At 48.1% G+C, this 70,211-nt stretch overlaps 2 protein-coding genes and 1 non-coding gene across 6 annotated transcripts; 2 read left to right on the top strand and 1 right to left on the bottom strand.

The window, feature by feature from the left end:
- Nucleotides 1–10,655: 10,655 nt before the first annotated feature.
- On the top strand, nt 10,656–39,845 carry SLC37A2 (solute carrier family 37 member 2). 4 transcript variants are annotated; one of them, XM_071212395.1, is made up of 18 exons: nt 10,656–10,978; nt 24,871–24,952; nt 25,401–25,512; nt 25,645–25,723; nt 27,189–27,324; nt 27,760–27,836; nt 28,626–28,792; nt 29,735–29,772; nt 30,023–30,175; nt 30,514–30,604; nt 31,951–32,013; nt 32,306–32,391; nt 32,857–32,905; nt 33,067–33,140; nt 33,383–33,461; nt 33,574–33,671; nt 33,963–34,027; nt 35,853–39,845. In XM_071212395.1, the coding sequence occupies exons 2-18, from the start codon at nt 24,923–24,925 to the stop codon at nt 35,866–35,868; spliced, it is 1,413 nt and encodes a 470-aa protein (XP_071068496.1). In that variant the 5' UTR covers nt 10,656–10,978; nt 24,871–24,922; the 3' UTR covers nt 35,869–39,845. The 4 variants fall into 4 exon arrangements, with proteins under 4 accessions (XP_071068496.1, XP_058145175.1, XP_058145174.1 ...); XM_058289192.2 differs by lacking the exon at nt 10,656–10,978 and adding an exon at nt 11,374–11,526; XM_058289191.2 differs by lacking the exons at nt 10,656–10,978; nt 35,853–39,845 and adding exons at nt 11,391–11,526; nt 34,278–34,374.
- On the top strand, nt 13,502–13,663 carry LOC131276350 (U1 spliceosomal RNA). Its single transcript, XR_009183864.1, has one exon. It is a non-coding gene; the product is annotated as a U1 spliceosomal RNA (small nuclear RNA).
- Nucleotides 39,846–39,962: 117 nt separating the features above from the next.
- On the bottom strand, nt 39,963–58,063 carry TMEM218 (transmembrane protein 218). The gene is made up of 5 exons (XM_004469256.4): nt 57,982–58,063; nt 48,931–49,013; nt 48,388–48,498; nt 47,405–47,507; nt 39,963–43,577 (listed from the first exon to the last, which is right to left on the bottom strand). Exons 3-5 carry the CDS (start codon nt 48,495–48,497, stop codon nt 43,443–43,445), a joined length of 348 nt encoding a protein of 115 aa, XP_004469313.1. The 5' UTR covers nt 48,498; nt 48,931–49,013; nt 57,982–58,063; the 3' UTR covers nt 39,963–43,442.
- Nucleotides 58,064–70,211: the final 12,148 nt, after the last annotated feature.

Below are 70,211 nucleotides of genomic sequence, written 5' to 3' on the forward strand. Positions count from 1 at the left end.
ATTTTTTAGTTTCCCTGTTGATTTCCTCTTTAACCCATTTTTGTTTAAGAGTTTGTCATTTAATTTCAACAGATTTGTGAATTTTCCATTTGTCCTTCTGTTATTAATTTATAGCTTCATTCCATTGTGGTTGGAGAAGACACATTGTATGATTTAAATATTTTTTAATTTACTGAGACCTAAAATATGGTTTCTCCTGGAAAATGATCCATATGCATTTGAGAAGAATGTGTATTCTGTTTTCCTTGGGTTTAGTGTCTATATATGTCTGTTAGGTCTAGATAGTTTAGTATTAGGTTGGTACAAAAGGAATTGCAGTTTCAGACTATGAATTTTAAATCATTATAACTAGGCTCAAACACATCTTTATTAATCAAAATAGGAACCATTATAATCAACACATTTTTGCCAATGAGAAATGTTTGTTTATTCCTGTAGGGTATAAATCTGTGCTTCGGAATTCAACAAACTCTTGGAAAGCATTTTCTGCATCCTGCTGGTTGTGGAAGCATTTTTCCTGCAAAAAGTTGTCGAGATGTTGAAGAAGTGGTAGTCATTTGGTAAAAAGTCAGGTGAACATGATGGATGTGGCAAAACTTCATAGCTCAGTTTAAATTTCAAAGTATTGGTTGTGCAACCTGCAGTCAGGTGTTGTCATGGAGAAGAATTGGGCCCTTTCTGTTGACCAATGCCAGATGCAGACATTAAAGTTTTCAGTCCATCTCATCAATTTGCTGAGCATACTTCTCAGATGTAATGGTTTCACCAGGATTCAGAAAGCTGTAGCGGATCAGACTGGCAGCAGACCACCAGTGACCATGACCTTTTTTTGGTGCAAGTTTGGCTTTGGAAAGAGCTTTGGAGCTTCATCTCTGTCCAACAACTGAGCTGGTCATTGCTGATTGTTGTAGGAATCCACTTTTCACTGCACATCACAATCTGATTGAGAAATGGTTCACTCTTGGGCATAGAATAAGAGAAAACAATCCTTCAAAATGATGATTTTTAAAATTTTCAGTCAGCTCATGAGGCACCCACTTATCGAGCTTTTTCACCTTTCCAATTTGGTTCAAATGCCTAATGACCATAGAGTGGTCAACACAGTTCTTCAGGAACTGATCGTGTAGTTTAAGAGGATCAGCTTCAATGACTGCTCTCAGTTGGTTGTTGTCAACTTCCAATGGCAGGCCACTACACTCCTCATCTTCAAGGCTCTTGTCTCCTGGCAAAATTTCTTGAACCATCACTGCACTGTACGCTCATTAGCAGTTCCTGATCCAAATGTGTTGTTGATGTTGTGAGTTGTCTCCACTGCTTCACGACTCATTTTGAACTCAAACAAGAAAATTGCTTGAATTTGCTTTTTGTCTAACATCATTTCCATAGTCTAAAATAAATATAAAATAAATAGCAAGTAACAAGTCACTAGCAGAAAAAGCATAAAGCAAGAAATGCACATTAAATTGATGTATATCATAACCACATTTATTTAAGAATGCACGCCAATATCAAACAGCAAATTTCAATGGTGCAAAACTGCAATTACTTTTGTACCAAACTAAAAGTCCTGTATTTATATGTTGATCTTCTGACTATATGTTCTATCCATTACTGAGAGTCATACGCTTAAGTATCCTACTATTAATTTAGAACTACCAATTTCTCCCTTCAAATCTATCAACACTTGCTTCATATATTTTGGGGTTCTGCTGGTGGGTATAATGTTACATCTTCTTGTTGAGTTTACCTGGTAACTGTTTTTTACTTAAAGTCTATTTTATCTGATATTAATATAGATACCTCAGCTCTCTTTTGGTCATTACCTTCATGGTTTATTTTTTTCATCCATTGACTTTCAGCCTACTTATATCTTTGAATTTGAGGTGAGTCTCTTGCAGACAGCATAGAGTTGGGTTATCATTTTTTATACATTCTCCCAATCTCTGCCTTTTGATTGAAGAGTTTAATCCATTTACATGTAAAGTCACTACTGATAATGTAGGACTCTCTTCTGCCATTTTGCTATTAAGCCTTTATTTGTCTAATACCTTTTTGTCCCTCATTCTTCCCATGCCTACTTTTATATTTATTTGATTTTTGTGTTGTATTATTTTGAGTGCCTTCTGTTTTGTATCTGGATATATTTCTCTTGTGATGACCATGGTGTTAAAATTTAACATACTAAATATATAGCAATTATATTTGGTCTGATACCAACTTGACTTCAATAGCATACACATATGCTTTACCTATACCCCTCTTTCCCCCAAATAAATTTATCATTACCTTTTAGGCATTTGCATTTTAGCACCTATAGGAACTAAGAAGTGGAGTTATATACCAAACAATACAATCAATAATACTGGCACTTATAATTACCCAAATGGTTACCTTTTGAGGTCTTTATTTCTTTATGCCACTTCAATGTACTGTGTAGTGTCCTTCACTTTTAGGGTGAAGAACTCCCTTTAGCATTGCTCGTATGGCAGGCCTAGTGGTGATGAATTTCCTCAGCATTTGTTCATCTGTGAATGTCTTAATTTCTCCCTCAATTTTAAAAAAGTACACTTTATTTCAACTTCAAAAAATAAAATAACAGGCAAAAGGCAGTTTAACAAATTTTGGAAGCATTACTCTAACAAATTCTGACCAGGCACATTAATCTCATGTAATTCTAAACCTCATTTGTTTCTCAATGTTCAGAAATGTACATGAATGAACACAGACTAGTTAAATAACATAACCAAGGGCTCCATATTAAGGAAGAAGAAATACTTAATCATATTCATATTTCATAAAACTAAATCCCATATTTGTATTTACCTATAACATTGATATAGTAGCTTATTTGTCTTTGCTACAAAAAAATTACAATATTACTGTTAACTATAGACTCTAAGCTACATTAGTTGCCTTTACCATGTGTCACTATATTCTTAACACCAAGTAGTAGAACATTCTTGTATTTATATTATTAACCATAATCCTCATCTACCACCAAAATCACTATGGTATATAGTCCTCAGATTATCTTCTAGCTGTATTTCAATTTACATTAACCTCCCTAGACAACCCCTTTTAGTCACAATCACATTTATAAATCAGCAGTGTTTGTTATACTTATTATAATGGGCTCCCATCAATGCCATCCATTACCATATAGACAATTGACCTTATTAAACATTCTACATACATTCAGTATCAGCTCCTCTTCTCAACCCACATTCTGTCTCCTAATATCCTAATACTCTTAAGTTTAACTCCGTAAGTTTACTCATCGTGTTTAGTTTCATGTCTGTGAGATCATACAATATTTTACCCTTTGTCTGGCTTATTTTACTCAACATAATGTCCTCAAGGTTAAATCATATTGTCATGTGCTTCCCTAGATCATTTCTTCTTACAGCTGCATAGGATTCCAGTATATGTATATACCACTTTTTTTTTTTTTCTGGCAGGAACTGACGATTTTTCCATCTTTTAGCAATTTTGAATAATGCTGCTATGAACATTGGTGTGCAAATATCTGTTTGCATCCCTGCTTTCAGATCTTCTGAATATATTCCTAGTAGTGGGATTGACAGATATTATAGCAGTTCTATATTTAGCTTCCTGAGGGACTGCGCAATCTGTCTTCCACAGAGGCTGCACCATTTTACACTCCCACCAACAGTGAAGGAGTGTTCCTATTTCTCTACATCCTCTTCAGCACTTGTAGTTTTCTGGGGTTTTTGTTTTGTTTTGTTTTTAATAATGGCCATTCTGTAAAGCATAAAATGATATCTCACTGTAGTTTTGACTGTATTTTCCTAATAACTAGTGATGTTGAGAATCTTTTCATGTGCTTTTTGGCCATTTCTATTTCCCTTTTGGAAAAACGTCTATTCAGGGTAAATTTAATTTTAATTTTTAAAAGATACTTAGATTACATAAAATGTTACATAAAAATATATAAGGGATTCCCATATGCCCCACACCACACTTCCCACTTTTCCCCATATTAACAACTTCTTTCATTAGTGTGGTACATTCATTGCAATCGATGAACACATTTTAGAGCATTGCCACTAAGCATGGATTATAGTTCACATCATAGTTTACACTCTCTCTCACTCAATTCTGTAGGTTATGGCAGGATATATAATGTCCTATATCTATCTTTGCAAAGTCATTCAGGACAATTCCAAGTCCTGAAAATACCCCCCATATTACACCTCTTTTTCCCTCTCCCTGCCTTCAGCAACTCCAGTGTTAACTGTCTCCACATCAGTGATATAATTTCTTCCATTGCTGGAATCACAATAAGTCTGTAGTAGAATACCAGTGTCTACTCTAGTCCATATTTTATTCCCCAGTCCTGAGGATTCTGGGATGGTGATGCCCACTTCACCTCTAATTGAGAGGGGGCTTCAATCCTATATGGCTGATGGATGGGACTCTCTTGCTTGCAGTTGTAGACTCTCTTGGTTCCTTTGTGTAGTGGTTGTCCATCCTTACCTTCTTGAGTCCAATGAAGTGGACAGTAGGTGTTGCAACTCTGCTGAGATTCAGGGCCCAGCTGGCACATGAACAGCCTGGAGATTCAAGTCTCTTGGACATACACCTACCAACTCCAGCACCAACTATAGGTTCAAAAAAAGGGACAGAAGAAGCCTGTGTAGAGAAGTCACATCTGGGTCCAACTCTGTCACACTCAGGTGCACAAACTCCAAAGCAGGGCCCACTGGCAAGACACCGAACTCCACCGCTATCTGCCATTACTGTGGGACCTAGATGTCTCCAGAGCTCTCCGGATCTATTCAGGTCTTCTGCCCAGTTTGTAATTAGGGTGCTTGCCCTTTTATCGTTGAGTTATATGATCTCTTTTGTAGCATGGAAATCAAACCCTTGTTGGTTATGTGGTTTCCACAGATTTTCTCCCATTAAGTAGGCTGCCTTTTCACAAAAACCTTCACAAAATCATTTGAAACACGAAGGTGTTTAATTTTGAGGGAATTCCATTTATCTGTTGTTCTTTTATTACTCATGCTTTGGGTGTAAGGTGCAAGAAACCACCACCTACCACAAGGTCTTGAAGATGTTTCCTTACATTTTCTTCTAGGAATTTTATGGTTCTTGTTTTTATATTTAGGACCTTGATCAATTTTGAATTAATTTTTGTATAAGGTATGAGATAGGGATCCTCTGTCATTCTTTTAGATAAAGATATCCAGTTTTTCTAGCACCATTTGTTGAATAGACTGTTCTGACCCAACTGGGTGAGTTTGACAGCCTTGTCAAAAGTCACTTGAGTGGAAATGAATAGGGTTGATGGTAGCACATTATAGTGAGTATAACTAACACTGCTGATTTATAAATGTGATTGTGGTTGAAATGGTTAGTCTGTGGACATAAAAGTCAAATGAAAGGAAGCCAGAGAATAAGCAGAATTAATAAAAGGGATTTTGGTGGTGGATGAAGATTGTGGCTAACAGTATAAATATAAGAAGGTTCTTCTTTTACAAAGTGTTAAAAATATGGTGATACATGGGAAAATTACAACTAATGTAACTTATGGATGATAGATAATAGTAACATTGTAATATTTGTCCATCAGTGGCAAAGAAGATATTATATCAATTCTAAGGAACGACAAGAGGGGGTATTATGGGGGTATGGAATTTTTCCTGTTAAAGTAATGAAAATATTCTAAAACTGACTGAGGTGATGACAGCACAACTCTATGATGAAAGTAAGAACCACCGAGTATATACATTGAATGGGTTGTACAAAGTATGGGACTATAGCACAAAAAAATCCAGTGGTATAAGATGGACTGTGGTTAACAGGAAATATGAGAATATTCCCTCATGATCTATAACAAATATATAATACTAATACAGTGGGTCAATAAGCAGGTGGGTTGGGAGAAATACACCAAATATTAATATGGGTTATGGTTCGTAGTAATATTTTGATAATGGTTTTTCATAGTTTGCAACAAATATTTCATAACAATGCAAGGTGTTGGTGGTGGGGCGATGCATAGGAGCCCTATATGATGATAGCAGGTTTGTAAGTCCACAACTTTTACTTTATATCTGTTAATGTATGTTTGTATATGAATGATATACTTCAATAAAATTTTATTTAAAGAAATCACTTGATCACATATGTGAGGGTCTATTTTCAAATTCCCAATTTGATTACATTGGTCAATCTGTCTTTATGCCAGTACCATGCTGTTTTTACAACTGTTGCTAAGTAAGATGCTTTGAAGTGGGAAAGTGAGAGTTCTCCAACTTTGTTCTTTTTTTAAAAGCTATTTTACACCACTGGAGGTCCTGACATTTCCAGATAAATTTGATAATTGGCTTTTCCAATTCTACAAAGAAGGCTATTGGAATTTTTATTGGGATTGCATTAAATCTATAGATCAGTATCATTAGAATGGACATGCTAATGATATTTAGTCTTCCAATCCATGAACCTGGAATATCTTTCCTTTTATTTAGGTCTTTTCTGGTATCTTTTAGCAATGTTTTCTCAATACATGTCCTTTATATCCTTGGTTAAGTTTATTCCTAAATATTTTATACTTTTAGTCATTATCGTAAATGGAATTTTTTTCTGACTTCCTACTCAGTTTGCTCTTTAGTAGTATATAGAAACACTACTGGTTTTTTGCATATTACTCTTGTGTCCTGCCCCTTTGTTGAAATCGTCTATTTCTAGTAGTTTTTTGGTGTGGATTTTTCAGCATTTCCAAAGTATAAGTTCATATCTGATCATATCAGCAAATAGCAAAAGTTTTACTCCTTCCTTTCCTATTTGGGTGCATTTTATTTCTTTTTCTGCCTACTTGCTCTAGCTTGAACTTCTGGTATAATATTGAATAACAGTTGAGACAGTGGCATCCTTGACTTGTTCCCAGTCTCAGCAGGAAAGCTTTCAGTCTTCACCATTGTGTACAATGTTGGCTGTGGTTTTTTCATATATGTGCTTTATCATTTTGAGAAAGTTTCCTTCTATGCCTATCTTTTGGAGAAAGGATGTTGTATTTTGTCAAATGCCTTTTCTGCATCATTCAAGAGGATCAAGTGATTTTTCTTCTTCAATTTATTAATGGGTTTATTATACTAATTAATTGTCTTCTCTGTGTGTGTGGTAATATGTTTATTCTTTTATTTTTTTAATTTTTAAAAAAAGATTTATTTATTCCCCTCCCCTTCCCTCCTTTCCTCTCCCCTCCCCTCCCCAGTTGTCTGTTCTCTGTGTCTATTTGCTGCGTCTTCTTTGTCCGCTTCTGTTGTTGTCAGTGGCACAGGAATCTGTGTTTCTTTTTGTTGCGTCATCTTGTTGTGTCAGCTCTCCGTGTGTGCGGCACCATTCCTGGGCAGGCTGCACTTTCTTTCACATGGGCAGCTCTCCTTATGGGGCACACTCCTTGTGTGTGGGGCTCCCCTGTGCGGGGGACACCCCTGCGTGGCACAGCACTCCTTGTGCACATCAGCACTGCACATGGGCCAGCTCCACACGGGTCAAGGAGGCCCGGGGTTTGAACCGCAAACCTCCCATGTGGTAGACCAACGCCCTAATCACTGGGCCAAGTCCACTTCCCTCTACTAAGAATTTAATAACCAGAATATATAAAGAAATTCTTCAACACAACAAGAAAAAGAAAAAACATATTTTTAAATGGGCAAAAGATTTGAATATGCATTTCTCTAAAGAAGGTATACAAATGGCCAAAAAGCGTATGAAAAGATGTTCAACATCATTAGCCTTTAGGAAATCACAAATCAAAACCCAAAACCACAGTGAGATGCCGTTTCCACCAACTAGAATGGCTACTATTTAAATAATGAAAAATTACACGTTTTGGAGACAATGAAGAGCAACAGGAACACTCATTCCCTGCAGGTAGGAATGTGAAATGCTGCAGAGGAACTGCTTGCCAGTTCCTCTGAAAGTTAAGTATAGAATTATCATATGACCCAGCAATCCCCTTCCAGGTATAGACCCAAATAATTGAAACCAGTGTTCATAGTGACGTTATTCACAAGTGACAAAAGGTGGAAGCAACCCTAGTGTTCATCAACCAATCAACAGGTAAAGAACATGTTATATACACACAATGGAATATTATTCAGCCATAAAAAGGAACGAAGTTCTGATACATGGGACAACATGGAAGAACCCATGTTGCGTGAAATAAGCCAGACACAAAAGGACAAATATTGTGCAATCTCACTGATATAAGAGAATAAACAAAGTCAATGTGTCAGAATCTAGCATGTAGGTTACTAGAGGACAGAGTGGAAATAGGGAATAAAGAATTAAGCCTTAAAATGTATGGGGTTCCTATTTGGGATGATGGTAATGGTAGCCCAACATTGTGAACCTAATTAACAGTGCAAAATCAAATAATTAAATGTGGTTCAAAGGGGAAATCTTAGGTTGTATATATGTCACTAAAATAAAAAATAAAAATCCATGGTATTGCACAACACAAATTAGTAGTACAATTATAAAATGTGCTTTCATCAATTGTAACAAATATCCACACCAATGCTCATTTTTAATAATAAGGTGGTATGTAGGAATCCTGTATTTTATGCAACTTCTCTAACAATAATCACTAAGAAACCATTCCTCCCAAAAAGCCAATACCGCCAGCTCTTTCTCATAACTGTCTGACCTTAAACCCCAGTAAGTCATTTTTGACACCCACATAAGAACTGAGGATCTTCTTCTTAGTCTCTGACTCAGTGACTCTTCCCTGCCCACCTCATTTCCTTCGCCTTCCCCACACCGTGGCAGGCCCTGAGGAGGTGGTGGGTGGAGGGTGCCAGGTAATCCCAGGAAGGCGAGCCAAGGGTGGCGATCATGCCGAGCTGAGTGAAAGGAGCACAGGAGCCATAGCAGCCCTCTTCGTCACTCCCCCACACAGCAGGAAGCAATGAGGAAGCGTTCCAGCGTCGTGGAGTGTTCCAGCTGCCTTCCCCACCCCGGAACAAGGCCACCGGGCTGGAAATCAAAGGAGGTCCCTGGGACAAGGCACAGACGGCACAGGACTGTTCCTGCTCCCAGCTCCTTGCGGGCATGTCACCAACAGCAGCCATCCCACCAAGAGAGCACATTCTTAGTGCCTCTGAGAGCGGCAGCCCCAGACCAGCCACGAGCACAGCTTTCCAGAGCAGCTGGGGAAGCTGCAGAAGAAGCCTCCTTTCTTGGCCTCTGTCCTTCAGAAATGGCAAGACCGATGTTCCACAGCACTGACCTCGGGACAGCCGCTCGGGGCTCTGGAGATGGTTTCCTCCATCCCTGCAGCCATGTCTCCCTCCTCTACCCAGGCTCTTGCCTTGCCAGGTGGCATCAAGTAATTCCAGCTGCTGCTTCGGCTCATTTGTACTCCACAGTTATCCTTCCCGTTAGTCCCTTAGAAATAAGTAACTGTCCTCCTGGGGATATCAGTTTGTTACTCTGTTTTTCATCCCTTAACCTGCCTTCTTTCAGGCCTGACATCCATGGGGTGTTACTGACCCCAGAGCTGATCCATCAAACGTTCTGATTCCATAGGTGTCCCGAGCGATTGTCCCAGGCAAACCTGGACGTAATGTCACTGTACCCAGACAGATCATTCCCACCTCCCCTTCCTGTAAGAATTAAATGATGGGCACATAGGTGCTGTGTTGCTTGGTGAAGGTAGGTGCTGTTGGCTAATCTCTTCCAATCTCGTGCTCACGCCGCCCTTCTCTCCCCTTGCTTCTTTCCTCTTTTGCCCTATACTTCCTGGCCTTGGCCCGTGGCTCTCTTCATTTTTGCCATGAGTCCCTTGCCCCTGCCTGCTGGCATCAACAGAGGACTTTGCAACGTGCTTACCCTCTTTTTGCTTGGCTCCAAGGCTGGTCCCAGCCAAGCCCATCATCCTGGATTCTAACCGCTTGGGTGGAGTTGACACTGCACTTCCCTGACCTTGCAGAGGAGGCCTGGGCACTCCCAAGAGTTAGGGGCAGGGTGGAGTTAGGGCTGAACGCCATTTGCACAGACATTCCTGTTTTTATTCTGTTCCTCTCCAGGTGAAGGTTTCCCTCTCCACCCCTCTGTCGTTCATCCTTGCTTTTGACAATGATGGATTTTACCTGAAGCCTGTGTTCCAGAAAATGCCTTTCTACAAAGAGCCGCCCTCGGCCTGCAGCAGCACTGCCCCTCTCCAGGGGCCCCTCCTGGGGAACAGGCCCGTCTCAGCATAAAACAGTCTGTGATGTCCTCTCTGGCCATGCCACTCTTTCAACCTGCCGAGATGCCTTAACTTCTCCTTAGCCTGACGGAACCTTAGACAGGCTGCAGGCTGACTGCAGGCCCCTGGCCTCTCCCTCATGCTGGCTCTTACACTATCCAGGGGCCCAGTGAGAGAATCCCTGATCTGCCCTGCCCCAGACCTTGCCGAATCCAGGCAGCCTAATCACAGCCAAAAAAAGGGGGGCATTCAGAGCCAAATGGTCCCTAACGGGGACCTCGGTAAGTCACTCACCCACCCCAGTGATGAAGCTGCATCCTCCAGCCCTACCCAGTAGCCGCCCGCCTATCGGAACCCCACTTTGCTTCAGCGGAGTTGAGTTCAGAGACCCTCTCCCTTTTTCAGTAGCCTTCTCTGTCTCTCTCCCTCTGCTAGTACAATAATAGCTTTGGGTAAAACCATCCTTGCCTGTTTCGCAGTCCTCTACAATCTTTTCCCTGAGAGTTTCGTATCCAAGAACCTCACAATGTCTTAGCCTAACGGGTGGAAGCACTCCCTGGCCATCCTCAGGCTGCGAGCAGTCATCGCCACCGCTCGGAGAGCACAGACCGCCCTGCGCGGAGCCGCCGGCGGCTTCCAGAAGGGCGCGCGGGAGCGAAGGCAACCGGGTGCCCTGACGGACAGGGCTGCGTCCTGCCTGCCTCCAGAAAGAGCCTGGAATCTGAGCCGGACAGGAAGGCCCGCGGGGCCTGGGAGGTAAGTGGGGGGCCGGCCTTGCACCTCCCCGAAACACCTCGGGTGCTCCCACGGCGCGTGCGCCCTCAGTGGCCGCGCTAGCCGTCCAGCGGGCCTCAGTTTCCCGGCCTGCGGAAGGGGTCCCCGCCTCTCAGGATGGGCAGGCGCTGCGGCGACAGCTGCGCGTCGGCAGGGACGTCCCCCACAGCTGGCAGCCTCCGGCACGGCAGCTTTCGGTTCCCCCAGCGGGCAGCGAGCGGACCAGAAAGTGAGCGGCAGCCACAGGGGGGTGCCAGGGACGCCCGGAGCCGCCGGCCCGGGCCTGGAGGCGCAGCTCGGGAGGGCTCGGGGCCAGAGCGCGGCGCGGGGCGCGCGGGGCGGCGGGCGCGGGCGGCTCCGGGGGCCGGACCCGCGCAGGGGGCGGGCGCCCAGGGCGGGGGCAGGACTCGGCGGGGCATTTAAACCCCGGGGCTGTCCTCCCGCGTCCGCCTCGGGTACCGGCTGGGCAAGATGCGCTCCTCCCTGGCTCCGGGTGTTCGGTTCCTGCGCGCCTTCTCCAGGGACAGCTGGTGAGCGGGGCGCGGGGAGCCGGGCGCTGCCGCCGCCTTGGCCTCCTGGGGCTCGGGGTGCGGGGCGGGCCGAGGTGTAGCCTCGGGAGACTGGACGAGGTGGGCCGGGCGTCCGGGCCGCGGTGCGAGGGTCTTCTCCAGCGGCACCAGTCAGGAAGGTAGATTGCACGGCCCCCCAACTCCACCTTCCCCGGCCTGCCCTCTGCCAGGCTGACTGAGAGCATCGCCACTCTTTCCTGTTTGCCATGCTCACCTCCAAACACGCGCTCACACACACACACACGGAAACACACAGACACATACGCACACACACACCCCAGGTTAGACCTTCAGAGCGTCTCATTTTGCTATCATTGAGTGCTTGGGGAACTTGGACTTGCAAAAGGCGAGCTATGTTACAGTTTTGATGAAGTAGGGAACTGGTAAGTCATGCACACTGTGTATGAGCAGAGAGTTTTAAGCTGTGGAAATACCAAGTTTGCCTCAACAGTCCTGGTCTATACATAGGTAGGTCTGCAGATTCTCTTTCGAATCTCCTGGTTCCCTCACGAGGAACAAACCAAAAATTGTAATACATGAAGGGAGGCCAGAAAGTGCTGGAAAAAAGTGGCCTTTGGGATTGTTGGTATCCCTTTTGGTCTCTTTCGGTCTTGGGAACCACTGAAGCCAGAGCTCAGTGGTCCTGAGAACTTGCCTTGAGGGGTCAGAGGTCCTGGGAGGCAGACCTGGCGGGTCAGCGCTGCAGCTACCCCTTTGCCGGCTGGCTGTCACCTCACCGTGAGCCAGCCCCTTCCACGGTGGCTTTCCGCCAGACCACAAAGCCTGAGGAGCCCGGGCAGGTGTGGTGGGTGGGCGGCTCTGCACCTGGAGACTGCTTGGCTGGCCCAAGGCTTGTGACTATTGTGTTGGCAGCTGTCATTGACAAATCATAAACTTTAACATAGATTCCTGACTTCTCTTGGAAACAAACCAACAAAACAGAAGATGTGGCAATTCCAGGCCTAAATTCCCAAATTAAATTGATAAGAGTTGAGGAGTCCCCTTTAGCTGGGACAGGCTCTTTTATGAAAGTGACCCAACTCATCCTGCATACCCAAGCCCCTCAGGCCCCAGCAAACGGGAACTGTTGGTCACTCCATGTCTTTCCAGTTGGAGACAGTCCTCATCAACTCCAACCTTGAGCCTTTGAGTTGGGGACTGAGGTTTTTTTTGTTTTTGTTTTTAAGAAAAAGATAAAGTCATCCTCCTAACGATATAAAAATAAACATGTTTTACACTTTTTAGTTTGCTCCTCATGAGGGAACCAGGAGATTCGAAAGAGAATCTGCAGACCTACCCATGTATAGACCAGGACTATTGAGGCAAACCTGGTATTTCCACAGCTTAAAACTCTATCTGTTCATATACCTTGTGCATGACTTCCCAGTTACCTACCACCTCATAAAATTGTGAAATAGCTTAAAAATAGCTGAACTGCTAGACACGCTACCAGGAGGTATGCTCAGTAGCTCAAAGATAATGAAGTCTAGGGTCAGATAAAAGTTCTAGTCGGAATGTCCGAAAAACATAAAGGCTATTTTCAAATAGACAACAAATTCCATCTGATTTATAAAAATAGATGAATGCTATTTTATAGAGGAAAAAAATTTTTGAGATAGGACATATAATAATCCTGAGACATGATTTATATCCCAAGAATATCAAATAAACCTATTCAGTAAGTCTGGTCCTAAACATCTGTCTCTTAATAAAACTCCACAGGAAAGTCTGATGTACGTCTCCTGTTGAAAACCACTGGCCTAGAAGGTGCTAGAGTCAAACGAAATAAGTAAGGTTGCAGCCAAAGTAACATCTTAAATCGTAACAGAAATCATGAATGGTAACACTAGATGGAGGCACCCCCCCCCCACCCCACCCCAGGGTGTGGATAAATAGAAACATATTGTAGGCAGAGAGGGCACTGAAAACCCTGTAGATACCTACCTGGCAGGAGGCACCATGGGCACGAAGGCGGTTTTCCCAGGGTAAGGCCGGCGCATTGCCCTGGGGACCTGCTGACTCCTGTGATATCCCCACATGGGAGAAACTCAACTGCATATTTTGTGTTGGTGGAGGATTGTGTCTGCATTTCCCCCCCCCCCCCCCGAAAAAGAAGAAAACCGCGTAGGAGCCCCTCAAATAGTTTACAATTTCTGAAATATCTATATAAATTATAACATTTTTACCTATATACATTTAAGCTAGGGAAGACTGAGTATTTCTTCTGATTTGACAATGAATCCCAAGCAATTCCTCATTAATGACATGCGCAATAAGCCTAATTATTTCTAGCACCTCTTTTTTTTTTTTTTTTTTTTTTTTTTAAAGATGAAAGGATGAAAAGACAAATCTTTTTGATGATCCAGGTGCCCCTTGGAACAACTCATAGGTAGTTTTAGGTACAAAAGATATCCTGAAAGTTTTCTTTATTTTACATTGCGGATTTTATATTGGGAAGGCAAAAACCAAAAATTGCCAGGAGATCTGATTAACAGATATTCCAAGACAATTTTGTCACTTTAACAGAGAGAGAAAAACACACATTCTAGTTTTGCTTCAATATGATCCTCATTCTGAAAGAACCATGGCCTCTTTTTAAAAATATGAATAAACCCATCAAACCGCAGCCAGCGCTGGTAATTTGCTCACATAATTGTCTCTTTTCAGGCTCATTTGTACATACTTGTTAATCCAAGGCAAATCAAATTACCTTTCCACAAACCTTCAATAGATTTATTCATTCAGATTTTGTCCTTCACAGTCCTCTTTCTTATTCTAGAACAACCAGTCATTTTACTTTAAGAATAAGCGATTCTCTTTTCCCCTTAATACACAAAAACATAGCTCATTGTCTGGTATATAAGGTTGTACCTCCTTTCCTAGTCAAGTCTCAGCCACTTAGTTGAGTTAACTTGTTTCTCACAGAGAAAACAGGGGAGCATGGGGTGGAAAACTATAAACTGGTAAACCTCGTGGCACATGTGCCACAGCTTTCTGCAGCCACTCAGTCACTACGCACTTCTCAACGTGTGAATTCAGCCACTGCGTTCAGCAGCATCTCTCACATTTAGGAATTTCATCACTGCATTCCTTGAGTAGCTAACTTCTCTGCGCCTCAGTTTCCTCATCGGTAAAAGATGGGGGTTCTTGCGGGTTAAATGTGATGATATGTCGTGAAAGTTCTTCGCTCAGTGGCCGATGTAGGACGTGGGCACTCGGCAAACGCTCTTCCTGATGAGCACAGCTTCGGAGCCCTATCAACCACTGAACACTACTGCCCTTCCTCCTGTAGAGCCATCATCGTGCTGAACTCTGAGGGACACAGACCATTACAACCATTCCAAACTAAGGGCCCCGGGGAGGGATGTGTTCACGTAAGAGGCAACCATTTCAGAAGGCAGCACTACCAGTACCGAGGCCCCAAAGCTTGATGCTCCATGGGCACTAGGTCGTGTCGAGGACTAACTAGGTGAATACCAGTCAATGAGATTTTGAAGAAAGTTGACTTCTCTTCCTCTTTTTTGAGCATGTCTAGTATGTGAAACAGAGATTCTATGGGGAAACTGCTTTGGCATACGATAACCATGCAATAAATGGTAGCTATTATCATCATTAATGATGTTGTTATTATTAAGGATAGCTGTTAGTCCAATCCATCTTTCCTTTTGTGCTAAACAAAATATAGGCTGGATGGCTGGTGCGGGGGGGAACAGGAAAAGATACACGGTTTGAAATAAAATTAGAAAGGGCTTCTCTGTCAAACTTGCTGCTTTCACACGTCCCCAAGGAGGGAATTTAAGCAGAATTGAGGAAAGCAGACTAAGCTAGACTTTCCATGAAGAAGAAGCTGGAATGTGCACCGGCCTTGACCTTGTGCTCTCCTTTATCTGTATAACAAGGATAATAATAATCATGCCTACTTCATAAGACTGTTATGGAGACTAAATGAGGTATTACATAAAAAGTACTTAGAACAGGGGTTCTTAACCTTTTTTGTCCCAGGGACCCCTTTGCCAGTCAGGTGAAAACCATAGACCTCTTACTAAGTCCACACTATACTGTGTATTATTTAATAAATATATCGCACCTGCACCAACACATCCCACAAGAATGTTTTTTTGAATTTCAATTCAAGCTCACAGACCCATTGTTAAGAACGCCTGACTTAGAACGATATCAGGCTCCTATTAAGTACTGAGTAAACATTAGTTATTGACTATTGTTCTGTTGGCTCTTCTGTATTACTTTGTAATTCTTATGGAATGGCAAGGTGAATGTTAGTTTCCCAATCTAAGATATGAGCATAGTGAGGCAGAGAGAATTTGTGTAACTCATCCAACATCCCATAGCTCGTCAATGTTGTGAGCCAGAATTTGAACCAGGTTAGTCTGGCTCCTAAGTCCATGGTCTCTCCGCTATCCTCCTGACGATAGTGTGGAACGGGGGAAAGGTCATGGGACCCTGTGACCTTAGACAATGTAGTCTCCCTAAGATGCAATGTCCTGATCTATTAAATGAGAATAACAGTATACCATGAGCACGGAGTTTTGGTGAAATTAAGTGAGAAAAAATTTAAAGCGCTAGAGCCAGGTCTAGCCTCCAGTTAGTGCTTGACAACTGCTAGCACTTCTGACTCTATGTGGAAGGAGGGAAGAAGCCCCATGAGGAGGAGAAGGTAGCCTCTGACTTTGTGGTGCTGGAGGTCTGAGCAGAGGTCACGGGGCCAGCCAAGGCATGCAAGTGGAAGACGTCAGGCCTGTCTCTTCAGGGCTGGTCAGCAGGAGCCTGGGGTGCCGGTGGAGCAGTCTGTGGAGATGAGGCTGGGAGGCAGGTGGCCGCAGGGATGCAGAAGCAGCTACATCCAAGCAGAAGCCAGAGGCTCACTGAGGAGCTTCTGCCCAGGAGGATTTTACTGCTTTCCCCCTCGTGGAGGCATGAGAGTTCTGTCAGATCGTATGAGTCAAGGGTGGTGGTGGTGGTAATGGTGGTGGTGGAGGTGGTGGTGGAGGTGATGGTGGAGGTGGTGGTGGTGGTGGAGGTGGTGATGGTGGAGGTGGTGGTGGTGGTGGAGGTGGTGGTGGAGGTGACGGTGGTGGTGGTGATGGCGGTGGTAGAGGTGATGGTGGAGGTGGTGGTGGTGGTGGAGGTGGTGATGGTGGAGGTGATGGTGGAGGTGGTGGTGGTGGAGGTGATGGTGAAGGTGGTGGTGGTGGTGGAGGTGATGGTGGAGGTGGTGGTGGTGGTGGAGGTGATGGTGGTGGAGGTGGTGGTGGAGGTGACGGTGGTGGTGGTGATGGCGGTGGTAGAGGTGATGGTGGAGGTGGTGGTGGTGGTGGAGGTGGTGATGGTGGAGGTGGTGGTGGTGGAGGTGATGGTGAAGGTGGTGGTGGTGGTGGTGGTGGTGGAGGTGATGGTGGTGGTGGTGGTGGTGGTGGAGGTGATGGTGGAGGTGGTGGTGGTGGTGGAGGTGATGGTGAAGATGGTGGTGGTGGTGATGGTGGTGGTGGTGGTGATGGTGGAGGTGGTGGTGGTGGAGGTGCTGGTGGAGAAGGTGATGGTGGAGGTGGTGGTGGAGGTGACGGTGGTGGTGGTGGTGGTGATGGTGGTGGTGGAGGTAATGGTGGTGGTGGTGGTGAATAGCTTATTCACAGTCCTTCAGAACCGCAGAGCTCCCCCAGGTTCCCTGGCCCCTGGCCTGGCCTCTTCCTGCCTTCTGTGACAGCAGCGTCTGCTTGAGCATGTCTCGGGGCAGCTGGGAGCATGGGCACCAGGCCAGGAAGATGACAATGGCTCGTGCTGATGTGCCCAGGCCCACTTCCTGGGGCCCTGTAAGGGGGACCAGCCCAGGATGTGGAGGAGAGACGCCTATGGGAGGGAAGAGCCAGGGTGGCTGGGCAGCTTGAAGAGCAGGAATGGGTGTTGGCACCAAGACCTGAGGCTCTGCACTCCCATGGAGCTCTGTTTTTCTCCACACCCTAATCTTCCAGCATGAGCTGGGCTGGGATAGATGGCTCTGCCTTCTGAAGTTTGCTGAGGGCTCACGTTGCCAGACCCTGGCGCTCCCCTCCCCACCCCTACCCTTAAAAAGACACCTACAGAAGGTATCATGTTGAGTGAAACAAGTCAGACTTAGAGACAGATACTGCATATTTCCACTTACATGAAATAGCTAGAATATGTGAACCCACAGAGACAGAAAGTGGAGTACAGGGTGCCAGGGGCAGAGGCTGGGGGATGGGGAGTTAGTGCATAATGGGTCTAGGGTTTCTGTTTGGGGTGATAGGAAGGTTCTGGAATGGATGGTGCTGAGGGTAACAACACATTGTGAATGTGATTAATCCCACTAAATGGTATGATTGGGAGTGATTGACATGGGACAGTTTATGTCATATATAAGTTTCCACTATTTTTTTTTTAAAGAGCAACCAAAGAGACAAGGACAATTAAGTGCAATAAATGATCCTGGGCTGGGTCTAATAATGGTGGAGAAAAAGTCCCAAAGGACATTAATGGGATGTATGAAAAAAACAGAATATAGACTGAAAGCTTTATGTCAATGTTAAATTTCTTGAACTTGGTAACTGCACTTAAGGTGGTTACATAAGCAAATATTCTTATTCTTAGGAAATGTACATGGCAGTGTTATGTGTTCAAGGAGTATGATGTATATAACCTACTTGCAAATGTTCAGAAAATAGATAAGTGGATGGGTAGATGAATAGATAGATTGAATATTATGGCAAATGTGTGAAATGTTAAGATTGGTGGATCTGGATGTCTGGGTGGGGGCATGCTCAAGTTCTCTTATGGATTTTGTATTAGTTTTACAACTGCCCTGTAAGTTTGAAATTATTTTAAAGTTAAAATTTAAGAAAAAAAAGGCATTAAAAAAAAACCTTTTCAATACACTTAGAGAACCTGGCATATCTCATTTAATCCTTACAACAACCCTATTTTAAAGAAGATCAAACTGAGGCTTAGAGAGGTTAACCAGCTTGCCTGAAGGCACAGTGAGTAACCCAAACCAGAAATGAAGCCTTGGCCTCTTTTTTCCCTGTCTTATGTTTTCGTTCCTATTCTGTGGTTGCCTCACATCTATGGCCCCAGATGCTGCTTCCCTAAGTAGTTTTCTCTTGTCTGATTTTCCTGATTCCTGCCAAAAGGTGCTCAGTAAGGACAGCAGAAAAGGTTGCTTAAAATGAGCTGAGATTATTACCATTTTGTTGTATTATTTTCCAGCCACTTTTTTTTCCATACACATATGTTGAACCCTACAAAAAAGAGGGTAATGAAATACATTGTTTTTTTTTACCCTTAACTTGTATTTAACTATGTCTTTAATGACTCTTCATGTCAATAAATCATATATTTACATAATCATTAAAAAAAAAAAGAGCTGTGATGGGAACAGGCTGCTCAGAAGAGCCACAAGGGATCCTGGAGCAGGGCCTGGAACACAAAGCGCTCCCTGCCTCCTGCCCCCCTCCCCCAGACCCCTCTGCTCAGGGCCAGGCTGCCGGGCCAGACAGGGAGCCAGCAGCTGCCCCGCCCTCGTGACCGCGCATCTGCCCCGGCGGCCCGCTCTGCTTCCTCCTCCATCTCGCTGTTTGCTCAGACTTGTGCGTGTCTCGCTGGCTTCGGGAGAAGCTGCCTGACGCAGGCCGGGCGGGCTGGTCTAGAAGGCAGCCCGGCGGCGGAAGGGGCTCTCCGGCTGGCCCGGTCCAGCTGGACCAGTGCGGGGCAGTCAAAAAGTCACAGCCCTCGAGGAAAGACACCAGGTGCCGAGACCCCAAAACCGGGCCATGCCTCCCACCTTCAGATTGTCCCCGAGTGGGTGTGGCTTTACAGGGGTGCTACTGCTCTCCTTGTGGCCTCCAGCTCATGCCTGGCTCCCTGGACCCCTCAGGCTCAGGAGGAGGAGTGGGTGATGGTGGGGGTGAGCATGACACCTGGCACGTCCCCCGGCAGGGCCACGGCTCTGCCACTATCACCGGGTCTCCTCTGTGCTCTTCAGGAGAGAGCCGACTGCTGCTCGCCGGCCACTTCTTCCAGCCTTTTCGACTCTCACGCTCTTCTGGAGTTACTCCAGTCTCTAAAGCTCGTGCTCGACCTTAAGGCCACGGCCTCTTATTCCGTCTGACCATTCAGACTTCCCCTACCCAGCTTTCTTCTCAGAGCAAACCAATCCATCCTATATTTTCCTCTTTCCTAAAAAAAGAACATCATCTTAGTCACTAATTCCTTCTGGAAAGTCCTGGGTTCCTCGTGGCTATGAGCCAATGGGTCCCTTCTCCGGGAAAGATCTTGGGGCCAAGGGCTGGGTCAATTCCATCCCTCCGAGCTAGTGCCAGAGTCCCAGCAGAGGGTCACGCCCGAGGATCCCGGTGGCCACCCCCGGCCTGCAGACGCCCCGTCCTCCGTCCTCCACAGCCCTCCCCTCCCAGCCCTGGCCTGCCCCTGTCCCCCACCGCCCGCAGCCTCTGCTCCGGGCCGCCCTTGCCGTACCAGGGCGCCTCCCGTGGCAGCCGAGGCTTTGACCCGGCTAACTCTACCCTGCTCAGAGTTGCTGAGTCCTGGAACGGACACATCCAAGGGCAGGCCTCCACGTCCATGTTCACAGGGGCCAGTGTCTAGTCACCTTCAGGCACGGCCAGCCAGGCCTGTCCTGTGGAGACCTGAGCAGCCCAAGACCTGCGCTGTCAGCCACTGGTTGTGGCAGGGAGTGGCAGGGCTTGGTCAAGGAGGGAGGGTAAGTGTCCACTGGCCTCCGCAGGGGTGGGGACTGTCAGCAACGTGGCCACGGGGCAAGGAGGAGGAGGCAGGGGCCAGGGGCTGACGGGGTGCTGCTTTGTTGCTGTTGTTATCGTCGTAGTGGGCCCTTTGGGGTTTTTGTTTATTTTTTATCTGTTGCTGCTTCCAGACACACTGTTCCTTGTCCCTACCTCAGGAGCATTTCTAGTGCAAAGTCTAAACAAAGCTGATAAAAGCTATCATCATGCTCCTGCAAAATAATACACTGGACGATCAGCTAATAATGGTCGAGAGCCAGCTGGTTCACCTCCCCATCTGACTTGGGTTCTCAGTAGCCAGCGTGGGGTGGGGGAGGTGGGACTCTAGAAAGTACCACCTCTTGCGAACAAAGACCGAGACGGTCATGGGGCTGCCAGCCCCACTGGAACATTCCGGGTGCCTTGGCTGCAATATCCCTTAGTCCTTGGCCTGTTTGTCCAGCCTGGCCCAGGACCTGGGCTGCTGATCTGAGGCGACCACAGAATAGGAAAAGAATAGTAGGCTTAGAGCAAAAGAGGATGTTTAAATATCCAGTTCTGCTACTTACTGTGACCTTGGGCAAGTTGGTTAACTTCCCTAAGCCCCAGTTTAATCTTCCCTAGAGGAAGGTTGCTGTAAGGATTAAATGAGATACGTGAAAGCGCCTGGCACACGCTCCTGGGCTCCCCTGCCAGCTGGGACTCCAGCGCTTGCTCGGAGAGAGAGTTGACCCAGGGCTTGGCCCCAAGGTCCTTTGCAGAGAAGGGACCCCAGGACCACGCACACTCTTCCCACCACGCCCCTCCTGGGGCCTGGGGATTCAAGAGGGGGAAGCGCTGCGAGTCAAGAAGTGAAACCTGCGGGTTCCACAGACTGCTGCAGAGTCATCTCTCTTTCCTGGGGGGGAGGGGGCCTCGGCTGCAGCCTGGCCCAGCCCCGACCCTGACCATGGTCCACAGTCCCCTGTGACCTGGGGCCCTTTGGCCTTGTGCACAGAGGAGCCAGCACCTCGGGTGGAGTGGAGAGAGCCCCTAAGTCAGGAGGCCCGGGCTCCATCCTGGTGCATGACCCGGAGCCTCGGGTTCCCTGGAGGGCAGGCAGGAGTCCCCAGAGGAAGCCAGGGCCCCCAGCGTCACCCAGCCGGCTGGAGTCCCCCCACCAGGCATCACGACCCTCCTGCTGTGGGGGTCAAGTCTCCTGGCAGGGGCGTGGTCAGAGCTGGGGGCGGGTCCAGCCGCGACCCTAGGGGAGGACAGGGCTGGAGTGTCAGCGCCCAGCTGCCCGGGGGACCTCTGCCGACCCCTCACTCTGCTCCTCGGGCAGGGGGAGCATGTGGGAGGCCTGAGCAGGGCACACGAACCCCAGCGCATGCCAGGTGAGGGCACAGACGCCTCATCTGTGCGTGTCGGGGAGGGGCGCGCTTGCTGGCCTCTAAGTCCCCACCGTCGAGGTGGATCCAGGGCCTGGAGCCTTTGTCAGATGGAGGCATTGGGTGCCAACTCTCTTCCCCCCACCCTGCACCCACCCTCCGGGGCAGAGCAGCCCCCAGCCCCTCCAGCTCTTCTTCCTGATCTGCAGACCTGTCACTTCTGGGTGCCGGCTGGGGACCAGGTCAGCCCGCTTACCCGCCTGGGCCAGCAACTGTCAAGAACCCTCTGAGCAAGGCGAGAGCTCTGATTTTCAAATGAGCAAACAGGCCTCAGGAACCCACCTGGCTCTGCCCGCTTCCAAAGTGCTGGCTCTTAACTCTTGCAGACATCAGCTCCCTGAAACCCAGGGCTGGCCGAGCGCAGGAGGCCCCGGGAGCTCGCCCTGCCCTCCGGGCAGGAAGCCTGTCTGGGGCTTTCTTCCAGCACCAACAAAACAAAGCAGCAGAGCAGACCCGGAGCTCCGCACTTTCCCCTGGCTTGGCCCGGAAAGTGTCCAGAGCTCTAGAAAACCCCGTCCCCATCAGAGGCTCCCATCACCCTCAGGGGACAGTCTAATCTCCACCGCTTGGCACCCAAGGCCGGTCCGACCTTGCCTTGCCTCTCCCCGCTGCCGCCTTCAGGAGTTTATTTCACGCCTCTGTGTCTGCATACAGTTTCCTCCCCCGGCTGCCTCCTGTGTTTGCAAAGGCGCCTCCGAAGGCTCAGGTCCAGGGATCACTTCCTGCTACGCCCCCAGCCCCGCTGGCTTTCGGGGCCCTCCCTGGCTGCCCTGGGTCCCAGCACTAGTGCACCAATTCCACCCCCCTGGACCTCCGAGCGCCTCTCAGGACTTCTGCTGCTTCCTGCGGGATCCCAGCAAGGGCCCTGGCACTTGGAAGACACCCAGGGTGCGCTGGGAGGGTGGGGAGGAGAGCAGTCCCGTTTCTGCCAGAGGCCCGGATGCCAGACGTGGGCAGAGCCGTGACTGCTGCTCTAACGCAGCTCTTCTAGCCAGGGGTGGGAGGAGCGACTCCAGCATAAAGGGACACCGAGCAGATAGGGAGGGCACCTGGGACCACGGGCAGGAGGGAGTCAGGAAAGGGAGGCTGGGGGTCCCTCCTGGGTGGGCAGGGGCCCGACGTGGCAGGGGGAGAGCAGTGCAGTGGTGGGACGCAGTGGGGGTGGGAGAAGGGTGCCGGCACGCAGGCTACACCTTTGGGCCCTCGTTGGTTTGAGCAGCTGCTGGGGGGTGGGCCTGGCTTATCTGGTGGGCTGCCCAGTCAGTGCCACAGCTGCCGGCTGCAAGGGCCTCACGGCCAGGCCTGGCACGGGAGAGCAGTCTTAGGCAGGGGTCTCAGAAGGGCCACGGACCCCGGGCACGTTTCAAATGCCGAGAGGTCTGTGGCAAGGGCCCTGGCCTGTCCGTGGCATTGGCCAAGGTGGGCTCAACTGAGCCCCGGAGGTCTTGAAGGAGGCCAGAGACCTGGGAACTAGCATGAGGTCCCACTCTTGCCCCCTGTCTTATGATGGGTGGGGTGGTGTTTCACCCATGTGCAACAGACGAGGAGCCCAGAGCCGGGAACGCTGAGGGACTGCTTTAGGGGACACAGTGGCTTCATGAGAGAACCCCTTTCCCCCCGCCAGGCACCCCCCAAAGTTCTCAGCCTTTTCCGCTGGACCTGGCAGCCTCCCTGCTGGTGGTCCCCATGTGGCCACAGCTTTCTTCCGTCTATGGCTCTCTGCCTTGGGCCCTCTGAGTGTCCTCTCCAAATTCTCTCAGACGCTGTCCCCCAAGATTCTAGAAGTTCCTGAACTAGGAGTGCTGAGCCATAAGCCATTCGGTGGGACCCAGAAAACACTGCCACCACCAGGCTTGCGGGTGCCGGTCACTGTGATGGCGCTGGGGGTGACCCCTGCTTCCCCGTTGAACTTGAGTCCCTGGACAACCTCTGCCACCAAGGCCCTTGGGGACCTGGAGCCAGAGGTCAGGTCACTGAGGAACACAGATTCCAGACTAAAGGGTCTGGAGCCCATTCTCAGTGGCGTGGGGGCCCACCGAGCCATCTCAAGCAAGGCAATTTGGGGGGACCTATGGGGGCGGGGGAGCCAGGCAGGGATCCGTGCCTCGAGCCCTGGGGGAAGTGAGAAGAGCCTGGGAGCCCACCCTAAATCCAGGCTCTGTAGAAAAGCCCCTCCATTTCCCATAGGGTGCCTGGGTGTTGGGTGTTGGGGGGCTGAGGGTGGGCTTGGGAGGCAGATTCCTAAGAGGGGAGGGTGTGACTCCGTCATCCTGCCTCGGCCTCAGGGAGACTTGGGATGCCCAGAACCTCGGGCCCTTCTCCGGGAGCGCCCCCGAGGGCAGGGCCGGGTCTCCTCCAGGGCTCGGCCCTTTCCCCCTGGCCGGGGTCCAGCTGGAGGGATATTTTCCATGCACCTCCGCCCTCGGCTCAGCTGATGCTGGGCTGGGGAGCCACACGCTGACCCGGGAGGGAGAGCGGGCAGTGGGAGTGGTGCCGGGAAGCTGCTTTTTCCACCCCAGACCCGTGCCTGGGGTGAGAAAGTCAGGTCGGGGCTGCACGAGGACACCCGTGACGGGTGAGTCACAGGGGAAAGAACGGCCTGGCCTCCCGGTGGAACGGCCTCGCCTGGGCGGAAGAAGGGGACTCGGCTTCTGTCAGCAGCTTCCCCAGTGCTGATTCATTCCCTGCTGGTCTGCAGGCCCCACTCTCAGCGGGCTGGTGGAGGGGCCAACTGCACCACGTCCTCAGCGTGAGGGGCTGCCCTCACTTCAGAGACGGATGGTTCTCCCACTGCCCCTCCCACCATCTAACACCCTGCCCCCCCACACACGTGCAGAGGAACCCTGTGATGTCGGGGAGATGGGAGGCAGCAAGTGGGGGGCCCTTGCTCCGTGGAAAGGCCTCTGCAGTGGATGCAGCCCCTGGCCCCGGGCATTTGCCCTCCCCTCGGCCTCTGCCCCCAGGAGCCTGTGTCTGGAGGGACCCTGAGGTCGAGAGTTGGCGATGCCAGGGCCCTGGGTGCTGGAGTGAGCCCTGGGTGATGCTGGGCCGGAGCTGCCCGCGGGGGCCTGACGGCCGTCGACCCAGATGCCCACCTCTTCCTGCAGGTTCCGAGGCTCCATCCTGCTGCTCACCTTCCTTATTTATACCTGTTACCACATGTCCAGGAAGCCCATCAGCGTGGTCAAGGTGAGGCCAGGCTGGAGGGCTCGGGGAGCATGCAGGGGAGGCCGTGCCCCCCCCGGCGGTACCTGTTAGTGGAAAGGGCTAGAAGGCAGCCCACAGGCATCCTTAGTGCCCAGACAGCTCTCTGCCTGCCCCTGGCACGACCCGCTTTTAGGAGCTCCTTTTGCCAAGAAAGGGTCCCTGGGTGCTCCTTTTGAGTCTCTTCGCTAAGACAGCAGGGTTGGTGGGGGTGGACGGAATAAGAGGGCGGGGGCCCGGGGTACGTGGGTTCTGCTCACAGACCCCCTGCCCTTCACTCCGGGGCCTGATGGGGCCAGTTCCCGCAGGAAGGACTGTGGAGCGAGGGGCGGCAGTGGCCCTGGTGGGGTGGGAGGAGGCCCGCCCCGCTCTGGGCCGGCTGTGGGCTGTGGCACGGTGGGACCCCACTCCGTGCCTCCCACCGTCTCTCCAGAGCCGTCTGCACCAGAACTGCTCGGAGCAGATCAGACCCATCAACGACTCCCAGGAGATCAACGACACCCATGCGATCAACGACACCACGTGGTGCAGCTGGGCTCCGTTTGGTAAGGCTGGGGCTGGTGGCTCCTCCCCACAGCCCCTTCCCTGGTCCCTCGAGGGGGGCTGTCGAGAGGCGGGAAGCATTTCCTGCAGGGCAGCCGAGAAGCCGCCTTTCTGTCTCTCCTGTCTGCTTTCAGACCAGAACAACTACAAGCAGCTGCTGGGGGCCGTGGACAATGCCTTCCTCGTGGCCTATGCCATCGGCATGTTCATCAGGTAACACAGAGGCAAACGCCTGGCCGTCCCAGGCTAGGATGCTTCCCAGCACCTGCCTCCCCTCCACTCAGCTGGGGGCAGCCAGGGGGGTGGGAAAGGTGACAGCTCCCGGGGGTGGCAGTGAGCCCGACTTCCGCACACCCCGTCGTGATGACTTCTCCAAGGTCTCCAGGTGGCTCCTTCGGCCTGGCAGACCTCCACGCTCGGTAGTTTTCTTCTGCAAAGGCTTTCCCGGATGCTCCTGTGGCGCTTAAGCCCCAGACGGCAGCGATGGTGGGTGCGGGTGGAACACGGTTTACCCCGGGCTGGGAGCTGGTGAGGGTGGTTCCAGTGCAGAGATGCCCAGGAAAAGCCCTGTTCTGTCCCAGAGTGCAGCAAGGCTGGATCTGACATAGCAGGCATGGTGTTCGTTGCCAGGGATCAAGGACAAATAAAGCAGGGCATCTCCTCCAAGGGGCCCACAGCCTGATGGGGTGACGATCCGGAAGCAGCTAATGGCAGACTGTGTGGTGACCCTTTGATCAAGGAGGCCAAAGGGTGCTGTGGGAGCCCTGAGGTCGTCACTCTGTCCATGCTGGGGTAGGGAGGAGAGGAAAGGGAGGGCTTCCTGGGGGAGATGAGACTTCAGTTGATGAAGGGGAATCAGGATTGGCAGCAGAAGGGAAGGAAAGTGAGAAACAGAATGATCCGTGGGTTTATGAGAGTGTCAGTTCTAAGGGAGGTAGAGGCAGGAGGAGGGGCTGAGGGATGTGCCATTTACAGAGGGTCTCCTGGGCCCTGCTGGGGGCCGAGCCCGGGAAGGGTTTTATGCATGTGTCCGATATATCAGGGTGGCGCTGAAGGCAGATTTGAGGGCGGAACAGATTGACAGTGCCCAGGTGAGCTGTGCGGAGAACCTGAGGGAGAAAGGGGGTGACAGAGATGGAAAGGAACTGACCCCCTGGAAAACAGGCGGGTGGTAGGATGGATGGGTCTTGCAGATTGCACGTGGGGGGTAGGAGGGCGAGGGAGGAGACGAAGTAGCTTCCCAGGAGGGGCTCAGGAAGAGGCGAAGAAAGAAGAGCTCAGTTTTGGGGCATTAAGTTGAAAAAATTGGGGGGGGGGCTTCTAAGTAAAGATGTCCAGAAGGCATTTGGACACGAAACCCTAGGGGGGAGCCAGGACTGAGGCTCTGAAGTCGGGGGGCTTTAGTAAACAGGTGGTGGCTAGAACAGTGGAATCGGAGAGGAAACTGCGAGCAGGAGGGAGACGGGTCGTGGAGGGAGAACTTCCAGGAGGCGGCTCAGTGTCAGATCAAGCAGAGAAGTCTTCAAAGCGGAGGGCTGAGGTGGTCCACGGGCTGTGGCGACGAAGTGGCTGCCCCGGCCACCACAGCTTAGTGCCATCGCGGGATGGAGACCAGGCGGTAGAGAGCTGCGGGGCGGAGAGAGCAGAGCTAACCGCAAGCCCACCCTCTCTTCTCCAGTGGGATTTTTGGGGAGCGCCTCCCCCTCCGTTATTACCTGTCAGCTGGCATGCTGCTCAGTGGCCTCTTCACCGCCCTCTTTGGCCTGGGATATTTCTGGAAAATCCACATGCTCTGGTACTTCGTGCTCATCCAGGTATGGGTGTCCTCACTCTCCGGCCTTGGTCCTGGTCCCAGGAGGGACCCCCGAGGTGCTGTCCCTACCAGCCGAGGTCACAGCAGGTTTGGGGCGTGGGCGCTCTCGCTCCTGGTGCCCCTTCTGCTCACGGCTCAGCGTCCGCCTTCCCGATCCCAACACTCGGGCGGTCACTCGCGTGGCACATCTGCCCTGGACACCACCCTGAGGTCACTCTAGAGGCAGGACGGGCTTGGTCCCTGCAGTTGAGGGGCTGGGGCTAGAGGGAAGGTCAGCGCATGACGTTAGGGTGTGTGTGAGTGTGTGTGTGTGTCAGGGCAAGGTTTGTGGTGTGGGGGGGCTGTCAACATGACATTTAACCTCCTCAGCCACGAGGCATCTGGGGGGGAGTATGCCCTGGACTCAGGCCTGTCTCCCCCCCTCCCTGCCCCCCAGATCTGTAACGGACTCGTCCAGACGACAGGCTGGCCCTCCGTGGTGACCTGTGTGGGCAACTGGTTCGGGAAGGGAAAGTGAGTCTGATGGGGGAGGTCGGAAGGCTGGGGGAGGGGCTGGGGGGAGCAGGGAGGGCGCTGGGCCCCTGCAGTGTAATTTCAGGGTAAAAGATGGAAAGTTTTCTGGGTCTCGCTGATCCCCACATGCCCAGATACAAACAGCTGGTGCCTAAAAGCAGCACTAATTTTCTGATCGATACGGTTTTAATCCATCGAATAGGCAATGTCCATTATGCTTTGTCCTCCTAATGACTTTCCATTTTGAACAAAGACAAAAGTGAAGCCTATAAATTTTTTTTTTCTTAAACTGGATTTAGTTCAAATTTTTAAGTTGCTTTAGAGCCAGGCTCCTCGGCCTCGGCACCGTTGACCTTTGGGGCTGGAGGGTCCTTGGTTGTGGCGGGGGCTGCTCTGTGCGTTGTGGGATGTCCCAGCCTCTACCCCCGAGATGCCAGCGGCCACCGTGATGTGGCCACATGTCCTCTCGGGGACAACATGGCCCCGGGTTGAGAACCACCACCGTAGATTAAAATGGGTGGACGAAGAGAAAGACGGGGTGGGGGGGCCCCAGGTCCTCCGGGCGCGTCCATGGGGAAGGCGCTGGGGCAGGCGGAGCAGGACGGAGAAGGGAAGCGGCTCCCAGGCCCTGCCTCTGCCGCGGACACCAGCCGCCTGCCCCCCGCTCCCCGCTGGCCTTGGGTCTCTGAGGCGCTCCCTGTGCGGACCTGGTGGAGCAGGAGGCAGGCAGCCTTTTGAGCAGTGCGCGGCCTGCATCCCTTTTGCTTTGTCTGCTCTTCCCCGCCCCAGGCGAGGGCTCATCATGGGCGTCTGGAATTCCCACACGTCTGTGGGCAACATCCTGGGCTCCCTGATAGCCGGCGTCTGGGTGAACGCGCAGTGGGGCCTGTCGTTTGTGGTGCCTGGAATCATTACTGCCGCCATGGGCGTCTTCACCTTCCTCTTCCTCATCGAATGTGAGTGGGCACCTGCCTCCTGGCCCCCTCCCTGCCCACAGGTCCCTGGTCGGGGCCTCCCAGTTCTCCTCCTGGGAGAAGGCAGCTGCACAGAGTGGAGAGATGACTGGTCAGGGAGCTGAAGGACTGGCTGTGTGGCTTTAGACAAATCACTTAACCTCTCTGAGTCTCATTGCCTTCTTCATAAGATAAGAATAATAACACCGATGTCACAGGGTTTTTGAAGGTTTAAGAGAGAGAATTAGTTACGAGGCCTGGCCCCCAGTAGACACTCAGCAAACATGAGGTGACCCTGAAACAAGAGGAGCAGAAGGTGGAGTTATATTTGGCATAGACAGCTGTTTTCTTCCCCGTTCTCAGGCAGCTGCTTTTTTTTAAATATATTTTTATTTTTAAAAGATACATAGATCACACAAAATGTTACATTAAAAAAAATATAGGACATTCCCATATGCCCCACTCGCCTCACCCCCCACTTTTCCCACATCAACAACCTCTTTCATCATTGTGGCATGTTCATTGCATTTGGTGAATACATTTTGGAGCACTGCTGCACCACATGGATTATAGTTTACATTGTAGTTCACACTCTCTCCCACTCCATCCAGTGGGTTATGCCAGGATATATAATGTCCTGCGTCTGTCCCTGCAGTATCGTTCAGGACAACTCCAAGTCTCTTGGTCAGCTTTAAGAGTCACCAAGGTCAGGTATGGAATCCATTCTGTAGGTAAGAAAACAAAGGTCCGAGAGGCAGTCGCAGCCCTGCTGGCTGTTGGGGGAGCCAGGCCGGGGTCCCTGGCCTCCTGCCCCAGCTCCAGGCCTCTGCGGGCTGGGAGGCCCACTGGCCACCTCGGGGAGGGGCTGGCTCTCTGGACCAGCCGCAGCCCTGCAGAGTGAGGGCCTGGCCTGCTTGGGAAGCTGCTTAGAAGGTTTTCTTTCAGACCCAGAAGATGTGGACTGCACCCCTCCACAGCATCACGTAAGTGGGAACCCCTTTGCCCGGCCCCTGCCCTTGCACTCCGGGTGGAGGTGACGGGCCCCAGCCAGAGACGGGACCCCGAGGAGGCAGCTCTGGGCCCCTGGAAGGCCCTTGGGCTGGCTTCCCCCAACCTAAGGGGCCTGGAAGGAGGTCAGCCCAGAAGAGGGCCTGGCTCTGCCCACCCTGGGTGATCCAGTGGGGTGGGTGTGCAAACCAGCCCCCCCCGCATGGGCTCGTGTCCTTGGCTCAGGGTGGCCCAGGCGAGGACCAGGACAACCCCGAGGACCCTGCGACCGGCCCCTGCTCCGGCAAGGAGAGCAGCCTGGAGTCTGCTGCCAGGTGCCCCCACGAGCCCGGTGCCGAGCCTGCTGCCATCAGCTTCCTCGGGGCGCTCCGCATCCCGGTGAGAGGCTGGCGGATAAAGGGAAGAGAGGGGCTTCCAGATTCTTCTATTGGGCATCAGGAGATGGGGCGAGCAGAGGGGGGGGGCAGGACGATCTAGGGTTTCCAGGATTCCTGGAATTCTTAGCATGGGGTAGTCTGGATGAGGAGGGCAGGCTGGGAAACCTGCCTCGAGGTGGCATTTGAACAGTAGGTGTCTTGCCTTTACTTAGGTGCAGTGTGCATTGTGTCTGCTTTGTCAGGTAGACGACGGGTGGTCCAGGGCCGCCTGTCCCGTGGGGCTGCCACGGGGCCGGAGCTCTCGGACCTCGTTACACTGTACCTTGCTCTGCTCTGCAGGGCGTGGTGGAGTTCTCCTTGTGCCTGCTCTTTGCCAAGCTGGTCAGTTACACCTTCCTCTACTGGCTGCCCCTCTACATCTTCAATGTGGGTGAGTGCCCAGGAGGAGGAGGTGAGAGCAGGGTGTCAGAGGCCAAGGGGTGGGGGAAATCTACACCCCGGACGCCACCCCAGACCCTAGCCCCAGCCACCTTCTGTCCTGGGGGCAGAGCTGGGATCAGGCACTGGGTCTCTCTGCATCCGCGCCTCCTCCTCTCCAGCCTTTGGGCCTCTTAGGAGAAATCCCCCTCCAGGCTGCTGGGCCCCTGGCTGGAGGAACCCGGGATGCTAGAGGTTTGCCTTTTTAGCAGCGCACTAGTCCCGGAGCCTCCCCAGCTGAGCCTCCACTCCCTTTGGCCAGGCTGTGAACACCGTTCTCCTCTCCCAGGGGACTAGTGGGGCCTTTCCTTGGTGCCCGGTGCACTGGTCTGCAGGGAGCTCTGCCGCATCCCCTGGACCTACTCTCCCCTGCCCCTGCCCCTGGCCCAGGATGAAAACAATGAGCCCCCATTCGGGGCTGAAAGAGCTTTACTGTCCCCTGGGCCTGGGTCTCTGCTTTTCCATGGAGGGGCCGGGGTACTACATCAGGGAGCAGCCCCCTCCCTGTGCCCGTCGTGCAGGATCCTCCAAGCTCTGCCAGGGCTGGGGGCTTCACCTCCAGGGCTTCCTGTGCCACCTCCAAGCCCCGTGGGAGGGACAAAGCTGCCTTGTCACACACTGCACTTCCCACCAACAGGATACTGTGGGAATGAGTCGTGACCAATCTTGAAGGGTGACTGGTCCCACAGCTATTTTGGGGGCGGCAGGGGCTTTTTCCAAGTGGTGTAGCACAGGGAGCTTCCCTGGGTGCCTGTGCTGTGCTCTGTGGCCTGGGTGCTGCCTTCAGGGTGCGAGTCAAGCTGGGGGGCTGGGCTCCGCTTCAAGCTTCTGGGTATTCCTTCTTCTAACTCTAGTCCCAGCCCCAAGGCCCCCACTTTCCTGCAAGTCTCCTTCCCAGCTGCATGGGCGGAGGCCTAAGTTGGGTGTGTAGCGCTCCCTGGGGGCTGCCGTCAGGTCGGGGGCCAGGCGGGAAAGGCAGGGACAGGGGCGGGGGCTGAGGCTCAGTGCCAGCCCTTCTGCTCCTAGGTGAGAGGTGGCCTGTGGGGCTGGGGCCACAGGCTAGGAAGAGGGGCTGCTCCCAGGGGTCAGGCCACCCTGCTGGGGGATGCGTCACTACAGAAAGGGCTTCTGGTCCCCAACCTGGCCTGTTGCTGCCCCGCTGGTCCGCAGCCCCTTCTGCTGTGCCAGGGTGGCCGGGAGAGCATTAGAGGCCCCGGAGGATTCGCCTGACCGTGGCCCTCCAGGCCGCTTGCCCGGCGTGCCCGCCGGGGCTGACCACGCTTTCTGTGTCTCGCACAGCTCACTTCAGTGCCAAGGAAGCTGGGGACCTATCGACGCTCTTTGACGTTGGTGGCATCATAGGTGAGACCCTGCCCTGCTCAGCCGGGGGGTGCAGACAGAAGGGACGGGTCCAATGGGACTTGAGTTGGGCAGGCGGCTCCGGAGAAAATGGGGCTCCTGTGCTGACCCTCAATGCCTCTCCTGCCCGGAGAAAGAAGGCTCTGCAGGGAGACCAAGGAGAGGGCAGAGAGGAGGAAAGCCCTGCTGGCCCTGGATGCCGGGCGGGTCGGGGCTGGCCGGGGTGCTGGGCGAGGCTGGGCCCCTGGGCGGGCCAGGCCTGCCTGGGGCAGCGGGCGAGGGCGGTGTGTTCCAGGTGGCATCCTGGCGGGGCTGATCTCAGACTACATCAACGGCAGGGCCACCACCTGCTGCGTCATGCTCACCTTGGCCGCCCCCATGGTGCGTATCCCCCTAGGGCGGGAGGCTGCGCGCCTGTGCACCTGCCCGCAGGCCTCTGCCCCGCGTGCGCCGGTGCGTGCCTATCTGCGCGCACACAAAGGGAAGGGAGGCTCGGGGCAGCGCCCCCCACTGAGACTTGGGGGAAAGGCTTAGTGACTAGCTGGCCTTAGTGGAGAAGAGGGGGACGGGCTGCTAGAATTCTCAACTCAGTGAAGAGTAAGCTGGAGGTTAGACGCAAGAGAGGGCCTTTTGGGAAAAAGAATAGACTGCCCGGTTTGGGCCCTGCATCCTGGGACACTTAGAGACCGGGAAGGTCTGGTCTGGGCCTGAGAGGGGGAGGGAACACGGTGGGCTCTGGGGGCCAGGAAAGAGAGGGTTGTTGCAGACTTGGGGGGACAGTCTGGCTAAGGGCAGTCCCTGGGAAAGCCTGGGCTGACTCTCCCGCCCGCCTCCCTCCCCTCCCAGATGTTCCTGTACAACCACATTGGCCAGAAGGGGATCGCCAGCTCCGTAGGTGAGGGCCTGGCTCTGGGCGCTGCCCGGTGTGGGCAAAGGCACTGCCCCCAGGCAGGGGTGGACCCGTGGGGGCAGGAAGGTGCAGCCTGGCAGCTGGAAGGACCTCCCTGGGGCGGGGGCTGGCGGGGGCCCCTCCTCTGACTGCGCTTCTCTGCCCAGTCATGCTGATCGTCTGCGGGGCCCTGGTCAACGGCCCATACGCGCTCATCACCACCGCCGTCTCCGCTGACCTGGTGAGCTGGGGGCCAGGGAGCCCTCAGGGGCTCGGTCCGGACCCCACATCCTTTCCCTCTTCCCTCTCTTGCGCTCACCCTGCCAAGGCATGAGTCCCGCAGTCCTTTGGAATCTACCACTGGCCCCCTCTTTCCTCAATCCCAAGCCCCCATCACCACTTTCCTTCATGTCAGCCCCCCTCCCCAGCCTGTTGGGGGCTGCCGCTCAGCTGGGAACTCCCTTCTCTGCTCTTGCTCCCTAGGGGACTCACGAGAGCCTGAAGGGCAACGCGAAGGCACTGTCCACGGTCACGGCCATCATCGACGGCACTGGCTCCATAGGTCTGTGGCTCTTGCTTTGGGCTCCTGGTGACAGCCCTGGGCCCTGCCTGGGGGAGAGCCCTGGGTGTCCTGCCCTCCTTGGGTGTGTCCCCTCACGAGCGTGTCCACACAGGTGCAGCCCTGGGGCCCCTGCTGGCGGGCCTCATCTCCCCCACAGGCTGGAACAACGTCTTCTACATGCTCATCTCGGCCGACATCCTGGCCTGCTTGGTAGGAGTCCTGGGGGAACCCAGACGGTCCTGGGGGGTGCTCCGCCCTGCCAGGCTGGTGTCCTGGAGGTCCTAAGCATTGGCCACTGGGGTTCTCGGACAATGGGAAGAGCTGCCCTTTGCTCAGAACCACTGGACCTCCCCTGGGCGCCCCTCCATCTCCTACTGTTGGGCTGCTGATCCCCACATTGGGGACTGATTCTGCTGGACGTAGTCCCCTCGCCGTGGGGACTGACTATGCACTGGCACCTAGTGTTGCCTCCCCTTCCTTGTTGCCTTGGGCCCCCCACAGTTCCTCTGCCGGTTGGTGTACAAAGAGATGCAGGCCTGGAAGGCGTCGCTGAGCCGTGGCCGAGGGTGAGTCCTGTGTGGGCTGCAGCCCACCTCCCCCCCACACCCCCTCTGTCCCCCCCCCCCCCCCCCGGCCACTCCCAGCGGGGGTCCCTCAGCCTTGCCCAGGGCTGCTGGAGACTCAAGCCAGTGCTCAGCTCCTGCAAGCCCATTCTGAGGCGAGGCTCCAGGCATGACCCTGAGCCAATTGTCTGACCCCTCTCGCGGTCCCCAGCCTGCTAACCTGCCCTCTATTGTCCTCCATGTGTCTCCATAGCTCTAGTCTGGCTCTAACCCATCCACGATAGTATTTTCCTCAAGTCCTGGGCCTTTTGTGAGTATTTTTTTAAGTCCACGGCTAGTGGTCATGAGAATGGGGGCTGCATGCCAATCCTCTCCTCCAGGGTGATTTCTCCAACTTTCTCTTTTGCTTGGAGGCCAGGGCTCAGGACTCTCAACCATGGTGCTTGGGAACTGTTTGCTTAGGAGGTCTGAGATGCCAGAGGTTGGCAGCCTCCTCGCCTTAGGGAGGGCATTAGGCGTTGTACATAATCTTCCAAGACCAAAGAGTCAGAAGCGAAGGAACTCTGACGCTTCCCTCTGAACTCAGACTCTGAGTGGCACAGTGACTCATGACCTTCAGAAGCCAAGGTCATCTGGCCCTTCTGCTTGGGATATGCAGAATAAACCAATTACCAATCAAAGCCCCTAAAACAAAATTCTAATCACGTGCTGGTGGCTAGCCTGGTGTGCTCTCTGCCTTTTGTCTGGTGGTGGCGGGGTGTGGAGGTGACACAGATGGGTCAGTGGTGAGGCAGGGGCTGGTGGGAGGCCAGGCCGAGCTTGGTGCCAGTGGTGGGCAACCTCGCCAAGGCCCTTCTGGGGCCCCTTCTTGCTAGTGAGGAGCTGACCTCAGCTGAGGCCCTGGACTGGGCAGTAAATGTGGGGTAAAGCCCCTGGGGCCATGGTGACCAGCAGGCTACCTGGAGAAGCACTTCCCTTTGGGCCCAGCATCATCCGGGCTCACCAGGAGGGAAAATGAGAGCGGGAGGCATGAGCCAGGAGCTCCCCTGCCCTGTCCTGGAGGGAGCAGGAGAGGCGAGCAGCTTGCCGTGGTGCTCCTTCCACCCGTGCTCCTCTGGTAACCAGGGCCAAGCAGGGATTGGGGCAAGAAGCAGAGGCAGAAAGGTGGAAAGAACTAATACTTGGTGAACTGCTCCTCTCTGCCTGGAAACGAGTCTCACTTTGGATCTATTAGTTTACTTCTTGGCAAGCTGGAGAGGCAGATATTCTCATTCTCATTTCGAGGTGAGAGAACTGAGGCTCACGAATCCCGGGGCGATGTCCCAGGCCTTCCATCTCCTCCCAGCAGAACCTGAATTTGAACCCAGACCTGGGGGCTTGCTTACTTTGGTTTGTACTGCTCGTCCCTCAGCTGGCCCTTCTCTGAGGAGGGTCTCTGGGTGGGGGGTGGAGTCACTGCTAGAGTCAGAACCTCCTAGACCTGTCCGCTCTGCTCACTGTCCTCTGTAGGACTCGAGCATGTCACCCACATCACTGAGCCTCCACGTGCTAAGAGAGAATACTTCTCCCTAAATCCCCGAGGCCGAGGGCAGATGGGCTGTGTGTTATGGCTTGTAACACTGTCAAATGTGTAGTAGACCTGATAAGGCTTTAGTATTATCCTGGTTTACCATTCCTGTTGGAGAGAAGGGGAGCCCAGTTAGAGACCACGGTGAAAAGGCAGTCGTTAGTGACCCCAGGAACCTGCCTGCCCCACCCCACCATGGGGGCAGGTCCCCAACCTTAGCCTCTCACTCTCTCCTCCCTTGCTTGTCTCTTCCTCACACAGGTATAAAGAAATATGAGGCCCCAGAGGCATGGAGGACCCCAGCTGGGTCCCCAAAATGCTCCCCATGGGAGAGACTCTGGAAAGTTCCACAGGTGGGTGAGGCGAAGCCTCTCAACCTGTCACCAGCCCAGCCAGCCCAAAGGGTGTAGATTCTCCGTGGGAAGGGGACTGCCACGCATGAGGAAATGGAGGATTAAAGGACCCAATCTCTGGGAACTGTGACAGAAGAGATCAGAGCCGAGCTGTGTCTCCGTCTTTGTACAGAAAGGGCATGCTTCTGCTCTTTCTTGCTTGCTCAGATCCCAACATCGAAGGCAGAGGCTCGAGGGGGCCAAGACCTGGAAAACATGCACCTATCCTCCACATTAAATTGTAATCTTCTAAAACAGACAGTTCCTGTAGCTGTAGGTGGGTACCTTGCCCCATTTCCAAGGAGCCTGGCCTTTCTGTCCCTTGCCCATGAACCACTGTCCTTGTATTTCCCCAAGTTGGACCCTCTTCATCAACCCTTCCTGTGATCCTATTTACAACTCCTCCATTTGGACTTAAGGATTATTGCTGTATCCTCCAGGGTCAGATCTAGGGAGGCCCCTAGGGTACAGCATTTACCCTAGGGTACTTGCTCCTACACTCCTCCACGGGCTGTCCTTGAGATTACCTCCTTGCCTCACCCTAGTCCCAGCCCTCTGATATCCTCCGTGGAAGGTGACGTTGGGGCCAGCGCTAGGGAGCGAGGGTGAGGTATGTCTCAAGATATTAGTGCGTGCAGTAGGTATGCTGGCAGTGAAATGCCAAGGGCTACTGAGTGCTCAGTGTGCCCACCTGCTCTAGGATGGAAGTAGACAGTGGGCGCAGCAAAAGGACTTGGGCCCAAGCATAAGTAGGTGGGCTGGCAGGACTTGCAAGCAGTGAGGACTGCCTGGGGGTTCCAACAGCAGTCCCCTGCGCTGCCCAGTGTTCCTGTCCTATTTACTCTGAAATTAGCTCTCCTCCCAACCCCGAGCCTGGATTGCTACATGCCAGGCATGTAAAGAAACCTTGCCTCTGCCTCCCTTCCAGAAGCAGGTAGGGACCAGGGGCCTACCTGGTGGCACTAAGGAGTAACACAGCTTCTCCCAAGCTTGTCCTACCAGACCCTTAACCCTGTCGTCAGCACCAGTAGATTCCTTTTTGCCAGCTGTGTCTGTGCTCGTACCTGAGAGAGCTTGGCACGGCCACCACCAGCGGGGGCTCCCTGGGCTGCCGAGACCTCTGTCTCAGGGCCACACTGGGCTGGTTTCAGCCAGCAGTGCCAGAGGGGATGCTGGTGGCATTGAGGACGTGGGGAGTAACCGGGAGCTGAGAGCCCCATCCAGGCTCCTGCCAGCTCCTTCTCCGGACCCCTTGCTGGCTGGTGAGTTGGCTGGAGGCAAGTTCCTCTGAGCTGAGGTAGGTTGGACACCCCTCCGAGGTAACAAAGAGGCAAGGTGCGTATTGCCTGGTCTGCACTTTGGCCCTGCAAGCAAGAGCCAGCGAGGGACTTCTGGGACCTCATGGCCCTGAGGGGCAGAAGCCTTATGTTCAGCTCTCATAAATGCTTCTCTCTAGACCAGAAAGATTTTTTCTGACATCTTCCCTTGCGGTGGGACCAGCTTGGGGAAGTTGTGTTACTCCTTTGGGCCACTAGATGGTGAGAGAATCCCATGGAAGAGTCAGTGGGGTCCAGGAAGGGAGACAGAGGGGGCTTCTTTATTTGTCAGCTTCCAGCAGGGATGGGTGAGGTCTCGTTCCTCCTTCGCCTCTTTCAAGGTCTTCGTCCGCCGCCCCCCCCCCCCCCGCACTACACAGCTCTCAGCCTGTTTCCCCATCTAGAAAATGGCAAGAACATGACCCACCTCAGATGACTGGTGTAAAGGAGGCAAATAAGGAATAAAGCTGCTCTCTGCCCTGGAGGAGATTATCTAGTCAGGGGAATGAAATAGGAATATGAGCCTGTTTGAAAAAACAGAACAGGACTAAATCCACCGAGATAGCAGGCGAGTTGAGTGGCGACACCATTCATTAGTGGAGCCCTGGAGGGATGGGGCTGGAAGGCGATCCCAGTAGCAAAGGGCAGAGTGAATGTGACAGGCTTAAGCGGAGAATTAGTAGGACTTGGTGATTCGTTTGATAGAGAATTAGCAGGACTCAGGTGCTTCATTTGATAAGCGGGTAAGGGGAAGCAGAAGAGGGAGGTTAAAATGAATATGACTCCAGCCCCTGATGTCAGGCATTAGGGTCTCCAAAGTGAACAAAGCATATCAGCTCATGCCAGAAGTGTGGTGCCTGGGAGACCGCAGAGGGCATTGTGGGAGCTGAGGCTGACCTTAGAAACGAGGACTTGGGCTGCTGGGGGGAGTTCGGGAAAGATGCCAAAGGTTGGGGAACCCCAGGACTGAGGTCCGCCCTTTTACACTTATCTCCCAGGTCCCAGGGTCTCAGCCCCACATCAGCCTTGGGCACTGACTGCTCACCTGGCACCTGCCTTCTCCCTGGGCCTCAGCACTCACGCGAGGCTAATGCAGGAACATTACATTAATTAGTTATTCATTTAATTTAACTTCACATTTGGTCTCAATTAAGCCTAAAGTGTTCCTCTTTATAGATGCTACAATAGCACTTGTAATTAAAAAGCAATAATTCTTTGCATTTCCCCTTTAGAGACCTACTAGGAGGCTGGGCTAGTGCGGAGGGAAGAAAGCAGAGATGAAAAAAAAGAGAGAAAGAAGCTGTTGCTGGGTCTCAGCACTCTGAGGCTACCATCAGACTTAGGTTGGGGGGAAGGAAAACCTTAACCTATAATGGGTGTTGAGATGAGGTGGGAGGAGATGCTGCTGGGAACCCTAAGAACCGGAGAGTGGCAGTGGAGATAAAGGGCAGCCCTTGTACCTAGAGCAGTGGGGGATAGGGAGTGCCTGGAAGCTGGGAGGTGGAAGAAGGCAAATCGAAGACATGAAAAAACAGGGCCATATATTCTGTGGTTGGCAGAATCACAGGCGTCCAAAGATGTCCATGTCCTTAATTCCCACAGCCTGTGAATATGTTACCTTCCATGGCAAAAGGGACATTGCAGGTGCAATTAAGGATCTCGAGATGGCAAAATTATCCTGCATTATAAGGGCGGGCCCAATGTCATCACAAACCTCCTTATAGATGAAGACAAGGCAGGAGTGTCAGAGAGTGATTTGAAGATGCTCCGCTGCTGCCTTTGAAGATGGAAAAGGGTCTATGAGCCCAGGAATTAGGTGGCTTCTAAGAGCTGGAAAAGGCAGGGAAACGGATTCTCCCCAGAGCCTCCAAAACCTTAATTTTAGCTCCATGAAACCCACTTCAGATTTCTGACCTCTAGAACTATAATTTATGTAGTTCTAAGCCACTAAATTTGTGTAATGCTACAACAGCAGTAGGAGACTTATATGTATCCCCTTTGTAAAAAGTGGAACATGATCATTTTGAAGACAGGAAAGGGATTCTGGAAAACAGAAGAAACCCGTCTTACCTCCCCAGCTGCCGTAAGAAGTGCCACACACAGAGTGGCTCCAACACTGGAAATGCTCGTGGTTTTGCGGCTGGGCGGCTAGCTCCCTCTCGGGGTGGGCAGCCTTCTGGTGACGCCTTGCTGCGATCCTCGGGGTTCACTAGCTTGAATCCCTCTCTTGTCACATGGTGAGGTCCTCTTCTCTTCTGGGTTCCACCACTTCCAGCCTCAGACCTCTCCTGGCGGCTTTCCCTCTATCTAGTAATCTGATGAACTCCCACCCTACTTACCCCAGCTGAGGGACCTCCAGCAAGTCACCTCACCAGCCTATGGACTGGGGATACTAACAGCATCCCTTCAGAGGCTGGAGTGTGGATTACATAATACTTATAAAACACTCATGTTTGCTAAATACAATAAAAAATGTGGTTTTGGCATATGAAGAATATATCTCTAAATTCTGGGATGGAAATAAAGACTGAACTCTATGAACTATTCGATCCTTTCCAATCCTGAGTTTTTTGTGCTCCTATGAGGACAACCAATACTTTTCTGGAGTTATTTCCCTTCCTCATGTGGAAACTTGCTCCTGTATGACAACAGCCAAATACAGGTTTAACTAAGAAGCTATGATAAAATGTTTATTTGTGCTGAAAATATTAGTTAGAATTCTTTAATGAAACTTTTACCTTTTCTGGAACTGGGTTAGGGAAATGGCAGAACAAATGGCTAGGACACAGTACTAACCAATGTAAAAATAAGGAGATGTTGAAAGCCAAAATGATCTTTAAATTATCTGAGAAACGAACTGTCAGGAATCCTGATTTTAAGTTTCAGCCCAGCAACTTCTGAAATGTTTTAAAATCTCTTTACCTTTCTATACCTGTTTTCTCATCTTTGTAAGAATTGCAGCAGGTTTCTTTACACATTGAACAAAAGAGGAAGTAAAAGGGAAATGCTTCAAGTGCAACAGCAATGAAATGGAGTTGATAGAAAAGTTTATGTCCTAACAGAAAGAACAAGAAATGGATTGCTAGGAGAAAAACATCTAAGAACAATTTGGGATAGAGCCAGAAAACAGCCTGGACACCTCAGAGCCTAGTTCTTCAGCTGGTTTCCACCACCTGAACAGTGCTTCATACCCCATAGGTGTGCTCTAAATGTTGAATGAATGACAACACGTGTTGTATGCGTGCATGAAAAAATGAATGGCCATTCTTCCCTGGTGCAGGGAATGTTACTTTCATTTTTACAAAATGAGAAACTTTTGAAATGTGTCAGAAAGTTCCCAGCGAGGCGAAGGGGCAGGTCAACAAGCTGTGTTTTGCTAACTTGAGAAACTTATAGAACATAACCTCTCTGCCACCTGATCCAACAGCCCTCTCTTTGCAGGGGCAGAGTGGTGTCCTGTTATTTTAACTTTTATCAGAATACGATTTTAAATGGCTACACTATAACTTGGTTTCTAATAGAGAAGCACAGACTCCCTCTTCCCCTCCACCTTGGAAGCATGGGAAACACCGCAGTCTCATTTGCTGCAGGGTCTGCTCTGGGTAGGGGCCAGTACAGCATAACCTGCTCTAGGGCCACTGATCAGCCTGGTTAGTGGGGCCTTGAGATTACTTTTTGTATTTATGGGATGACCCCTGAGCCCCATCTCCAGGAAGGCCCTATGCGTTAGAGGGTGCCGTATCAGACCTTGGTCACAGGGGTGTCCCATGTGACCAAGTGAAATTCAATTTGTGCCTTCTCAGGATCCCACTTCTTAGCTCAACCCCAGGTTTCCCTCCCCCCCTGGGTTTGGATATGACTACTTTAAATATATAGGTAGAAAGTACTCTATCCTTTATTTCCTCACAGCTGGCAATTACAGACTTAGGAACTACAAGCGGCAGGCCAAGCTGAAATGCACTTTGCACAAAGTATGTATTTTTTCCTAAAGCCCAGCCCTTAACACACAAGCCTATCCTTTACATCTGAATTAAAAAAAAAAAAAAATTAGCTAGCAGGGGTATTTGGGAAATGAACTTAAAATTCTTAACTTTAATATACTTTTCTCTAATTATTAGTAAAACTCACTCCAAGCCTCATGGCTGTTATCCATTGATCTAACAGTTGGATACCTTTTTGTTGGGAGATAAAAAAAGATAGATTCATGACCAGCAACTTAAAAAAACTTTTCTCAGATTTGCTTTTTTCAACCAGAAATCACTCAGGGAAGGTTAAAAAATGGCAGCCTGGCTTGCAGGGCATCAGTGTCCCGCTGGGGCTGGCTCAGGATCTTGGCATGGAGATGTGTGGCTTCCTCAGCAAAGCTCCATAGCATTCAGTCTCCTGGTTTTCCCCACTTCCCTCAATGTTTCTGCTTTTCCCTCTCCTCCAAGCTGCTTGGGAGGCTGTTTCTTTTCTTCCCCATGGGTCCTGGGCCAGATTAAGAAGCTGTTTCCTTTGAAGTTTTCTGAGCTAGTCTTTTTTTTTAAGGAGGTTCCAGGGATTGAGCCCAGGACCTCATATGTAGGAAGAAGGCACTCAACCACTGAGCTACGTCTGCTCCCCAATGAGAACCAGGTATTTTAAGTTTGTTTGTTTTTAGGAGGTACCAGGGATTACACCGGGACCTTGTACATGGGAAGCAGGTACTCAACCACTTGAGCTAGGTCCGCTCCCCTGTGCTGCAATCCTATCTGCAAAGTTTTTCCAAATTGAGTAAGATATAGTACAAGGGTCAGGGATAGCTAGACTTGCTCTCACCAGCCAGACCACAACTCAAAAGTCACCAGTTCTGTGCTCTGGGGTGAAGGCTGGGTGACTATCCCTATACTGACAGTAGGAGCCAAAGGGGAAGTTAAGGAGAAGCAGCCATAACCTTCTTCAGCGTTAAAGAGCCAAAATGCTTAGTCTTTTTCCCCGTCCTGGATGGGCTTTGGAGTCTGCCAAGCCTGGGCTCGGGCTCTGACTGTTATGTGGAGAGTGGCCAATTTAGTTCTTCTCTTTCCGCCTCAATTTTTTTTCTACCTGAAAATGGGGATGATGGTAAGTAAACTTCAAAGCAACTAGTATATTAATGGCCTATTGCACATACTCAATTGATGTTTTCTTTCCAACTTGTTTTCTGGTTTTTAATTTTAAGCCGGAAGACTCTTCTTCAAAAAGCTCTAAGGAGTCAGGATGAAACTACCAGCCCAGAGCCCCTCCATTTAACAACAAAGTTCACTTAGTCTGGGATCTCAGACAGGTACAAAGTTCTATCTAATCCTGACAATATACGAGATTACAATAACCCAAAATGGAATCATAGTAATAGAATAAGGTACTCAGAGGCCACTGAACCCCAGAAAAAAAGAGCCCAGAGACTACGTAGCAGAAGATAAACAACCAGAATTTCCATATACTTCCTCTAATCCCCAAGCACACTTAAAATATACAAATAGTGGATTCAGAAAGCTGTGGCCAGGAGTTTGAAGCAAAAGTCAGCCATTTGTTGCATCCATCTCTGTCTTGCTTTGGATTGCTTTCTTAGAGTGGGGGGAAGTAAGACCCATTGCTTTTATAGAGTTCTATGGACTCACATGCATAGAGTGATAGATAACCAACGTCTGAATAAGTCTGCCAAATCATTCCATTAAAATAACTTCTTGAACTTTGAGTGCCTTTCCTTTCCATAGGATCCCCAACCTTGTAACTAGTAATTTTACATATCATCAAAAAGCATCAAATTTTTCTGCCTATTGGACAGCAGAAGCCAGAGTTCTCCTTATCCCAAAATCCACTAGTAACATCCTGTTTGAGAATCTACTGGAAGGAGTTCACTGCTACCATTTTCCTTTCAAAACAAATGGGAAACCCCAAGTACAGGAGCTAAGAAGACAGCAACCTCCCTCTTAAGCTGGTGGGAACCTATTCCTGTAGGGGCAATTTTGCAACCCTGTTTTTGGAACTCAAGACTCAAGGCTCTAGTCTTAGCAAAGTACAGATATCCCTCTGATCATAGACATGAAGCTGTCAATAAAGCTTTGAATAGTGCCCCATTCTGCTCATCAATGACATAAAAATGAAGGAGGGGAGAACAGGGTCTTGGTTTTCCAGAATAGTGGTCACTTTGACCGCAGAGGTTTAGCATAGATTGGCTCCAGTAGATGGTGAATTAGAACCAAGAAGAGGCTTCCAAGAAAGATAGCACTGAGGAAAGTCAGCAGGACATAGCGACCAATGAAAAAGGCATCCACAATCTGGAGAAAGAAAACATAAAAAACTAAATTAGTATAACTTCGGCACTCTGGCTGTGCTAATCTGAAATCTGTGATGAGGGGCCAAGAGTTTGTTCATATTTCTAATTTCCAGAAACATCCTGCCTGGGGTCTCCTCTGTAAATGGATTTGAAAGAATCTTTTTCTCAATTCTCTGAACAGGAGATACAAGGTCAAGGAAGGACTAATGAGGTACATGGAACAAATGGCTCAATTTTGGAGGTTCATAATCACTTTGAAGTCCGCAGATGAGTTTTTTTATGTTATGAAATCAGTTATCTGAAAGAGTTCATGAGAGGCTTGCTAATTGTTCTTATTGTTGCTAACTTTGTATTATGGAGAATCTTAAACATATATAAAAATACAGTAGAATAATTAAACCCCCACATATCCAAGACCAACCCCCAACAATCATCAACCCATTGTGAATTCAGTAAAGTTCATTTTCAAAATGAAAAGGTGGCTCTTTGAAGCCTTCCTCAGGAAAGCTCTGAACCCTAAGATTTACTACCCAGCATTCCAAGAGATAAGGGAAATGGTTATTTCTCTGAGATACTAAAACCCCAAGAGAGACTGGGTTTCTTGCCCCAAATCACACAGTTGGCTCCCTAGCAACCAGTCAGACTTGAATCCCCAATGCTGTTGGTCTTTGCTGACAAAAACCTATCAGTGGTGTTGGTTCTACCCACTTGTCTACTGTGCAGAGTCAGAGCTCCACTCTGACCAGATCCAAATGGCAGAGTTGAAATATGGGCAGGAAAAAAGCAATTTAATCTTCAGACTAATGGAGCAGCAACACAAACCAAGTGACTGGGTGGCTTTGCAGCCTCCAGAAACTTTGAAAATCTAATAAAATCTATAGGAGAATCCAAAATACCTGAAAGGTGATTGTGGTAAGACAGAATAATGCCCTCCCCTCCAAAAAAGATGTTCACGTCCTAATCCCAAAAACCTGTTAATAGGTGAGATAATGGGGCAAAGAGGAATTGAGGTTATAGATGGACCTATAGCTGCTCATCAGCAGACCTTAAAATTGGGAGGTTATCCTGAATAATATGGGTGGTTCCAACATTTTCACAAGCGTCCTTAAGAGTGAAAGAGGGAGACAGAGAAACGGTCAGAGAAAGAGATGTGAAGAAGGAAGCAGAGTCAGAGAGATGCTTCATTGCTGGCTTTGATGAAGGAGGCCACAAGCCAAGGAATGCAGGTGGCCTCTAGAAGGTGGAAAGGGCAAGGAAATGGATCCTTCCTTTAGAGTCTCCAGAAAGGAATGCAGCCCTGCCAAACCTTTGATGTTAACCTAGTGAGACTGATTTTGGACTTCTGGTTGCCAGAACTATAAGATAATAAATTTGCATTTCATTAAACTGCTGTGTGCATGGCAATTTGTTATAGCAGCTATAGAAAACAAAAACACATGGTACCTGTCAAAACCAAGCCCTGGTATGATCACTGAGCTCCAAACACATCAAGATGAAAAGGGCTGCAGATGCCCCAGCTGCTCCAGAGAGCATCTCAACACTCAATTTACAAGGTAGGTCAGTTTGATACAAACAGCTTTAACATAAGTTTGACCTTGGCTCCAGTCCTGAGCAAGTCTCTTGGGGGCTACATGTTTGCTGTTGGATGCGTTTCACTTTTTAATTAGCCAATTAGCAGGCCTTGGGTGCAGAAGGTCCAGGTCATGTATTATTGATATTATAGTAAGCCTGGCTGCTGCATGGTCCAGTTCTCAAAACCTGAAAACGAGAACGCAAATTCTGCTGGCCATGCTAACATTTTTTGTTTAAACCCCATTCTTTTCTCCTAGGTCTGAAAATCCTATGGCAGAGGAGAGAGGGACTGATTTCAAAAGAGTTTGCTCTGTACCCTTCTTCCAGTATTCATACCTTCAGAATGCAGAAAAAGGGCAAACTACATTACTCCCCACCCCCCACCCCCTTTTAAAAGATAGGGAAACTGAAGTGGACATTTACCCTCTCGCAAACACAGATGATATACTATCGGGGTAAGAGCTGACAAAAAACCTGGCATATATGGAAATAATTCCTTACATAGGTATATTACTTCTCTTGGAGTTTTCAGAACTAATTTTCTTCTTTTTGCCAGTCCTAGACAGAGTTATATGTGTCAATTTTAGTTTGAAAGTGATATAATTTTGCATACTGTTCTCTAGGGTCAAAATGGTAACCCATGAGCTCTTACAGGCCCCTGATATTCTACTGGGTCCCAACAATGAAGGAAAAATCATAGCTTGGTAAGGGTTTCTGCCTCCTAAGAAAAAAGACCCAAGTACTGTCATCTCTTTGACCCAGCAGAAGGAAAATCAGGTGAAAAAATGCCATTTTGCAAGGAAAGGAGACAAGAAGGGGGGTCAAATGGCAGGCTGAGGTGTTTATTGAGACAAAACACACCACATTTCAAGAAGAAGAATTGCTAAAACCTCAGGTTTTGAGGACAGACCTTGGTTTGAATCCTCGTTCTGCCTCTTCCTGTACATATATATGATGTGGGAAAAGTTGCCTTAACCTCTTAAGCCTCAGTTTCCTCACCTATAAAAAATGGGGATAATAATTGTACTTATTCCTTACTATTTAAGGTTGCCCTGAGGTTAAAATGAGATAATGCAAACAATGATCATTATTGGATGAATAATGGAGGCAGACAGTAATCCCTTGAAAAAATGTTAGCTATGATCGTTGCTACTATTTGAAAATTAAAATGGAACTTGAAGGATAGAAGTGGCAAGAAGGAATTACAGGACACAAGAAGTTAATAGCAGTGCCTGGTAAAGCCTGAGCCCAAATCAGGAATGATCAAGAAGGCATGTGGCTCAAGAAATGGGGCTCCTGCCCACCACATGGGAAGTCCCTGGTTCAGTTCCTAGTACCTCCTAAAGAAGACGAGCAAGACAGTGAGCTGGCACAACGGGCAGGCGCAACAAGGTGATACAGCAAGATGATGCAACAAGAGACACAAGAAGAAAAACATAATGAGACGAAGCAGAGAATGGAGGTGGCTCAAGCACTTAGGTGCCTCCCTTCCACATCAGAGTTCTCAGGTTTGGTCCCCAGTGCCTTCCAAAGAAACAAGGAAATTATAGCAAGTGCAAACAATGAGGGGTGGGGAGAAATGGGGGAAAAAAAGGCATAGGTTTCCAGAGAAGACCTTGGAGTGAGAGGATAAAAATCCATTTCAAGAAGTGGGTGCTGGGAGGTGTGGTCCTAGCAATGGAGGCTAGTGGGATTCCCAGGTGACTGTTAGTAATGGATCCATTTGATTGACATCTTCTGCTTTCCCCAGGAATGTTCCTCCTGACTTACTGCTCTTCTCTATGGAAGTTATTTTCTCCAGATCACAAGGGCAAAAATTCAAAACCAACAAAATGGAAAACCTGCTGCCCAGCACCGTGAGGGCACCACATCAACTTCTGCCCAGTACCTGTGTTTCTGGGCCAAGACTGCTGGGAATGGGGGCACTTCTGTCTCAGAGACCAGACCTAGTCCTGTTCCTAAGTCACTTCCTCTTTCTGTCTTCAAGTGTTCGAGATGCTCATTGAACATGATGGAAGTTGGAGACGAGATCTGTTCAAGTAAATAACAGTCTGGTGTTTTGCAGGGGGGATTGGAATAAGATTCTTTTCCTATTCCAATGGGAAGAGGAATGAGCTTTCCCCATCATTGTTTTAACTTTACAATTCCACTGCATTTCAGCCCACCTGACACAGGGAACACCAGGACAGGGCTGAGGACCAGACCAAGAGAAACAAGAGTGACAACTCAGGAGACAAATCCAAACCGATATTTTACCTTAAATTCGACCTCTGGGCTTGGGAATTCACTGGCTCGGGGGAGAAGCAACAAAACTGATGTGATGATCAGAGCACCAAGAAACACAAAAATGACAGAGAACCTGGGGTCAAAAACACAGAAGTATTAACAGCACCGTCTGCAGTTTCCTCTTCAGGCAGTTAGGCCTGGAGGGCTCTCCCCTGGCGCCAATGTTCTATTAATACGCTTCAGTCCTTGAACAATGCCCAGAGCACTGCTGTCCACACTGCCCAGTGAACTGAGAAAGGCGTTCCCTTCATCCCCAAAGTCCTTCCCAGACAGGTACCAGCGGGATGAATTCCTGCTTAACAGAGTAATTTCAAATTTCTAAGAAATTTCTAAGAAAGGGAATTTGTAGTTTTTATTTTTGCCTCAGCACCAAGACACAATCATGAAAAACCCCACTTCTAGTTCGGTTTTTAGACCAGAATACTTTAGTAAATTATGTAACTCTCTGCTACATATTGACACTACCTGGCCAGAGAATTCACCTCTATAGCTTTTTAAAAGTCTGTTTTTGGCCTAACTCTGCTCTGAAGTTAATGTCTCACAGACAGGGCCAGGTCAAGTCACTGGAAGCTTCTTTAGTTTCCCTGGGCCAGGTCTAGGGCTTTAGGGATTGGACCAAGCATCTGCTATAAATCTAAATGATTAATAAACACACAGACAACCCCAAGAAATTCAAGAGGCAGCAAAAGCAGCTTCTTTCTTGTCATCTGTTGTGTCCCCGCCACCCCTTCCACAGTGAGAACTGAAAAATATCACTTTCCCTGCCCCTCCCACCTCAGCTTCAGAGCATAAATAACACAGTTGGTGCTTATGATAAGAGGTTAAAATGCAACTCATCCAAACTGCCAGCAATTACAAAAATGATCTTCTGAATTCTAAATGTTTAATGAGAGTCAGCGATTTCGCATCTAATTGCCTGTACCCAGAGCTCCAAGCTGGAAAGAATGCCTTACCTAGCGATCCCCGAGGCTCTGGCTAACAGCACACACAGCAGCAGCACCGACACCCACAGCAGGGCGAGGGTGAACACGCCTGCGCCCACTCCCAGCACAGTGCCCGCCATCCTGTGGGAGAATCGGAGCATCAGCACCACCGCCTCGGGCACGCAGGCCCGTTACCCCTTCCTTCTGCAGCTCCCAGGTTTTATGAAGGCTTCCGACCAATACAGAAAGCTCCAGCTCCTCCTGGGGGATTTTTTCGATGATTGGTGCTAGGAGGAGTATATGAACACAGCCCATTAATCCTCAGAGCGTCCAGCCCTAGAGTCCCTCAATAGGAAGGAGAAGCCCTTCTCTGGGGCTGGCACAGAGCGGTTGCTTTTTGCTCTGTGTGCGTCATTTCAAATTTGGTGTCTGTGTTCTAGTCTGACTTCTTGCCGCAACCCACAGAAGAAGCCTGACGCCTCCCAGCTTGAAGTCACCGGGGCCGGGGTGTTCCAGCACTGAGCAAGAAGGCGAAACTCTAGGGTGAAATCGGTGGACTAGGCTTTGACTCACCAGGCAAGACACAAGTCAGGAGACAGAAATTCCTACTGTACTGTCAAGTTTTCATTCACAAATGGAAGAAAACTCCTGGGTCCCTGGAAAAGAAAGGTAGTTGACATATACCACTGCTTTTGAACATTTATCACATGCTAAATACTTTATAAACGTATCTCACTTAATCATGGCAAAGACCTTCTGAGGAAGGTATTATCAGTCAGACCCCCTTGACAGAAGATGTAATCGAGGTACACCTTAAAAGGTGTACCTTAGAAGTGTGCCTCCCCACTTTCCATTTCAGCCTTGGAGGCAAGGTTTAAGCAAACACATTTCTCCTCAGTTACTGACTTTCTTTACCCTGATGGCTTAAATTCCACAAACGTGATTATTTATGAGAGGTTCTGGTATAAAGATATTAGAAAAGAATCCCTATCCATGAACTACTGAAAAAACACATTCATAAAATCAACATTTATTGTGTGTCTCCCATTGTGCTACCAAGCTGGGAATTACCAAGATAAATAAGACCTATTTTCTGAAAAGAAAAAAAAAAAAGAATCTATCTTCTGACAGGAACTTAAGGTCTACTGGAGAAACTGTCATGTAAACAATTATCTACATTACGTTCTAAAATTATCTGTATTACATTTTTTTTTTAAGATTTATTTTATTTATTTAATTCCCCCCCTCCCCCCGTTGTCTGTTCTCTGTGTCTATTTACTGCGTCTTGTTTCTTTGTCCACTTCTGTTGTCGTCAGCGGCACAGGAAGTGTGTGTGGCGCCATTCCTGGGCAGGCTGCACTTTCTTTCACGCTGGGCGGCTCTCCTTACGGGGCGCACTCCTTGCGCGTGGGGCTCCCCTACGCGGGGGACACCCCTGCGTGGCACGGCACTCCTTGCGCGCATCAGCACTGAGCATGGGCCAGCTCCACACGGGTCAAGGAGGCCCGGGGCTTGAACCACGGACCTCCCATGTGGTAGACGGACGCCCTAACCACTGGGCCAAGTCCGTTTCCCTGTATTACATTTTAAGTGGTAAAAACAACAATAAAAACAAAGTACCATGGGAAAAGAGAGGAGATAGTGAGCAGAGTTTTACAAAGGACATGATTCTGGATAGGCATGTTGGGAAAGAATCAGTGTGACAAGATGGCAGAGTAAAGGGCAGGGGCAGGTAGGGAGAGGAGGGCCAGGAGGCGTGGCCGCATTCTCCCCCCACAGGTGTAAGGTTTTCTCCATCTCCGAGACTCTGTATTTGCTGTTTCCACTGCCTGGAATTAACTCCCCTCCCCAAACGAGCCCTCTGCTATGTGCATGGCTGGCATCCCAAGGGCCTTCCAATCTCAACTTAATTGTCACCTCCTCAGGGAGGTCTTCCCTGACTGCCCTATCTAAAGTAACACCCTGTGGGAAGCAGATTTGGCTCAACTGATAGAGCGTCTGCCTACCACATGGGAGGTCCAGGGTTCAAACCCAGGGCCTTCTGACCTGTGTGGTGAGCTGGCCCACGCATAGTGCTGATGTGTGCAAGGAGTGCCCTGCCATGCAGGGGTGTCCCATGTGCAAGGGGTATGCCCCGTAAGGAGAACTGCCCCATGCGAAAAAAGCGCGGCCTGCCCACGAGTGGCGCCACACACATGGAGAGCTGACACAACAAGATGACACAACAAAAAGAGACACAGATTCCCAATGCTGCTAACAAGAATGCAAGAGGACACAGAAGAACACAGTGAATGGACACAGAGAGCAGACAATGGGGGGAAGGGGAGAGAAATAATTTTTTTAAATTAAAAAACAAAATAATAAAGTAACCCCCTCAACAATTACTTTCCATCAACTCACCATGTTTATTTTCTGCAGAGCATTTTTCACAAGCTATAATTAAAAGTGTTACCTATTTTTTTTATAGGCTTTTTTTCTGTCTTTCCAACCAGAATAGTCAAGTCTACAAGGGCAAAGACTTTATATCTAATCACTGCAACCCCAGTTCTTTGTTTTTTTTTTTTAAACGGTTATTTGTGTCTTCTATTCTTCATTTATTTTTTTTTTAATTTTTATTTTTTTTAGATTTATTTTTATTTATTTAATTCCCCTCCCCTCCCCCGGTTGTCTGTTTTCTGTGTCTTTTTGCTGCATCTTGCTTCTTTGTCTGCTTCTGTTGTCATCAGCGGCACGGGAAGTGTGGGCGGTGCCATTCCTCGGCAGGCTGCTCCCTCCTTCGCGCTGGGCGGCTCTCCTTATGGGTGCACTCCTTGCGCGTGGGACTCCCCTACGCGGGGGACACCCCTGTGTGGCACGGCACTCCCTGCGCGCATCAGCACTGCGCATGGCCAGCTCCACACGGGTCAAGGAGGCCCGGGGCTTGAACCGCAGACCTCCCATGTGGTAGACGGACGCCCTAACCACTGGGCCAAAGTCCGTTTCCCCAACCCCAGTTCTTATACACAGATTATGCTCAATAAACATTCGTTGGATGATTAAATGAAGCAATGATTAAAAAAAAAAAAAGTCCACAAATGTCCAATGAGAAAGTGATAATATCATGAGTACTTTAGGAAGATAACTGGAACTTCTGGTCAATGTGCTGGACAGAGCTTAAGAGGGGTGTGTCTCCCTCAACAGCCAGGACATAGAACTGCTAGATCAAACAGAACAAAGCAATTTCATACCCTGTGGAGGACAAAAGTAGTAAGGGAAAATCCTTAAGTGCTATAAACAAAAATGCTACTCAAAGCCTGCATGATGAGCAGGAACTGAAGCCCAAAGTCTGCAGGGTACTAGAACCAGATATTGACTTTATAGGAGCCGCAGGCTCGGGTGTTTTATCCACTCCTGGATAAGAGATGCAACCTCAGGGCCATGATGGGAAGGGATAGATCTGACAACAATGGGCCTTCAAAGGCCTGGCCAGTCTTTGAAATGGGGACTAAAAAAAAAATTGCCACTGACTCAGAGGAAAGCTAGCCAAGTGTCTCAGGTAATGGGTGGGAGAAAAATCACTCAAAGAAATTTGAATTCCAAGCCCGAATCAATCGCATGCAAGTGTGGGGTTCAATTCATACTGTCTAGTGGGCTGGTATCCCAAGCAAAAAAAAAATTAACAATAAAATGAATGTGAGCCTGGGAAACACACAAGATCCCCAACAGAGACAAAATAGAAAGCTCTTGCAGGGATGCCACCACAGGTCAGCATGCAAGACTCCCATAGAAAGCAATTCCCATTAAAGATGAGTGTACAGAAAAAAAAGAAAGCCAAACCACATGAGGACTTACCCACCAGCAAGTCAAGAGCTGCAGCAAAGGGCAGAATTCATATGCCAATAACTACAGTTGAGGGAAGTGGATGTGACTCAAGTGATAGAGCTTCTGCCGACCATATGGGAGGACCTGGGTTCGATGCCTGGGGCCTCTGGGTGAAAAAGAAGAAGAAAAAGCATGCCTGCATGGCAAACGAGTGCCCACATGGTAAGCCAGTGCCCACGCAAGTGCCTGCATGGTGAGCTAGTGCCCCATGCAAGTGAGTCATGCAGCAAGATGATGATGCGTCAAAAGAGAGACAAGGGGAGAGTCAAGGTGAAGCACAGCAGAAACCAGGAACTGAGGTGGCACAATTGACAGGGAACCTCTCTCTCCATCAGAAGTCCCCAGGACCAAATCCTGATGAATCCTAGAGGAAAGAAAATGAGAAGAGAAGACAACACAGACAGCAAAAAAACAGCAGGGCAGGAAGAAGGGAAGAGAAGGGGGGGAAATAAATAAAAATATTACAGTTGAGAAAAAAATCTGAAACAGACTTTAAAAGCCTAAACTCTTCACAAAGATAAAGAAAATGAAGCCATAGACAAGAATAGGACACATGGGGCAAAAGCACACACACTTGAAGAATAACCAATTAGAATATTCTAGAAACCCAGTTATAGTTATAGTAATAGTAATAATAATAAGCTTCACTGGGTAAGTTATGCAGCTGAAGAGAGAATTAGTGAATTAGACCAAGATCTGAGGAAATTTCTTAAAATAAGGTACAGAGAGAGAGATGGACAATAGTAAAGAAATATTAAGAAACAGGAAAATTTGAATGAGATGCTCCTATATACACAGGAATTCTAAAAGGAGAGAAAAAGGAAAAAGGAAGAGCAACACTATTCAAATAAAAAAATATTTGAATAGATGCTGGCTGAAAATTTTTCAAAATTGAAAATGGAGAGGAATCTTCAGACTGAAAGGGCACATTGACTCCCCAGTAAGATAAATAAAGTCAAATCTCTATTTAGTCTTCTTATAGTGAAGAGCAATAAAATGGCAGAGAGAAGAGGATGTCTTCAAAGCTATTAGATACAATAGATTTCCTAAAAGCGAACAGAAAGTGGCAAAACAACGCAATCCCTTCAAACCACAGAGAAAAAATAAACATCAAACAATAGTTTATATCCAGTAAAATGTCATTCAAAAGTGAGCATAAAATAAAGATGTTTTCAGACATATAAAGTCTGAAATGAAGTATGCCTTTCATAGATTTTTAGTGAAAGAGCTACTCAGAGATACACTTCAGCAAGAAACAACACAAATCAAGAAAGAAGGTATGAAATTAAAGGGGAATGGTGTAAAAATTACCAGGAAATGCTGGCAGTAAAAAACTCTGTAACAATAATAGTGACTAAATTTTTGAGGGGTAAAAACAAGGGAAAACTAAATTATTAGTTAACAGTTTTATTTAAGATGGGAAAGGACAGTTCAGAATTAAAGCATTTTATGGCTACTGTTTAGCCCCGGAAGAGGTAAAATTTAATGAGAATCTGTAGGCTTTGTGAAGCTAAATATCATGCTAAAAAAACATATAGGCAAACATCAACTAAAAAACACGGAATGAAACTTCCACACTATAGTGCAGTGAAAAAATAAATGAGGAAAACGGAAGGCAGGAGGGGAATGAAACAAAAGAAAAGCAAGAAAAATAGAAACTACAAAATAGGATTGTAAAAATAAACCCAAGTATGGTTGCATGACATTGCGAATGTAAATACTGCCAGTGAATGATATACTTAAAAATGGTTAAAATAGCAAATTGCATGTTATATATATGTTACTACAATAAAATAACAATACAAACATCATAGTCATTATCATAAATGTAAACATTATATTTGACTATTAAAAGAGATTTTTAAATTGGATTTTTTAAAACAGCTCTTTATGAAAGCTTTATACCAAACGCATTATGAGAGAGGCTGAAGATAGAGACTGAAAAAGGCATACAAAGGAAAAACTAATGAAACAAAAAATGAGTCAAACAAAATAAAACAGGAACTGGTGAAGTAATGTTAATATCAAGCAAAATAGAATTTAAAAGTTACTAGCAAGGATAAACATTCACAAAAGTAGTAATTTATTTAAAAGACAGAATTTGAAACTAATATGAACTTAACAACAAAGCCTCAAAATAAAGCTACAACTGACAGACTCACTAAATGAAATGGACAAATTCACAACTTTAGTGGGAGATTTTAAAACACCTCTTTCAGAAACTGATAGATTAAGCTGATAAAAAAATAAAATAGCCCCAATGACAAAGAGGATATCAAATGGCCCGCAAATATGTGAAAAGGTACACAGCTAATCTTTGGAGTTTGAAATAAAAATTATGGTCACCTTTATGGGAAGCAATGACTGGGAGGAGCAGGCATGAAGGGAGTGTCCAGAATCCTGAGAACATTCCGTTTCTTGGTCTGGGTGTTGGTTCCATGGTTTTGTTCATTTTGTCAAATTATATCCAGCTACATACTTATGATTTGTGTACTTTTCTGCATGTCTACTTCACTAAAAAGATTACTTTTTAAAAAGAATCTAAAGAGACATATCAACTAAATATAATAAATAGCCCTTGTTTGGGTCCTGATTTAAACCAACCATGAAACCCTTTTATGAGACTACTGGGGAAATTAGAATGCTATCTGGATATCTGATGATTTTAGGGAATTACTGTATTTTTTAATTGAAAAATATTTTTAATGTGATGTTATTTTAGTTATTTTTATTAAGACTATACACATATACATATTCTCACATATCACACATACTACTGTTATAGATAAAAGAAATGATGTCTAGGAACTTCAATTATCTGTGGGAGAAGAGATGAAGAGGGCTAACAGGAAATAAGATTGGCCATGAATTAATTGTTGAAGTGGGGTGAGGGATACATGAGTATCTGTCATACTGTTTTCTAAACTTTTTGAAATTTTCCATAATAAAAAGATATTTGTTTATATGTATATGTATACATGTATAACTAGGAATAAATACAACAAAAGATGTATATAATTTTTATAGAGAAAATGAAAAACCTTTATTCAAAGACATTAAAAAAAAAAAAGACTTGAATAGAGAAATAACCTATGTTCCTGGATGGGGTGGCTCTAAACAAAAAGATCTCAATCTTCCTTAAGTTAATCTTAAATTCAATGAAATTCTAACCAAAATCTCAAAATAATTGTTTGTAGAACTTTGAAACAGATCCTAAATTCATATTGGAAGAGCAAAAACCCAAGAATAGCCAAAGCAATTTTGAGAACTAGGATGGAAACTTGCCTTTCTTGCTACTGAGCCACATTATAAAATCAAGGTAATTAAAACACCGCGAGAGCCACGCAGACAGAGAGACCAGAGTAGAATGGAGACCCCAGAAACAGATCCATGCATTCATGAGAACTGTGTAAACGACAGGGTGGCATAATGATTCAGTGGATAAAGGAATCTACAGAAGGTATTGGGACAAGTGGTTATCCAATAGAAAAATAATAAAACTACATGTCTATGTTATACCAAATACAGAAGCCAATTTTGGATGGAAAGTAATTTATAATAAAATAGCATATGTTTAAATATACAAATGCTCAGGCTGACTACTCCAGAATACATAATGAAGTACAGGAGTCAGATGCTCGCACCTAAACTTAGAATCATCCCTAACGCAGAAGCTACAAATGCAGACTGTGCAGGTGTGTTGTGCTGGCAACTCAAATACCACGAGCTGTACTGCTTTCGGTTATGTGATTTTCTGAGCAATGAACAACTCTTGTTACAGCTTCACAACTAAGTACAATTTTCTCTTGACTTACATTAGAGTGGTATCCCTGGAAATTTTACTATGTTAAATGGTGCCCCAAAACACATTATGTGCACATGAAAGCTAAAGTTAGCTTCAGATCATTTTTTACCTAAATGAATATTTAGCCTGGGTCTAAACTCAGCAGTGAAACAGGGAAGAATGAGGACTTTGAACAACAGTTAGAGGCAAAATCCGTGGAATTTGTGACCTATTTGATGTGAGGGGTAACTAGGGAGGAGTCATAGGTGACTCAGGATTCTAGCTTGGTTCACTGAGCTGATGGTATTGCCCATAACAAGACAACCATTTAGGTTTGCTGCTGTTTGGCATACTGCACAAATAATCAGTAAGACAGACCAAGTCTAACACCTAATGACAGCTGAAGCAGTTACAATCAGAGATGTTGCCCTTCCATCCACCACAGGAGCTTAAAAGTTCATGAGTCATTGGGTTCCGTATATGGTATGGCTTTTAAGTAATGAGGTAAATTATACCCAAACTGAGGAGAATTGGCTTCATCACTTTATAACCAAACCATGCAAGCTATTATTACACATGAAAAGGAGAGGCCAGGTATGATATAGAGAGCTGATGGAGGGAAGGAGGGAAGGACTAGTTAGTTTGCCTTGTTAATTCAATTTTTCATATTGGAATAACTAAATGATTATTGTTGAATAAAATCCAATAAAAATAAATAAAAAGTGTTTTTTAATTTAATGTCCAGGGCTTTTTCAAACCTTCTTTGAAAACTGATGCATCAGTCAACCTGATTTCAAGAGTAAGTCCATTTACTTAAAGTCTGGCATTTAAATGAGGTAGACTGAAGTGGGAATAAAATAATTCAAGTCTGAACACCCTGACAAGAGCAACTGAAGGTCCAATTCTCCCAACCCTGCTGTGCTCATGTTTTGAGATCTTTCTGTGGAAATGCAGTTTGTCAAAAACGTTTTGGATATATGTGTAGTGCATTCTTCATTTAACGGTTGAATTTACATATCCCTGGAGAGGCAAACAGTAAGGTGATTGACCTCTGCATATAAAGTAGACGATGGGAATTAAAAATATACTGCTCACTATCACACTGACCCATCATGAAAGAGAACACTAATGGCCTTTATAAGATGATTTAACCGCCCAGGGGCAAAGAGGATTCCCTGAAGAGTAGCCGGTGACCTCAGAGCTGAGGTTGCTGGTGGGAGGTAGCTCACCCCTTCTCCCATTTTCACAAATGACCCAAATTCTTGGAAAAAAGAGATGACAGTGGGCTACAGGAGTAAACTGTCCTTCTGCAGTATTCCTTTTCTTTTATAGCCATTGCAAACCTTTAAAAACAAGTGGAGGACTTCCCCACATTCCTTTTTCTAAGTTCAACACTTGAGCCTTGTTTGAGCTTTAAAATGTTGGGATAGTGTAATTAAGTACAATGCAAGGCTGGGCAAGATCGATTGCCAAGTTTCCTAAGTAGCACCGTATGGCATCATCTCTTGGCACACGGATGAACGAGGGGTAGTATCTGGGGGCCTGCTCTGTCTGAATTCACACCCAGGCGTCTTCAGCGAACCAGACCACGTCCTCGCACTTTTCCTGGGCGTGTGGAGATCTCCAAGGGCCCCGGCCATTCGGCCTCCCTGGGTCGGCGGCTCCTGCACAGCAGGCTTCTCTTCCCAACCCCTGGACCCAGGATGGCGACAGGAAGGCACTTCCGCCGCGTCCCATCTTCGGAATGCTCGCCCTGACTACCTCCCGGGAGTAAGGTTTCCGCTATGAGGTACCTGACTCTGGCGCTGACATTTTACTTTTTTACGAACGTGCAACATAAAGCAGTCTTTTCTCCCCCGCTTCTACCTAAGGATTTATCCATCGCCCTCTCCTCCCAGTCTCCCGCCTCCAGCCTTCGTCCCTCTCCTTTCATCCCCGGGCCCCCACTTTCCACACCTCTGCCCACCTCATCCGCCTACCTCTCTCCCCTGGGCCCTTACTCACGCCTCTCAGTCCGGCCAGTTCCAGCCCACAGGAGCCTTGGTCTACTTACGGCGAATCACAAGTAGGCTTTCATCCGAGCGTCTCCAAATGCGCTAATCAGCGCCGATCTTTCAACGCCCAGCGTTGCCCTCATTAGCTGACGCTGGCCGCGGCTCCGGGCAACGCCGAGCGTGGTGGGTGGGCACATCGCATCCCGTCACGCCCTTTGATTGGTCACCGCCCGTGAGTCCTGAGCCCAGTTTCAAGTCCGATTGGATTGCCGTGGTCCCGGCTCTCCCCATCCTCCCAAGCCCCACCCCCTTGTCAATCACACCACCACTCCTTAACCCGCTGGATCATTGGTCAGTCTAGTCCGAGGGCGGGTTGTTGGGAGGCCGAGGGTCCCAACTCCCCGCTTTCCCAGCTGTTACCATGGAGATCGCGCTGCTTAGCGGAGTGGCGGAGCGGCCAGAACCAGGTTTCCCCTATACCCTCCGCCTAGACGTCCGGTGGTCTGCGCAGAAGTCCAGAAGTTAATGCCTGCTCCGTTGTGTGATGGACTCTGTGATGAGTGAAGAAGGTTTAATTTCGTTGAATGTATGTCTCAAATTCATTCTACCTACAAGGCTTCATTGGCGGTCACATAAACTAGACAATTTCCTACGTGTTTAACAACTTAACCTTACTTAACCCAGTGAGAAACTCTGTGGTTAAGAAATCCATTATTTCGATTAATTCATTTCATTGGAATTGTGTGTTAACTGTAGTTAAGCACTGTTACGGGCTGTGAGGATGCAAAAGAAATACCCTGTGATTCCTGCCTTAATAGTCTGTGGTTTTGTAATATTTGCTAAATAACAAATGAAACAATTAGGACACTTTAAAGTAAGACAACAATGTGCCAAACCTAATTTATAGTGAATTTTCTCAAAAGATATTAATAAGCACTTCATGTGTGCAGAGAGCATTATACAGCTTTCAGAATAATTTTTCTGGGGGGAAATTTTGTTTTGTCTGGAGTTAATGTCCATGACTTCATGGAGAGGAGCTAGAACAAATGTGGGGCCCTAGCAAATGAGCAGGAATGAGAAAGGTGGGATAGAGATGGAAGAGAATCCAGGAAGATAAAATAGTTTGAGCAAAGTTGCTGAGACAAGAACAAGTATTGCATAGCTGGGAAATAATGTTGAGACAAGTCGTGGGAAATCATGTGTAGACCAACCGGTCAGAACCAGTTTTGAGCCCAAAGGTTCCCTAACTTGGGGTAGGTGTCCAAAAGGCTCACCTCCTTACACTTCTGATGACTGAACTGGTTTTAGTTAATTATGAATTAAGAATAGGGCATGGGAAGCAGATTTGGCTCAACTGATAGAGCGTCTGCCTACCATATGGAAGGTCCAGGGTTCAAACCCAGGGCCTCCTGACCCATAAGGTTAGCTGGCCCACGTGCAGTGCTGATGATGTGTGCAAAGGAGTGCCATGCCATGCAGGGGTGTCCCCCATGCACAAGAAGTGCACCCCACATGGAGAGCCACCCCACGCGAAAAAAGCTCAGCCTGCCCAGGAGTGGCGCCACACACATGGAGAGCTGATGCAGCAAGATGATACAACAAAAAGAGACAGATTCCCAATGCTGCTGACAAGAATACAAGCAGACACAGAAGAACACACAGTGAAAGGACACAAAGAGCAGACAACAGGGTGGGAATGGGGGGAAGGGCAGAGAAATAAATAAAAAAATAAATCTTAAAAGAAAAAAAAAAAGAATAGGGCATGAAGGAGGAGGCGATCAAGCCTCTTACATCTTCCTGAATGGATATAATGTTTTAAGCTTCCTCTCTCATAAGAAGGGACCCTCTCCCCCCCAACTCTACCCTTGCCCAACCCTCACCTCCATCTCACCCACTCACTGGGATGGGTAGGATATTAGGGCTCTGATGAAATAGTAGTATCACACCCTCTCAGTGAATTTGAGAGAAGTGTTGTCACCATAGAGCTCAATCTTTTGCCACCTCTGAATCAAATTTGTGTCTCCCACTCAAGAGAAGACCGATTACTTGACCATCCAATCTTTCTCTTCTTAAAAATTGTCCTCTGTAGGTCAAAGGTTATACAGTACTTCTCACACTGCTCCACCTCTCTGCTATGTAGATACCACTCATAGTGTACCTGAATGCACAAAGGTGCCACGTATGTGTCATTTTCTTAAATTGTAATTTTCTTCTCTCCTAACCAAACCAAAAAATCAAAGCAGCATCAACAAAAGCCAGTGTCTCAAGTCCTCCTCCTCAAAGGTACAACATCAGTTATTATGCTGCCTGTGGTAGGTTGAATTATGTACCCCAACAAGCACATGTTCTGATCTGTATCCCTGTAGGCAGGCTCCACTGGAAATAGGACCTCCTGAAGAAGTTATTTTTAGTTAATGTGTGGTGAAGTGAACCTGTGCAGGACTTGATCTCAATTACTGGAGACTTTATATAAAGAGAACTTGGAAGTCACCAAAGCAGGAAAGAATAGGACAGGGCCATGTGACAAGAATCAGAAAAACATGCCAATGAACCCCAAGGGTTGATGACAGCCAGCATTAGAAGGCTACAATATTTGGGGAGAAAATGAGCCTTGCTGATAATCTTGATTTTGCACTCCTTTTAGCCTCAAAAATATGAGCCAATAAATTTTTGTGGTTAAACTAACACCAGTTTGTGAGGTGAGTTATAGAAGGCAAGGAATGATTTCAAGAGAAGACAAAGTTTTCTTTGCTTATGATTTCATAATATTTCATATTTATTAAAAGTTTTTCTGCTAGAGAGCCCTGAAATTTTTGTAGCCATTTTCTCATGTGTGATTATTTTAGCATTAGTGCAGATCTGAAAATGTACCAAAAACTTAGGTAACATGATCTTTAATTATTCACTGAGGTTCAAAAGCTACCACTACTCTATTCTGCTAATTAGGAAACCAAGTGAACAAAAAATTTTCCCCAGTTCTGTTATAAATTGCTGAATTCAAGTAGTTAAACCCAGAATTGCCACCACAATTTTCCAGATTAACTGATGCTATAGTCCAGGGTCAGCTGGCTGTGGCCTGCAGGTCTAATCTGGCTGGCAATCTACTTTTCTATGGCCCAAAAGCTATGATTTTTACATTTTTAAATGGTTAAAAAAAAAGGAGAAAACTTTGTGACACATGAAAATTATACGTTATTGAAATTTCAGTGTCAATAAGTAAAGTTTTATTGGAACACAGCCACACTTATTTGTTTACATGTTATTAATGGCTGCTTTTACTTTATAGCAGCAGAGCTGAGTGGTTGTGACAGAGACTATGTGGCTCAGAAGACTGAAATATTTACTATCAGGTCCTTTAAGAAAAAGTTTTGATCTTTACTATCTCAGATGTATATAATGACCTTATCCCATGGAATGCTGGAACTGAAATAGACCTTTGAGATCATGTAGTATTAATAAAGATGTCACATTAACAAAGATAAACAGTTACTTCTTACCTAGAATTATATCACTCCTAGTGGCCAGAGCTGGTACTGGAACCCAAGTTACATTGTCCAAGGTTCCTGAAACCCGTACTGTCTTCTCAAGAAGTTTCCTCCTTAGGATGGGCTAGGTGTTACATTATGTAAAGAAAGGAGAATTCATCAAGAATTTTCCTAGTATTGATCTCATGTCACATCCACACAGACACAGTGCCACTTAGGGATACTTGAACTTTCATTATGTATTTCAGCTCTGGAATTTGAGTTACTTTCTGTTTTCCATTTTTCTCACCTCTTAAAAGGTGTGCAGCCATCATGAATCACTTTCTCACTTTGATGCTCTTTTCCTCTCTCTCTTTAAATAACTCTGTCTGCTCTCGTCCCCCAAGAAAGGAATTCAGAAGGGGTGAGTTTCTGTTCTATCCTGGAGTGGTTCTAGGGGAGGTGAGGATGATTATAGTTCATGGATGAGTTGTATGTGTGTTGCAGGGGAGAAAGAAGGCATCCCCGAACCCAGTGAGTTTGCAGGATTTCGTGTGTATGTACATATAGGGCTTTTCTGGGAAGAAGATCTACAGTTTTCCATAAGGTCCTTAAAAAGAGTTGATGACCTCAAAAAGGCTAGGAATTATTGGTTTCATAGATGTGTTTTGGGGAGAAAGCAACTCATAAATGAAGTGGGTAAAACTGATCCAGACTTCCAGAACTGTCAGCCCTCAACTGATAGAAGGGGGGAATTCTGCCCACGTCCACCACCAGCCCACCCAAGGTTTACCTTCTTGGCCACTCTTAGAGGTGGCGAAAATTCATCAGATTCACAGAAGGTGATGAAATCTTGGTCTAACTCTCTCCAAAGAACATTCTGATTAACAAAAACTGCAGAGGAACTAATTTTATGAAAACAGCAAATGGGATTGTTTCAACTGAAGCAAACCGGGAGAGCTGGTGCTGATGCCAAGCAGGAAAATGCGCACAGTCCCATTGTGTGGAACTGACAGCTCCAGTCTCGCTGCTTATTTATTAAACGTCTTTCCGCTGTAAATTATTAAGCCTGGATTTGGGAGAATGAGGGAGCTGCAGAAGAAGACAAAAGAACGGAAAGCAAACCTGGATGGGTTTCTTCAGCATTATTGCTGTATTGTGTTTTGTGAAAAGCCTCTGCCTCCCCTGGTGTTGGAGAGGAAGGAGAGTTCTGGCTTTGGTGGGACTCAGAGATGGATGAGACAAGTAACATGCTCTTGATTTCTGAAATATTTGCCAGTTCTTATCATCAGGATAGTTTTCAGAGAAACGTTTGGGGGCCAGATATTTTGGCTATTCCCTGAAAAGGCCATTTTTCCTAGATGAGGAAGAACTTGCTCTGCCTTAACATTGTGAAGCACCAAATTAAATGTTCAGGGTACTCTGCTGCCGCCAGATTGGATTCCTTTGGCTTTTTTTTTTCTTCTTCTGTTTTGGGCTGCTTTTTAGGTGGGAATATCTTTCACACTGCGAAGGAGTTCTAGATCTACTTCTTGAGCTAAAGAATAGACAAAGGCTGGTTGACTGTGGGGGAGTCAAACTCTGATTATGTTCGTCATTGTTTGAAAAGCTAAAGTTCTGGCAAATGGGGAAGTAGCTGGTTTATATGACTCTTTAGGTACAACTTTTAGCCCTGTGCTCTAGGACAGCCTAATATGGGCAGTGGGCTATGCCAGGCACCAGCTGGTTATTTGCTCAGGGCAAGTAATAGTATGTGCAGTGGTATGGATTTCATGTGAGTAGGTCCCTGTGAGTAGGGCCATTCATTCATCATTTGTTCATTCTTTCAACAAATATTTATTGAGTGGAACCGTGTGCCTTGCACTGTTCTAGAAAGTGAAGATAAGGAATGAACAAAACATTGGAAGCAGATTTGGCTCAACTGATAGAGCGTCTGTCTATCATATGGGAGGTCCAGGGTTCAAACCCAGCTTCTCCTGACCTGTGTGGTGAGCTGACCCACGCACAGTGCTGATGCAGACAAGGAATGCCATGCCACCCAGGGGTGTCCCCTGCGTAAGGGAGCCCTACGCGCAAGGAGTGCACCCCTCAAGGAGAGCTGCCCCATGTGAAAAAAGCGCAGCCTGCCCAGGAGTGTTGCCGCACACATGGAGCGCTGACATAACAAAATGACTCAACAAAAAAAGAGACACAGGTTCCAGGTGGTGCTGACAAGAATGCAAGCAGTCAAAGAAGAACACACAGTAACTGGGCACAGAGAGCAGACAATGGGGGGAGAGGGGAAGGCAAAAGAAATAAATAAAAAATAAATATTTAAAAAAAAAACAAAACAAGTCCCTGCTCTTATGGAACTTACATTCTAGTGGGGGGAGCCAGACAGTCAACAAATAAATATATAATATGCTTGTTGCTTAAAAGTATCATGAAAAAGAAAAGTAGAGTAAAGGAACAGAGAAACCAAGGGACACATGAGGTGGAATTCTGTTTTATAAAGCATGGTCAGTGAGGATGTCTCTGATGAGCTGACTACTTAGCAGACCTGAAGGAAGAGAGTGAGCTGTATTAGTCAGGGTTCTCTAGGGAAACAACTGACGGGAGATATCTGTAAATACTGTGAGATTTTATAAAATTGACTCATGCATCTGTGGTGACACACAAGTCCAAATTTTGTAGGACAGGCTGCAAACTAGGAACTCTGATGAAGGTTTTCAATGAGATCTTCTGGAGAAGCTGGCAGGCTGAGGTAGAGATGAAAGTTCGCTCTTCTGACTGCTGAGATTTCACGGCTTCTTTTAAGACCTTTAATTGATTAGATACGACATTTCTCATTGCTGGAGGCAATCCCCTCAGTGGATTGTCGATGTAATCAGCCACAGATGCAGTCTTCTTACTGGTGATTTAAGTCCAAGGAATATCCTCCCAGTAACAATTAGGTTAGTGCTTGCTTTACCGAACAACTGGGCACCATTTCCTTCCCAAGTTGACCCATGAGCCTAACCATCATATGAACCTAGCCAATATCTGGGGAAGAGTCAATAGGCAGAAGAGAGTGGCAGATATATTCCAAAAACAGCAAAGGAAGCCAGTGTGGCTGAGGCAGAGGGGAAGGAGGAAGGAGATGAGTTCAGAGTTAGAGTACCTCATCGGCCACCAAGAGTGCTTGAGCTTTCTTTTGAGTGAGATGGGAAGCTATTGGAGGATTTTGAGCAGAGAAATGACATGATCTGACTTACCAAAAAACAAACCAGAGAAAACCCTTAGCAACGAGTGTGCCACATACCAGGTGGTACAGTCCAGGGACAGAATGGTATCTGACTTCCATAATACCAGGACACTCACTAGCTTTTGGAGATTCCTCAGCAGAATCTAGGGTGAGAGACTCATTTCATAGCTGCTCATTTGTAGGGCAGGGGGAGATTCTTTATTCAGAGAAAATGCCAAGGGTGATGATAAGCTGGGGCTTAATGTCCCTTTGTTTCCCTAAAATTAGGAGGAGGATATAAAGTCATCAAGCAGCAAGAGAGAAAATCTGTCACCCCAGCCGCTGGGTTTCCAATTCAGGCATCCTTTATGGGGAGCTGATATCAATGGGCTGGCAAGGGAAGGATTCTGTGAGTTCTGATTTCCTCAACTCTTGCGAAGGAGGACAGGACTGAAGCCCAAGAGGCATACCACCAGGCAGCTGCTGGGAGGATATATATGGTAAAACTCAGCTGGAACCCATACAGGAACATTTGGTGGGTGGGGGGAAGGAAACTCAAGATGCTTTATGGGAAAGTGTGAAAGTATTAAAAGAACCATGGGGTTTCTGGATCAGCAGATGTCTTGAGGCATTGTTACAGCCCGTGACAGGGCTGAGCCCCAGGCTTCCTTACAAGATGCAAAGTTCTTTGCACCCAAGAAGCAGCTGAAAAATGCTCCTGTGAAGTCACACCAGTGACACCTTCTCTCTGTTCCACCAAGGTATTTCAGGAAAGGACCAAGTTGAGCTGTGAGTAGTATGGCCAGAGTTCTTGGGCTCTGGGTGAGGGGAGATGGCCAGATCCAGAATGGAGGGATTTTGAAATATAGATACAAAGCTTCTTTGAGCTCTCAGCTGCTCACATTGAAAGACTTTTTACAGATCCATGCTGTGTTGTGGGATTGAAAGACAGAAAAAAAAAAAAGAAACAAAACACTTAGGATAGAGATCTGTGAGCTAAATGAGGATTAGGAATATAAATCTCTCAGAAACTCACAAATACAGAGTTGGAGAGTGCTGTCTTACAAATTGTCTGCATTTTTTCATTGGTGAGGGCCACTGACTATAAGGAGGGGAAGAGGCCTTGAGGACTTCAGTTCTGGGACTTTGTGCCCCAGAGCTCCTGTTTTGCTAACCTTTGGGGCACCATGCCAAACTATTCTCAGTAGGAAATATTAACATATGCGTTTGCTACACAGACTCAAAGGCCCTGAGGACAGTAGTTGCAATTTAAACTAATCTAATAAATAAAGGGTGGTAAAGAGAATTCCTTCTCTGATTGCTTAGTCAACATGTTCCCCACATTGAGAAAATTGGGAGGGGGTGGACAGGGAGCCTATAAATGGACACAAGGAGAGGAAAGAGCAGGAGTACAGAGAGCTGGGTGCTTGAAGAATGCGCAGAAAGAGGCCAAATTCCTCAAAGCAAACCATCTGTCTTAGTTTCCCAGCTGTTAAAATAAATACCATTTAATGGGTTGGATTAAACAACGGGGATTTGTGGGAAACGGACTTTGGCCCAGTGGTTAGGGCGTCCGTCTTCCATATGGGAGGTCTGCGGTTCAAGCCCCGGGCCTCCTTGACCCGTGTGGAGCTGGCCGTGTGCAGTGCTGATGCGCGCAAGGAGCGACCTGCCACGCAGGGGTGTCCCCGCGTAGGGGAGCCCCCCGCGCAAGGAGTGCACCCATAAGGAGAGCCGCCCAGTGCGGAAGAAAGTGCAGCCAGCCCAGGAATGGCGCCGCCCACACTTCCCGTGCCGCTGACGACAAAAGAAGTGGACAAAGAAACAAGACGCAGCAAATAGACACCGAGAACAGACAACCAGGGGAGGGGGGGATATTAAATAAATAAATAAAAATCTTTAAAATAAAAACAAACAAACAAAAAAAAACAACAACGGGGATTTGTTGGCTCATGGTTTGGAGGCAACAAGTCCAACATCAACACACTAGCAAGGTGATGTCTTCTCCCCGAAGCCTGCGGCATTCTGGGGTGGGGGATCTGTGGTCCTGGGCGTTTCTTCACACGGCCATGCACATGGGGGCATCTTTTTTCTCTTCTGGGTTCCGTTGACTTCCGGCTTCTTCTTGTGGCTTTTTCTCTCTGTCTGAATTTCATTCTGCTTATAGAGGTTCCAGTGATATGGATTAAAGTCTAGCCTAATTCAGTTGGCCACACCCTACCTAAAAATAACATCTTCAAAAGGTCCTATTTACAATGGGTTCACACCCACAGGAATGGATTAAGATTAAGAACATGTGTTTATTTGTTTGTTTGCTGGGGGTACATAATTCAACCTACCACAATGACTATTCCTTGAATTGGTCAAGTTTCCCCAAACCCTGCTTCTAGAGATGACTGCCCACTTAGTAAACTTCAGATTCTGCCTAATCCCTAGGTCATGTTTTAACCTAATGAAAAATAAAAGGTCATATATAAAGCACTTCAAAGAGTGAACATCTACCATGCACCAGACAGTGTCCTGGAAATCATGAGGGAAAGATACGATCCCTTGTTTCAATTACTCCCATTCTGTGTGAGACATTTTTATCAGTCAGCATATGCGGCGGCTTGCTCGGTCGGTAGAGGTGGGGTCTGGCTGCGGACGAGGGGTCGGTCCAGCTCAGGACGAGGGGTCGGTCCCACTTGGGACGAGGGATCGGTCCCGCTTGGGACGAGGGGTCGGTCTCACAGGGGTTGCGCGGTTCGGCTGACGGGGTCGCCCGGCAAAGCCGGCGACAAAGGGGTCGCCCGGAGAAGCAGGCAACGAACTGGGGACAAGGGAGGCCAGGCCCTTGTCGGGGGCTCTCAGGACTGGAGGGTGCACGGCAGAAGAACTACCGCGGAGACAAGGTAAACACGCAAGTCCACTTTATTGAGGGAGAGGCAACAGTTTTATAGGGGCTGGGGAAGGCTGATTGGTCGAAGCCACGCCCTGTTCTGATTGGTTGCCGGCGAAAGGTCAGTGGGTGGTACTGGACGGGGGAGGGGTGGTGGTTAGGGATTGGCTGTCGCTGTTGCTGGGGGAAGGGGCAGGGTTTAGGGATTGGTGGCTGCTGTTGCTGGGGTGGAGGGCAGACTTGAGTTTCCCGCCCACGCCTGGCTGTTGCTGCTGTCGGGGGAGGGAAAAGGGCAGACTGGAATTTTCCGCCCTGCGCCTGCGCAGGGAGAAAGAAGAAGAAGGGTGCCACCCCACAGGCATCGTGTGATGCCATCCGGGAGGAGGGGCGGCCGCGGAAGCATGGCTGCCGAGAAGGGAGACCCGAGGGCACTCTGCGCCCATGCCGAGCTCCCTTCAGGGGTGGCGGTGAGTCCGACCAGCCACCCTATTATGGGGGCAGCGGCTTGGCCTGCTGCAGCTGCTCCCCCGCCAGGCCAGCAAACCACACTTCAGCCCGAGGGGTGACCACAAGCATATGTATCTGAGGAAGATGCCACAATCAGCCATGGATGCCATCAACCGCCTAATGATTAAATCCATCTACAAAATATCCTCGCAGTAACAATCAAGCTGATGCTTGCTTGACCAAGCAACTGGACACCATAAACTTGATAGATTGACACATGAAACTAACCATCACAGCAGACAAGAAGCACAACCTGTGTAACAAAGGCTACACCAGAGGCAAATACAGGGTGCTCCCCAAGTACAGAGGAGGAGGTCAGAGGGGTCAGGGAAGGCTTCCAAATGACACAGTCTTTATGGATGACAGATAAGTAGCCATAGAGATTAAGAGGGAAGAGATTCTGGGCACAAAGAACAGCATGTACAAATATCTAGCGGTAGGAGAAAGGGTAGCAAGGTTAGTGTTGGCAAGTAGTTCAGTGTGTTTGGTATGGAGGGTGCTGGGGCTGAAGGTATGGGAGGTGGGTAAAGACTGAGAAGGAGGCAGATCGATCATGGGATCTGGGTTATGAGGGATTAGGAATTTGGACAATATCTTTATTCTGATAAGCCACTGAAAGACTTTACAATGGAAGGTGTTTATATTTTGTGTAAAAATCTCTTGCACAAATCCCTCTCAGATATTTGTCTAGTTATCCAGTCTCTGCTTGAATAGCTTCAGGCTCGGGATGCTCTCACCTTCCCAAAGGTGCCCAGTTCATTGTTAGAAGACTGCATTTTAGAAAATTCTTTCTTATATCGAGCCACATGCCACCTCCTCTTACATAATTTCTACCCATTTTATCTACTTTTTCCATTTGTGGCAACACATATAAGGGCATTTAAAACATGTTTGAAGACTGTCAAACCTACCCTTCCTTTTCAGTTTTCCAAGTTAAGCACACAAGGTCCTCTCATTCATTGTTTATTTCATTGCTTCCATTACTAACCTGGTCACAGCTGTCTGGACAGATTTTAGTTTATCAATGCATCTTTTAGGATCTTGTTAGAATTGCTCATAGTACCTCAAGGAGTCTCAAAAAGCATGGAATATTTTGATGCTCTTACAGCTTCTTCTGAGCTGTGCACTCTACAACTATCAGTGGTCTGAATGTCCTTACTTTGTTACTATTCACATCTTTTTGTTTGTGTTTTTATTTTATTGTGATAAAATGTCACGATTTTTGTGATTTTTTTTTTATGGTTCTTTTTTTTTTTTTATTGACTTTGTAATAATATTACATTAAAAATATATATGTGAGGTCCCATTCAACCCCACCCCCCACCCCCCCTCTCCCCCCCCCAACAACACTCGTTCCCATCATCATGACACATCCATTGGATTTGGTAAGTTTTTGTGATTTTTAAAGCGCACAATTTAGTAACATTTAAGAACATTGACAATGTACAACCATCAGCACCATCTAGTTCCAGAACATTTTCATTACCTCAAAAAGAAACCCCATGCCTACTGCCACTCTCCACTCACCCATGCCCCACCCCCCTTAACCTGGTAACACTAATCTATTTCCTGTCTCTATGGATTTTTCTCTTTTGGATATGTCATATAAATGGAAGCATACATTGCCCTTTTGTGTTCTAGCTTCTTTCACTTAGCTCAACATTTTCAAGGTTTATCCACACTGTACCATGTATTAGAACTTCATTACTTTTTATGGGTGGATAATATTTCATTGTGCGTATATACCACAATTTGTTTATCCATCCATTAATCACCAGACATTTGGGTTGTTTTCATGTTTTGGCTCTCATGAGTAGTCCTGCTGTGAACATTCATGTACAAGTTTTTGTTTAATCACCTGTTTTCAGTTTCTTGGGGTATATTCCCAGGAGAGGAGTCTCATGATATTCTTAATTTTAACTTATTGAGGAACCACCAAACTGTTTTCTACAGCAACTGCACCATTTCACATTCCCACCAGCAATGCATGAGGGTTCTAATTTTTCCACATCCTCTCTGACATTCTTTTTCTTTTAAAAAAAATGATAGCTATGCTAGTAGGTGTGAAGTGGTATCTCGTGGTTTTTATTTGCATTTCCATAATGACTACTGATGTTGAGCATCTTTGCATGTGTCATTGTTTGCTTTTAAAGCTTTAGATTAA

The sequence above is a fragment of the Dasypus novemcinctus genome, chromosome 27, assembly GCF_030445035.2.
Source record: "Dasypus novemcinctus isolate mDasNov1 chromosome 27, mDasNov1.1.hap2, whole genome shotgun sequence".
Classification (NCBI taxonomy): Eukaryota; Metazoa; Chordata; class Mammalia; order Cingulata; family Dasypodidae; genus Dasypus; species Dasypus novemcinctus.

Excerpts from the sequence above, each read along its gene's own strand:
- SLC37A2 (XM_058289191.2), top strand. The coding sequence starts at position 11,468 with ATGCGCTCCTCCCTGGCTCCGGGTGTTCGGTTCCTGCGCGCCTTCTCC. Across the intron at positions 27,325-27,759 it reads GGTACTTCGTGCTCATCCAG|ATCTGTAACGGACTCGTCCA; the intron begins GTATGGGTGTCC and ends CCTGCCCCCCAG. Across the intron at positions 30,176-30,513 it reads TCGGGGCGCTCCGCATCCCG|GGCGTGGTGGAGTTCTCCTT; the intron begins GTGAGAGGCTGG and ends TCTGCTCTGCAG.
- TMEM218 (XM_004469256.4), bottom strand. The coding sequence starts at position 48,497 with ATGGCGGGCACTGTGCTGGGAGTGGGCGCAGGCGTGTTCACCCTCGCC. Across the intron at positions 47,508-48,387 it reads AGAGCCTCGGGGATCGCTAG|GTTCTCTGTCATTTTTGTGT; the intron begins GTAAGGCATTCT and ends TTTTGACCCCAG. Across the intron at positions 43,578-47,404 it reads GCCCAGAGGTCGAATTTAAG|ATTGTGGATGCCTTTTTCAT; the intron begins GTAAAATATCGG and ends TTCTTTCTCCAG.